A 60,948-nucleotide genomic window follows, 5' to 3' on the forward strand; every position below is an offset into this window, starting at 1 on the left:
TATCATTTGTATATTTTATGCCTAGTTAATCTTTAAATATTAGATCACTGAAATCCTTAGAATTTTGTATTTGTGAGAGTCTCTCTGTTGATGAGTTAATTAAAACTATTTGTTTAATCTTGTCATTGTGCTCATGAAAAAAAAATCAGGAGCAAATTTTTATTCATTTCCTTTCCATACTTGTCTGCTTAGGTAAACGGAATAAGTACAGGGAAGTCAATAGTCAGGAAACACAGGAGTGGCAAGGTCAAGGTTTGAAAACTATATGGGAGTTCAGAAATGAGAGACAGACCGTGTATTCCTGATGTGTTCACGCAGTTTCACATAGCATTATAGTGCTCTCATTTTTTTGTGAAGGATTTTAAGTCTACACTGCCTGGTGAAGATCCTGCTGATAGCCTGATGTTGCAGAAATGCTCACAGAGCAAGTCAGAGAGCCCTAAAATGGTCCCCAGCTGCTTTTCAGACTGTAGCTTCAGCACAGAAAAAAAGCAGTGAGGGTTCCTGAATACAAAAGAGGTGATATCTGCTCAGTCATGAAGGCCTGATAAGAATGTGGATATATTCTGTGATTTTTTAACAAAACCATGCAAGGAAAATCATCATTTCCGAGTGAAGCATTAAGTCCAGTGCAAAAGCAAACTACTGGCAGCCTTCACTTGGCACCATGGTGTCCTGCTCCAATAGCCATTCCCTTGCCTCGCAGATAAGTGTTCCCGCAGTTCCTACAGAAGCCCTTGGCTTTGCTAGCCCCTGCCACCTATGACCTGGGGGCATCCCCTCCTTAGTCCCAGCTCTCACCACCCTGCGGCCACAGAACTCCTTGGTTACTCTTCAGCAGCAAACTGAAAGTCATTGCAATGGGGTCACTCTGGAGACTCTGGTTGCTCTGGCTTTTGTCGACAGGTACAGGACACAGATGACATCAGAATGTCTGCAGCTGCATTAGGGAAGGGCAAACTACTCCCTGCAGATGCCTGTCTGTGATGGCAGCAAGGACTGAGACACTTGGCCTTGGATCGTGTCTAGCTTCTAGATGTGGGCTTTAGAGTCTGTCATTAAACATATCTTTAAATATATTTCAAGTTAATACAGTGAAATCCCATTTCAGAACGTGACTGTAGAACTCTAATACTTGAAGGTCATGAAAAGATTTGGTTATACCAGTTCCAGACTAATGAGATTACAAAATCAGGATTTCAATGAGACTTCTTATTACAAAGTTTTCTGACTTTGTTCAACTTCTGTTGTGTTCACATCACGTGACTTTTTAAAATATGAATTTACTTTGCAGAAACACTTGCTCCCCTTTCTCTCCAACCCTCACCTCTCTTCAGATGCACATTCTTTGGCAATTTTGATTCTCTTCTGTCAGACTCAGCATGTTTGCAAAACACTCAGTGATAACACACACATCTGAAAGTTAATTACTGAAGGAAGATTGAATATAGTTGTGGGTTTTTTTCTTCCTATTCTTGAAAATATGCCCCTATTATACTAGTCACTCAGGCCCTTATCAAACCATTTTTAATGTCACTAGAAAGGCTGATGCTGGCTGCTGGGGCTGCTGGATTAGGCATTACAGTGCAGTATTACTGACACTTACAAGGTTTTCTAAGCCATTCTTACCTTGTCCTGAGATGTGGACCTGTTCACATCCCTGGTTCCTTGTTTAAGAGAGATGAGTCTTGCTAGGGACCCCAGCCCATCCCACCTAGGCCCTGGCACCACACTCATTGCAACCCAGTTTGTTAAGCATGTGTCGCTTCAGACACACAGTGTGCCCTCTGCAGCAGCCATGCTCCTTCCCACAGCCTTTCATCCTGTTATTGATGATATCTGGACTCTCCGGGCAAGGAGTTAGCTCTGCATGCTGAAGGCACTGGCAGAGAGTGGGAGCTGCTGTTGTATTGCATTTCTGCAACAGGGTCTCTATTGGTAACACTGATGAAAATAACTGCCCTGTTCAATACTGTGATGGCAGAACACCGGGCTGGGTACCACATCCAGGATCTCGAGAGGTTTGTGTATCCCAGGAGAGTCAGTCCCAGCTCTAGCACAGTTATTAATGGGCAGAACACCAGGCTGGGGACCACATTTGAGATCCATTATGCTGGATATTAACAGCAAAGGAAGATAGCGCCTTTTACCCTATTTGCCAATCAAACTGGGATTTCTTTGAGCATGCTGTCTTTCTTAGAGTGCATTCATCTTCTTCCCTGGAGATCTTCAAGTGGCATCTGAATGTGGGCCTGAACAACCTGTTCTGAGTGTCCCTGTTCAAGTGGGGATTGGCCCAGATGGACTCAGAGGTCTGTGCAAACCTCAGCCTTTCTGAGATTCATCTTGCCCTCCAAGCAACTTTTGAAATCACTGTCCAAATCCAGTCTGACTGGCAGAAGCATGGAAAATTCAAGGAGACCAAGTTTCTCCATGTTTTGTGAAAACAAGTAGCTTTTTGAAGAAACCAAAATTAACAATCTTTACCCAAGTATGCGCAGGGAGAGTTTAGAACTTCCTCTCTCAGTTTAATCAGTTTAATTACCACTCAACTGGCCACACTGTTTATAATGAAGTTCAGGTTGCTACCAGCATAACTTCTGGTCCAGCTAGCATGACCCGAACTGCTGAGGTGGAGTAGAAGGGAAGCTGAAGCTAGAGTATAACTAGCTTAGATGCCCTGGGAATGACCTTGGGGCCATTTAGGAGCAGTTTGGAAATAGCAGGGAAAAACTGGAAGGGTTTTGGTGCTATCTGCAGGTGTGGGAGAGACCTGGGAGCCCTGCTGTAGAAATTTGTAGGGGACATGGAGTGGGTTTAGAGTCACTACAGTGGGGAATGCAGGAGGCATAAGTTGTGACTCTAGCAGAAATCAGGTCTCACTCTTGGGTCACAATTTATTTTAAGTGAAGATTACTGTTTTTGAAATTGTAATGCAGGACAAGAAGATAGACAGAGCAGCACCATATAAACGGATCCATTTTGTCAGCAATACTCAATCATCAGCATTGTTTTCATTTTGGTAATGGATTTCTAATAGCATGCCTGCTTTGCTGGCTGCTTTCAAAATTAAAGGCAAATGAACATAAGGCAAGACAATGACATTTTGCTTTTTCTTTTGTCCTTCTCCTCTTCTTTTGATCAACTACTTCCATCTCACTCTTGCTGTCAGTGTCAGGGTGGCACTGATTTTGCTGTGTAGATGCCATTTACTGTGTACCCTCAGTATGCTCTCTATGTTTATTGTTGCTAATCCTCCAAAGACTTGAAATCCAATAAAATTTGCCCCTTGGCAATGTGAAAATCTCCCTCATCCAATTCATTTTCCAACACAGAATTTCCAGGAGAGGAATCCAGGGTCATTTTATACTGTTTTTGTTTTTGCATTGCCTAGTTATGAAATGTTCCATGACAACATTTGAAAATGGTGAATAGTTACCAGCCTAATGGAACTTGCTTCTTTTGCCTTTTAGGAATGAATTCTCCTGCCTTTTTCCAGGACAGAAAAAAAAAAGAAAAAAAAAAGAAAAAAAAGTTGTTCAAGAGAAACAACACTGCAAGAAGTTAAGAGAAGTCAAGTACTTGAGCTGCTCCTCCCCTTTATAGCGAACTATAGTTTCAGGGAATCAGTGTTCTTTGGCAAACATTCCAGCTACCTTGAGAAGTAAAATTTCAGATCTGAGTCTGATCAATTCAGCATAGGGTGCATGGGGAGATGCATTATCTCCCATTTTTATGTCCACAGGGAAGAACCTGTGGTACAGGCAGCATATATTTGGGATTAGTAAGGACCTCTGTTCTGTGCACTTGTGCCTTTCCAGAAAACAATTTTTGGCTCAGACACTGTCCAGAGCTGAAGGAAACAGTATTAAGTAGCTAGGTGGTAAAAGTAAAGGTACAAACTTGTATTTTCTTCCTCTGTGTTTGTTCTTCCCTTAAAATTTTATGTTATGCATGCTGTGTCGATCAGATAAAGTGGCCCCTATTTGTGAGTATTATTTAGAATCTCTTTATTACAGCCACCCTAATGTATCACAAAGTAGAAATATTAGTTAAAAATACTTGCTGTCAGATTTACTGTTTCATTTGCCAGCTCTTCCATTGTTCTGTGATTCTAAAATATAAATCAGCTGGTCCTTCAATTCAGGTTAAAATCCTCCAAATATTATTCCATTTCAGATTTGAAAATTTTCATCTCCATATTCTGAACCTAATTAGCTACCTTGTCTTTGTCTTTCTGTTCACTGTCATCTGCTCTTATTGGAAGTAGAGATGAAGGATTTAATTAGTTTTGGGACCACAACAAGGTTATCTTTAATTTGAACACTACTCTGAGTAATAACTACCTTTCTTTCTCTCCTCATTCTTGTCTCACTGTGCTAGCTCACAGCATTTATGTACATGGGTGAATTTCTTTTGCAAAGTTAACCGTGTTTTGGGTCAATCCATTACTCAACCTGTTACTAAACTGCCTATTCCTCACAGATAGAATTGGATTCTAAGCAGCTCAGAGATTTCAGCACTAATAAACTGTCAGACTTCTACTTGAATCCACCTTTCTATAGGAAAACAAAAGTTAAAAAAACAAAAGAAAAAGAAGAAGATGTCGACTTCATAGATACTCCAACTGCTACTGAGTCCAGCATGTGTCATGGAGGCTGCACAGGCCCGGGCTGGTCACCCTGGTCATCTGGTTCACTAAGGCCATGCCCCTTGCCTTACAACGACAGCCTCAAGTTTGCTCCAGTTTGTTTTGTTTTGCTGCATTTGGTTGCTGGGATTTAGCACAGCTGGGTGACTTGCATTATCCCACTCAGAGATAATGTGGGAAAGCAGCCTTTGTCGTCACTCCCTGCGAGGAGACCAGGGACATCTGCTGTGACTGGACAGTGTCAGCAAGGACAGAAAGGTGCTCCATGCAATGAGGCCTGTCACTTGAGGTTCAAATATGATGTAATTTTAGTTCCTAACTAGAACAGATGAGAGCACTAAATGTAGCATGTATTAGGAAAAAATTAAAATAAAAAAGAAGAATGACTGGATCTAATAGAATTTGGCTGTTCCTAGCTTGCTGCCTTTTATTCTTGGGGTATTTCTACATGATTTTGGCAAGCACTTGTTGGCTCTATTTTACTTGAGTGCTACAGCAACCAAATATTGTCTGAGTGTGCTTACCTTCCTAGTTTTCTCTTTGTGTGTGTGTTTGTTATTTTTTTTCCTTGTAAACAATTTTCATGCGGCTTCCAGTCAGTTCAACTGGGGGGCAGAGTGAGTTCGTAACTGTCTGCAAATTCTCTGCACATGTGCCCCTGGAGAAAACCAAAGCCAACAGAAAGCTTGTTGGCTTCTGCAAGCCCGCTTTTATGTTCAGGCTCACATAAACAACCACAAGGTTCAGAGCCCAGCTGGGAGGCCCCACGGGTGGTCACGGCCATTGCTGCGTGCCCACCTCCCCTGGCAGAGTCAGACATGGCTGCAGGGTATGAGAGCAAGCCTGCACCTACATTTATTGGAATCATCACAGACCATCCTGTGTCGGAAGGGACCCAGAAGGATCATTGAGTCCAACTCCCAGCTCCTCACAGGCCCACCCCAAATCCAAACCCAGTGTCTGAGCGCTGCCCAAACGCTCCCTGAACTCCGCCATGGGGCCGTGCCCACTGTCCTCCACTGCCCCGTGCAGCCCGTTCCGTGCCCGCCGCCCTCCGCTGCAGCCCCTGTCCCTGACCGCCACCCGCCCCTCCCCTGACGCAGCTCCATGCCGTTCCCTCGGGCCCTGTCGCTGTCACACGGAGCGGAGCTCAGCGCTGCCCCTCCGCTCCCTGTGAGGAGCTGCAGCCGCCATCGGGCCTCCCCTCAGCTCCTCTGCTCCGGGCTGCGCAAACACAGCGGCCTCAGCGCTCCTCGTACAATGCACAAGCAGTGTGGGCATGCACCACAGGTATTGGACCAACCGATGTCCTCATGTCTTACAGCAAGAGAAGGGAGGCAAGCACGTGCATGGGAAGTGCTGGTGCTGAGACCTGCAGAGGTAGCCAGGAGTGTTGGTGAAGGTAAAAATGAGGATTATCCAAGGGATGCAGTTGGTCAGTGCTGCTGGATCTGCTTTGGCAGAGGTGACGCTGAAGTAGCAGGCATCTTCCACATTCCAGAATGATACCCGTTCTGTCTCCTTCAACTGTCTTGAGGACATTTATCACAAATTTATCACCACTTACCATGTGGGTATCAAATGGAGAAAGGGGAAGAGTGTGTACTATCAAGGAAAAGGCAAAGACAACTCATGCAAGCCAGAAAACTGATGCCAAAAATGCTTTCATTACTATCTCTTTGCAGTGACAGACAATAGGAAACCTTTCTCCATTATCTGTGGAGGACAAAGTTACTGAAGAGGCTGCCAGAAAAGCTGTGTAACAACAGTGCATGAAGGAGCAGAGTGTTCCCCTTCCTGAGAGTGAAACCCCAGGGATTCTGTCCTCATTTTTTCAATATGCTTGAAGATCTACCTGCCCACTATTAAGAAGTCAAGGGCATGACAAAGCCTGGCCAATTAGAAAACACCTTTCCAGAAGCAAGGAGCCTGGACCAGCTTCCAGAGGAGGCACTGAGCAATCTGGATGGGATGGATGCAGAGATGTCCTGGTCAAGACTGGCAGGGAAACCAAGTAGAGGCAACTGTTCCCTACATCCATATTTGATCCAGATGAGATTTTCACTCATGTCCGGATAACGCTGCTTCCTTGAGATCCCTCTATTTTCTCTGTTTTTACATTTATCGTGGCCCTGTTATCTGATGGGTGCCTAACACAAAAAGAACAACTAGCGTGTGTAGTGCTGGAAGACCCACCAAAGCTGGGCTCTTCCCAGGTTTGGCATGCAGGGATGCTCAGACAGGCAACAACTGAGCTCCTGGGGTTGATCTGCAAAGATACTATCATCCTGTACAAGAGAAAACAGGTTTCCCCACTGCTCATCTGCCTCTAAAATCCTCAGGGCAATGGGATGTGTTGTGACAGGGTACTGGTGTCTTCAGAAGGGTTAAGGTGACACCAGAATTCCTGAATGTGGGCACTGAGATGCTATATCAAAAGTGCTCTGAAATTAATCTTAAGAATCAGGCCATTTATATGTTGGTAAATTTAGCAAGGTTGTATAGTAGTGTTTCCATGCAAAGGTGCAGGTTGGTGGTTAGTTATGACAATTAAATACCAGCAACTACTTAGTAAGTTATACAGCAGTGGATGGCAGTGGATCAAGGATAGGGGGAAGAAAAAGTGGAGGAAAATGAGGGAGTGGAAGTACTGGCAAAGAAAAATAAGAAAAAATAAAAAACATACAACATTTGCCAACTGAGACAAATGTTGCGAAGATTTTATTTAAAGCTGGAAATGTTCCTTTTCAATATAGGTGGGACAAAAAATACAGATGACTGAATTCCTGTTACAGATTTCTGTTATTTTCTCCCTGCTGAAGAAAGATTTATTTGGGAGCAAAAGGATATTTCTACCCTGTATCTTTGTTTTTCTGCACTCACTATCGCTGTGTGCACCGTTGATTTCCACAAGGCTGTCAGGCAGTTGGGCTCTCCTCCAGCAAATACTTAAGCACACGTGTAACGCTACAGTCGGCCTAAGGTTATCCATGTGCTTAGATGACTTTGGGTCAGGATCTTAATGTCTCTGCTGCTCAGATGTCACTTCCACACAGCAAGGAAGAGACACTGAAGGGCTAGACAATCAGCAAATATTGTTGAGAGACTGCAAAGGTCCTGGCAAGAGGGCTCAGGGATAACTCACTACATGAAATATTACTTTCAGCTGTAGGGAAAGAATTAAAAAATAAAAAAAAATAATAAAAAAAAAGCATATCAGTTATTCTCCGTTTGAGAATATGGGGCATTTGAACCAATCAGCAAATTGAGATGAAGTGAGCCTGGTATAGTTAAATGGGAGATGGGTGAGCTGTGTCGGGCCTGAGAGCAGAGGGAGCATGCTTCTCAGGAGCTCACACTGTCTGCATTGCGTGCAATGATGGCCTCCCCTGCCCACACAACCCTTTGCTGAATCCCACTTCAGATGAAGACCTTTGTCTCTAAATAACCTTGCTCAAAGTGCTTTATTTGATCCAAAGTGATTTTCCCCCCACGTGTTGCCAAGTAATCCACTCTTCTCTTATCCAAATGGCTTTTCCCTGCTTTCTGTCAGTGTGGCCCTCACACAAGAAAGAAAACAAGTGCACACGACTGAAACACATCAGTTAATGGAAAGCATTCTTGTTCAGCAGCAGTCAGCCTTCTGGATGGCCCCTTAGAAGGTGCTGATTGCAATTACTGGTTGATAGGCTTTTTTTTTTTTTCAGTAATAAGTATTTATTTCACTTTTCATCTGCTCTCATGTGTTTGAACTTGCCTCCTGGTGCTTCAGTGCCCATGAGCTGGAATCCCTGTGTGGATGCTTCTCATCCAGCACACTTGCTACTATTATTCATGGTGCAAGAGCCTTCCATGTGCAGCACACACCCAAGGTGTTTGCAGAGGGAGGAATGATTGCTGCCCATCCGTACACCTCCAGATCTGCTCCAGGTTGTTGCACGGGAACCCAAAATTATTGTTCCTGGATGAGAAACTGCTTACAGTCTCTGGGAGCAGGAATTAATGCAAATAAGAGTCCTGGTACATATATGGAGAGCATAGGATTTTCTTACAGTGCTGCATTCCTGGGAAACCATCTTCCACCTGATTTGACTCGAACAATAATTCTTTCACTGGGCCACCTTCAATGAATGGGGTGGGCTGAGCCACTTGTGCTGACTGCTTTTCTTTCAAACCCCCCTTTGCCTGCAATGCCATGTCAGCTGTATGAAAACTAAAATGTCTTTTCCTGTGGGTTTTTTTTTTTCCCACCCCATTTTTCTGCAAGAGCAAAAGTCAATATGACAACATTTTGCTGTCTCTTTTTTATCTGTTCTTCTGATGCCAATGGAAACATTACCCCCTTTCAAGCAGCAAGCTGCAGTCACCAGCAAAATACAGAGGTTTTTTTAAAGTAGTATATTAAAATCATGTCTGCTCACTGGGTTGGGGTATTTTTTGTTTGTTTGTTTGTTTTTGTTTTGTTTTTTAATTTTCTTTTTAAAAGCATTAGAAGTCATGGATATTTGAGGGAAGACTCCAAGATAAAGCACTTTTCCAAGTATTGTTATTGTAAGAGAAACATCAAGTGAATTCCCAGCTGCTGAAACGATGGGGCTCCCTTCTGAGAGCAAGGCTGCCTCACTGGCTGACACCGGGGAAGATCTTCTGTGGGTTCAAAGACCACGTCAGATAGTATTTCTGCTCTCTGTGTGTCTTCTGGTTTATGGGCAAACAAATGTTATCTATTGTTAGCTCTGCAAATCCAAAACAAGAGTGGGAGGAAAAGCAGGATCTGGTCTCACTTAGCAATACTGTGACTGTGTGTAAGCTATGTCATATATCCAGATGTCCATCTGTTAGGGTGCTCCCACTAGTTATAGGTGGCTATGTACATTTTCAGGAGTTACAGACAGCTATGTGTATGTTGTGAGACACAGCACATAATGCAGAGAAGCTCCAGCAGCCCATCTATTGTGTGAAAGTCCATTTCCTGCAGCAAGAGAGGAACGTGGTCCCACGTGGACAAAGCACATTTGTTTCTCAGCAGTCTTCAGTCCCTGAATATCTTTTTTATGCATTTTTCCAGCCAGTGCCCATATCTCATCACTTTCTGCTCACTTGGCTGATTGACACCTCCAAAGAGACAGATCTGGCATTGGGGGTTTAGTGTGGAAAAATGAAGCTAAGTCAGCAAATATCCACTTTTCTGCCACTTTCAGCTGGATTTTTGGGCCTGTGAGGAATGAGTGCTGTTGCTTTCATCTTGGTATGTCCAAGTGGCATCCCTGCCAAGCTTCCCCTAGCATGAGTAAAACACCATTGAAATGTTTTATGCTGTTAAAATGCACGTGTTATATCATCTAGCTTTGTGAAATAGAGTTTAAGAGCCAAAATGTTTAAATTCTCCCCCACGTGCACACATTTTTGACAGAATTGCAGTTAGGTCGCAATGCACTACATAACATTGTGGATTCACAATCCCTGGGAACATTCGAGGCAAGGATGGATTGGGGCCCTGGGAAGCTCTGCCTGGTGGGTGGCGCGTGGCAGGGAAGTTGGAGCTCAATGGTCTTTCAGGTCCCTTCCAACCTAAATCATTTTATGATGCTATGATTCTGATAGAGACTAGGCGATCTCTTTTTAACCTAAGATCCCAAACTTTCTGTTGTGTTGTACAAACATCATTGTCAAATGTGTGCAAGTGTTGTACAAGAGCTGCATTAAGTGAAGAAAGTGTATTACGGTACAGCTTAACTTGTGTGAGCTGACATGCCTTCCATGTCGGCTTAATTATTATATGTGATACATGTAGTATATGCTGGGATTTAAAAAGTTCATTGTATTATTCTTGTTCTTCTAGACTGCCAGTGGTATTCCAATTAATGTAGCATATTTTCTTTTTAAGGCACATATTTTAGACAGTTGGCTCCGCCTTTCTCTGTTGCAATAACTCCATGAGCCCTTATCACTGCTTTTCTCTATGGTATGACAGAAAGATGAACACCACATTTCCCTCTGTCTGTGCATCCTTCTGTCTACTCCAATTTTCCAAAAGTATTTCATGGTGGTTTGGGGCAAGCTAAAAGCTAGGAGCTGGGCTGGGGGTGGGCAGAGGTGGGCTGTGCTTCATCCCCATTCCAGGACATCCCAATGGCCGCATAAACAGAGGTGCCCCGTGTGGGGATTCCAGCCTGTACGCCCCTTTGCTTGAACAGAAAAGGGCTTATTCTGCTGCATGTGGGGATGTGGGAGGAAGAGGAAGAGATGTGCTTTCTCGAGGGTGAGCCCCACTTGGACTGGGGGTCGTTGGGCTGCCGGGGCGCCCACGATGCTTCAGACGTGCCCCCCGTGTGACAGATGACCTATTGAAATAATTTCAGAGCAGTGCTACGGTTGCCACGACAACCAGTGCTCTCTTGGCTTTCATCTGGCCATGTGACAGCGCTTTGACGTCAGCTGGAGGCAGAGCCTGTGGTTTCAGCCGCGCAGCCAAAGCTGTGTGAGAACCCAGTGGATGCTGGATTTATCCCCGCCGCCGCCACTGCCGCTGCTGCTGTTTCTCAGGGGCTGCCAGAGCATGGACTATTAAAAACTTGCATTTCTGCAGTGTGAGGTAACTGTTTGCTTTATATTCTTGTCAGGTATTTTTAAGCAAAAAAGTAAAAGAAAAAAAAAAAAAAGATGCAAAGCAGCTTATTGTGAGGGTGTTTTTTCACTTGTTTGTTTTGGCTGAAGTTTGTGGTGATGAACGAGCCCGGTGCTATCAGATAGATGCAAAGCAGCTTCTAGTCACTAATTCTGCGTGCAGACTGCTAAGCAGAGTTAGATTTAGATTAACGATCCGTGAAAGCGGAATAAAACGATATTGTTCTCATTTGACACTTTCAGAATATAAATAAATGTGAGTGATTCTAGGTGAATCCGTTTGGGAGTTAAAAGAAATCACGCTTAGCTATGTCGTTGATCTGGGCATCACAGCTTTACACTTCTGTTAGAACTTGTGCATTTGTTAACACTGACCGTCCAGCGGTTTGGTCCCCAGCTTGCAGGGAGTGGGAGGCCAGCAGTGGATGCATGGGGAGCAGCTCGCTGCCGGGTCCCTGAGCTGGAGCTGTGAGCTGGCTCTGTCCACAAGGCTCTGGACACTGCTCCTGGTCCCTGTCCTTGGCTCAATGATGTTTACAGAGGGAAGGACCGATAGCTTCCTGAGAGTGTGTCTGAAAAATGTGCCAAGAAAGCAACGTGTTTGTAACACAGGCTTTTTGTCACATGCAAGGATTTTTATTTTTATTTTTATAATTATTCCGTGGTGGGTTACGGGTAGTTGGGACAGCTATAAAAAGAATAGCGGCTTGAACAGCACCGTGGTAATAGGAAAATAAATGCTATTTGGGCGTTTTTTAAAAAGAAGAGATCTTGCTGTGTGTCCGTGTTACGCTGCTGGCTTGGAGGAGGCTGTTTGCAGAAGGAGATTCCAGGGCTGCTGAAGTTTGGTGCCACGGCCGGAGTTTGTGTGCAAGCACACATATTCGCCTTGAGGACAGATCACAGCTGAAACATCGTGTGCGTTATTTCCTGGAAAAGTATGTTAGACCGCTCTTATCTTCCCTAATTAAATACTCCAGCTCCCTTCCTCCCAAAGTTCAAAGAGTTTATTGATAATGGTAATGATTTGCTAAAGCGGCTGCCGCTCTGAAATGACCACAGAACTGCACAAATATTTAAAGCACGGCACAATAAAAGATAAGAAAAAACGGCTTAAAAAATACCCTAATATTACTAACTGCAGCAGAAGTAATTGTCTCAGAAAGGGAGCCAAGGCAGAGATTAACACTGAAAGCTCCTCTGTAAGGAAAGTTGTGGCTTAGTGCTCTGGATCTCACTGCATTTGGCACGCTTAATGGACCAACAGGGATAATTGCAGCTGAAGCCTCTAAGCCATTTTGCTTGGCACTATTTGTTCCTTACAAGATAGCTCATGTGTCCGAATTATCAATGTTTTGGCGACTGAAATATTTTAAATTGTGTTTAATAAATTTTTCTCATGCATCAGTGCATGCAAAGTCCCCCCTCCTTCCTCGCAGTGGGTTTAACAAGGAGTGACAACAGCCGCACAGCTCCACCACAATGGGACAGCCCCTGCCCTCCGGGCTGCCCTGGGTCACCACAGGGATGCTCCATGCCCCCACCTGCTTGCAGACACTTCAAAAATGTCTGCAAAAAAATGAAAAATAATGGAGGCAGCATTCACTCAAGTGATATTCATTAGAAATATTTTAAAAATTTGTTCATCATCTCCAGCTTAACAGGCATATCTTTCTTTAGTTTCCCCAAGGATGATGAACTACCGCCCATGTCACCAGAGGGATGCATCCTGCCTGGCAGAGTAAGCAGCTCTGTTCCCTCTCATTGGGTCCTGTGGGCTCTGGACATCCTGCCACTCTCTTTGAGCCTCAGGGCAGGCATGGCAGGGACAGCAAGGAGAAAGCTTGTGGCATGGGATCCTGCAGTGCATGCAGAGGGCATGGATCTCTGCTCAGAGGAGGGGAAGGGATCTGTGTGAGAGCGCTCCCTGGTCCATGTATTTCTTCCTGATAACTTTGTGCTCTTGTTTTGTTGGTCACCTCTGTACAAACCCTTTCATCAAAGGCTTGGGTTTTATCTCAGAAGGGTATGAAATTCCCAGCAAGCAGAACACTGAGCATCCCTTCAGCCCTTCACCCACTGTGAGAAAAGACCAAGCAGCCTTTGGGTCCCTGCCTCCTTCCCATGACTGAGGAGCAAGAAGGGGGCTGCAGCCCACCCCTATTCTTCTGCCAAGTGCCATGGCTCTAGGATCACCAGCTTCCTTGGGCTTGAAATCCTCTAACACAAATAAAAAATAAATGGCATGTGCATGGGATTGGTGGCATCTCACCTGTTTCTGAGGACACCCAGTAGACTCCATAGCTCCTGTCAGCCTTGGCTCTTGCAGGTGTCACTCCCTTGCAAGTAGAGGTGGAGGACAGCGTCTCCTCCACAGTCCCTTCAGCCACAAGAAGGGGTGAGCAGCCCACTAATTAGTCAGGAGCTGGAGCCTTCACCTAGGTGAGACTGGCTGAAAGCAAGGCTAAGCTCTCCCTGAGTCACTTCTCTCGCAACTGAATGCAGTCAGGGGAATTAAAAACACACTCAAGCTGTTGATGCCTCCAGCCTAGTAATAATAATGCACTCGAGCCTTTAGTGTGCTCTACCTTGATCTGGTTGAGCTGATGGTCAATGACAATCTAAATTTAGGCTAGAAGCATAAGAAAACCTACAAAAAATAATCCCTGCAGTGCAGAGCACTGACTCCTTCCTCTGTTTCTCATACAGAAGGTGATTTCTGCTGTCACCTTAAAGGTCCCAGCTGCTACTCAAGGCAGCATTTCCTTGGGGAATTGAATTCCCCCTATGGGGGAACTGTCAAACAGTGGGAACTGCCGCAGCTGTATTGGGTTTCAGACTCTTAAGTTACATCTTGCAGAAGCTGGTTTCCACGCTGCTAAAAATCATCACGTTCTGCTAATTTAATGTCCCGCATCAACTTTAACAACAACTGGTTTAAATGATAACTGAGCAGCAGTAGGGAGTTGACATTTTAATCAACAGTTGCTTTTCCAATTAAAGCCAGATGCCATGCGTGTGGTACTCCGAATGCAAAATAAAAGTTGACCTCATTGTTGGTTCCAAGCACAGAAATCCTCACTCCGGAATGTTGTTGGTAGCCATATTTTAGAAGCAATCTTCCATGGTGAGCCAAAGTCTACGCAGACAGTTAGAGTCAGATAACAGTTTGAAAAATTTAATATGTTTTGGCTGTACTTTTGCTGCTGTTAAATTTATCTTCTTAAACGGCAGGGAGTATAAGTTGAGGTTTGAGAAACAGTAATTTTGTAATTATTTTACATGGATCGAATTATTCTGTCATCAGATTTGCATTTCAGACAGCATTACAGTATGAAAATATAATTAGAAACTGTAATTCAGGAATTGCTGAATGCGATATTTCCCAGAGGGAGCACTGTGAAGGAGCACTGCCCTTTTTACAGCTTCACCAAACACTGGAATCCCAGAGGTGGGCTCCAAGTTCTAAAGTCCTGCATTCTGCGGTCCCAACGCACTGCTGACTTTCTTCCGATCTTTGGGATTTTTTTCGTGTGTGAGATTCATTTCCACAGAAACATTCAATCACGGAGAGCTGAAGTGCTCAGAGCCTGTTAACTGAATTTCAGTCTGGCTGTGCTGGGAGCTGATGAATTGCCTGCAGCCACAGAATGACACTGAGATAACGTAAGGATTTGATTTACACCCAGAAAAGCCAAGAAGCTTGTAGTTTGGGCTGAATGCTGTTTTGAATTTGTCCAAAGCCTGAAATTCTTAGCTGTACCTCCTCTCACTGGAAGGAGCAGAGGACAAGGCTTGGCTTAATCCTGCTTCTCTTCTTTTCAACATTTGGGACGTTTTGCTTAATTGTTCACAATGTTTTAGCTGCATTGGCAATTCTTAAGGGTTCATTGATTATGCTTATTATAATACTTGGTTTATAAGTAACTTGGCTAGAAACAAGCACAACCTCTCTTTTTAGTTGGGCTTATGTTGAGCAATCCCCTCCTATTCTTCAGGAAACAAACACTCTTAGGGAGAAAATTAACCATGGCAAGTTCTTCCCACCACCTTGCCAGTACATGGGATGCCAGTGTGTGGAGCAGAGCTCACGATGCTCAGAGCAAAGCCAGTAGAAGGCAGTTTCTGAGTGTGAGATGTGTTTAGTGCTTCCTTCTCCTCATACATCCCTTGGGGTTTTGCTAAGACAGTCCCTGCGTTCCCTTCTGCCATGCTAAGGGCCACACAATGCTGGTACAAAGGAGGATACCTGCCTCATCACTTGAATTTGGGTGATGCACATCCTGTCACCTGCACCTGGTATGTGAGTGGAGGACAGGAGCTGCATGGCATCATCACAAAGTTGGAAAGTATTTTTGTTAGAGAGGATGTAATTAGGCCAATTTGATCCTTGCGGACAATGTGGCCTTGCCTGGGGACACCAGGAGGAAGGTGCACACTGGGGCTGCAAGGCTTGGAGCAGGAGGGACAGGGAGCATTCTGCCCAGCTTTTCTCCTTGCTGGTGTTGCCACAACAGATCCAGCTCATCCTAAACATGAGCTTCAGTCAGGCACCTCTTGGAGAGGCTGAAGCAATTCAGCCCTGCGCCCTCCAGGCAGAGTGCTCTGCTCTGCTGTGCGACTGCTCCTTGCGGCAGCCTGAGATGCTGGGGGCAATGAGCACAAAGCTGCTGATTATTTCCCCAACTGCTGTGTGGTTTCTATCACAACACTATTCTTTTGTGCAGAATGGCAGCTTGATTGCAGAGTCCTCTTTAACTTCACAATTTTAGCAAGCCCAAGCCCAATTAGAGCAATTATATCTCAGCAGAAACACGGTCTGTTGTCCGCTGGACCCGTCTGTCAAGTGTCCTATTCATAGCTGTTTTTCTTGCATGGGGGTTTTCATATGGAGTCACTTTGACCCTTCTAAAACAGCCTCATCTGAAGGACATTTCTGCATTCCTGTAGACTTTTTTTATGGGTTGATACGAACAAGAAGAGTGCAGGATTTTGGCTGGGCAAGGATGCATCATTCAGCTTAACCACAGTCTTCTCTTGCTTGAACACCTCTGACAGAGCAAGCAGGATCCCTCACTTTTAATTATTTTACTTCCAAAGATTGAGAATGTGATCAGAATTGCTGTTCTCCCTTGCTGTGTTGAAAGATTTCCCTAATCAGAATCCTCAACCTGAGCTGTAAGATGTGTTTGAGGGCTGGTGCTGGAAGATTCAGTCCCTTATGGCACCATTTGGCCATTGAGTGGTTCAGGAGCATGGGGCAGTGGGCACTGCTGCAGGAGGGCCATCTGCTGTCTATGTTACCTATGAAGCAAGAGATGAGAAGCGGAGCTATATAAAAGTAGAAGCGATGTACTCGGGAGGGTACCAGCCTCCTGCACAAAGCAAAGGCTTTCTGTATCTCATACCTCTTCCTGAAGGGTGAATCTGAGGAATAGATTTTGTACATGCCTGAAATTGTCTTCCAGTTGTACTTGAGGACAGTCTTCAGGCGAGAAAGGAGTTAAAGCAAGTCACTGTTACACTTAGGGGCCTTGTCTAAAATAGCTACTTTTGTTTTGTTTGCTGAATTCCCCGTGCTTTTCCATGGCTGTTCCCATTATTCACTTCTTTCCCAAAATAACATTTTTAACCAGAGGAGCAGCCGGGACCGGGAGCAGAGGGGATCTGTAGCCAGAGCTGGACGGCTGCATGCCCACATGTGTCTGCATTGAGCCTGTGCTGACCTGTCACAGGAAGCTGAGGGCAGACCACAGGGCAGGTGGCAACTCCCCACAACTGGGGCAATTTTGTCTCATACCCCAATGAGCTGGGATGCAGCCCCAGGGTGGCTTTGGGTTCCCATGCTTGAAAAATGACCCAGAGGAGCAGCTGCTCTGAGGTTTCCAGCCAGGCTGCTTGCGGGCATCTCCTTCTTGTCACCATGTCCTTCATGCTCAGGCACCAGAAATGGGTGCTGGCAGTGGGGACTTGGAGAGGAAACATGGGAATCTAAAAAGAACCTAAAAATCAGATGTTCGTGGTGGTGGCTTGCTGTGCTATATCTGAGCAGTTTGCCTTCACCGTGACCGTCCAAGCATGCAAATACTGCGTGGGGAGAGGGGAGCTTCCCATTCTTGCTGTCCCTGCACAAACCGGAGCGGGGGGAGTGCGGGGTGGAGAGCAGATTCCTTGCTGGGAGCTTTGGCATGCAGGACCCTGGCTCAGCCCCACTTGAAGCAGCCTCTATGGAAAGCCCCAGAGTCGCTGTAAATGTAGCAGACAAAGAGTGTCCAGATGAGTCACTGCGGCTCAGACAGGTGCTGCTGCTAAATCCAGGGTGCGGTGGGACTGGAGCAGCAGTGCCTCAAGCCATCTAGGTCACAATTCCTTTCCAACACCCCTTTACCAAGAGGTAACAGCTTGCTTCCCCAGATGTTAGCTTTTTTTGTGTGTGCGTGTGTGTGTGTCTCTGCATTAATATTCAAGTACATGACAAGTTATCAGGTGTCCTGCAATAACAGCCATGCAGTGGCTGCTGTCCTACCAAACTCAATAGGGAACATCCCCAGCACTGGAGCTCAGGGACTGAAACTGCTCCCTATCCCTGGCACAGCTCTGCTCTTGGCCAAATCCCATCCTCCCGTGTAGGAGGGTTTAGTACCCTGTCTGAGCATCTGGGCCTGTCCTGCGTGCAGATGGCACAAGGTCTCTCCTAGGAAGGGTGAGGATATTCAGCAGATGGAAGAGGGAATTTCCCTGCCTGTTGGCTTTTCAGTGCTAGGAATGCACTCAGAGGCATTTGCTTGTATTTATTTTAAATATATGAAAATTGCAGATTTGGGTACCCTGTGCTACACTCCCCTCCAGTTTCTCCAGAATGAGTAAATTGCCATCGTCTGTATTAAACCTATTAAACGCTCTTCCCCTCTTCAGTCAGACATCAGCACTACCCACTTCTGCAATGCTAGTAATGTGCCTAATACCTGGTATGGGGACCCTGCAAGAGGGAAGTGATGTCTCTGTGCTCTCACTATAGCACCTGAGTGTCAGGAGAGACAAAAAAGCAAAGGACATGTCACAGTGCAGTTTTCCCCCAGTATGTTATTTGTGTTGTATTCAACAGCCACATTTTTGTCCCTGAAGAATTGTGTCTGTGGGACTTTGAGAAAGTCAGGGGACCATTGACCTGTATCCTTCTCCACAGCTTTCCAAACACAGCCAGTTGGATTTTTACTTCCCCTGCTAGACCCCAAACATGTGCATGCAACAGCAAAGTTCTCCTCTTTTGTTTGCAAGCAGAAATCGCTGTGCTCATATTGCCCAGAATAACAGAAGGATTTAGGAAGGCGAGCATTAAGGCATTTTTCAGAGTTGTTGAGTATGTTTTAATCCTTATTAGCCCTGAGCAATTGTCTCCCAGGGAAGGAGAGGTGTAATTAAAAATGTGCCCTGCGCATCCTGCCCTGCATGCTCACAGCTGCTCCTCCAGTGAAACCAAAATGGCACTCTGAAAGACAATGGAAATATTTCTTTCACAAAACCACAACCAAGCTTTTCTTCATCAGGGGGAAAAAAAGCTGAACCTTTCTTAAATTTCCAGTTCCACTGAGCATCTGGCTCTAATGTACAGTTCCTCAACTTTGCTGGGTTTTTAACCAAAATGTGCTCCTGTTTAAAAGCATAGGCTGTTTAAAAACACATCTTCCAACAAATGCCCATTCAACTGTCTGTGTGCCACAGCATCATTTGCATTCCTTGTTCTGTGCCATCATTTGCTTCAGTGTCTCCCCTGAAGATCACCACTCATATTCCTTACCAACCAAATTCAGCCATCTGATTTTGCTGATGGGTAATTTTGACCAAGGTTTCACAACATGCTAACTCTATCCATGCAGACAAGGTGTTTTTCACTTGGCCAGCCTTATGGCTGCTAGCCTCCAGCCACCCAGCACAACAGGATCGGCACTGCTTGTGGACGTGCTCATTGATGCAGGCACTTGCCTGGAGGAGTGTGGGCTGCTCAGGTGCTTTTTAAAGCACATTACTTCCAAAACTGCGCCTCCTCCAATCAATAAGGTATGTTTAAACATATTGGGAAAAATGCTATTTACTCTAGGAATCTCTATTGCATTTCATTATGAGATGCTGAATCTAATATAGAGCAAAGATCACTTTAATTTTAAGTGGGCAAAAGGAAGATCTACGGCACGCTCCCACTGCGCAGCTATCAGCAACATGCACCTTCTCCATCTAATGCAGTTACATAAACTAATTAGGTTTGGGGCATCTAATGGGAACAGTGCTTAACTACATTACATGTCCCCTGAGAGAAATCAGCGTCAGATGAATTTGTGAGGCACTGTGGTATCTGTTCTCAGCTATTTTTTCCTGCCCTGAGGATACTGGTGTGATACGAAATTGTGGGCAGAGCTCTGGCTGCTGATCTTCTCTCTGACTGGTTCCATTCCACTCGTGCTGCCCTCGGTGAGCTCAGAAGGTAGCATGGGACAGCAGTGCCCCTCTCCTTCTGCAGCCCTATGAGCAGGGCCAGGTTCCATTTCACAAAGTGAAGTGCTTTGTTGCCATTCACCACTGTTTGTGCTTTATTGCTGTTTCACATCTGGAGCAGCAATTCCAGGGGAGGAAAAGAAAAACTCAACCCAAACTTGTGCCCTTTAGCAACAGCTCCCCTCCAACTCTGTGCTGCCCTGTTAGGCAGGTAGCTGACAGCTTTCGTACAGGCTAGCTTCCTGGCTCTATGCACAGAAACACCTGATAGCTAAAAGCAGAATAAACCATCTCCCATACCCTGCACAGCATCCCAAAGACTGGTATTGCTCACTGTAGGGGCAGCGCTCCTTAAAGCACTCATTTATAATATTTAAGACATTCAGAGAAGTCACATGAAAGCATCACTGTTACGTCATTCTGCTGACATACCTGTCATGCTGCAGTGCCTAGAAAGTAGCTTCCAGCCATGTCCCTCCTGTGTCCCGTCCCTTTGTGAGTCTCTCCAGATCCAGCCCCAGCAGCTGGTTAGCTCCTTGGGATCTCCAAAAACAGATCTCACTGAGTTCGGGAACACAGCATCAGCTGATGCAAAAAGTCTCAGGTGCTGTAGAAAATCCTTTCCTAACTCTTCTTCACTTCAGCCAACACTGCAATGCAGATGTGGCCCTGCAGCCTTTGTAGAGTGATCAGAGATGTTCAGATGAGAAAGCTGTGTGATATTAAAGTGCTTCTGTGTTGTCTGTAGGAGAGGAAGGGATCACATTAAGGAAAAAAAAGTTTTGTAGAAAGCCTGTTTTGACTTTAAAAATAAAATGGTTACCATCTGCCTTATCAATACTGAACCAAAACTGAGCAACTTGTTCCCTTTCTACAGAACACAAAAGCTTATTTCTCAAACTGGGATAACATATTATGTAAAGTCTCTTGACTCCAGTGTTAAGCCCAACTAGCTATGAGTTTTATTGGATTACTTCTAGAACTTAATTTCAAATAATCTCTCACAATAACTGCTTTACTACTTTTTATGTTCCTTAATGCCTGAACCAGCACAGCTCACTGCTCTCCTTGGGCTATCAGCTGTGCCCTGGCTGTCGCCCACCTGCTCACAGCCCTCTCCTCATATTCCTTCTGCGCCGTGTTCGTGAGAATGCACACTACAGGAGCAGGCAGAGGTATCACCAAGATCTTAAAATCATGGGATCATAGAATCATTAAGGTTGAAAAGACTAATAAGATCATCAAGTTCAACCATCAGCCCATGCCTGTGAGTGCTCTAGTGCCATATCTACGTATTTCCTGAACGCCTCCAAGGACAGTGACTGCACCACCTCCCTGAGCAGCCCGTGCCAGTGCCTCGCACACTTTCTGAGAAGAAATTTCTCCTAATACCCAGTCTTTGGCTCTGCTCTTGGCCACCTGCTGTGCTGCCTGCAATGAAAAGCACGTTTGGTTTTTAAGATATCCTTTCTCTTCCATAGGAGAATATGGCAGAAACAGTTCTCCTGAGGCATCCAGCCTGGTGCAGCGAACACCGTCCTGAAAGCTCAGGTTGTGGATTTCTCAAACTTCTTTTTCACATGAGCTAGGCCTTCTGTCTTGTGATCTGAGGAGAAGGATGTTCCACAGACTTCTCTGTTCCAGTGGTTAGAGATTTGCTTCTCATTCTCAGCCAAACTTTATTCATGGCTAGTTTATACCCATTTGTTCTTGTGCCAGCATTGTCCCTCAGTTTAAATAGCTTTTCTCCTTCCTTAGTGTTTACCCCCTCAGATGTATTTATAGACTACAAACATATCCCCTCCTGGACTTTCTTTAGCTAGGCTAAACAGCCGAGTGCTCCTGGTCTCTTCTGCTTGCTCAGGCTTTCCTTTCCCTTATTTGGCCTAGCTGCCCTTCACTGCAACCCCAGTGATTTCAGATCCCTTTCCAAGACATGATTGTCATTCTGTTCTTCTTGTGTGATCGCCTGGCTCTCCAGCTGATGGTGTTTCCCACCTTGGTGCCATCAGCAAAGGCACTGCTCTGAGATTATGCGTTATGGTGATTAATGAAAATGTTAAATAAGATCTGTCCTGAGACTCCTCCTTGAAGAACTCTATTGTAAAACCATCTTCCATCTGAGAACTCCCCTTTCACTTCAGAACATTACCCTTAAAGGGGAAACATCTGTCTGGTTCTGTGCAGCACTTCTCCAGAAGGAATTATTTACTGTGATTTCACCCAAATGGTTTTGTATCAACCTTTATGTATACACATATATATCCATTAGAAACACAACCTTATGTGCTGGTTTGAAAGCCAGTGCAGCCTAGCTTTCTGTGAGGCTTCCATATAAGGTCAGTTCTGCCAAGAAACTTCAGTTCTAACCCCTAACATTTCTACAACTTCAGTCTGAGATCTCTCTTCAGCAGGACTTGCCAATTGTGGTGCTCCAGTCAGGGTGTTAGCAGACGTGTTTTGCTCTGCTTCAGTCTCCCAGCGTCTTATAAAGCCAAATTCATGATTCAAATGACTAAACTCATTATTCAGGCTTAGTATGTGGGTTTTTTTTTTTTTTTTATGGGAAATTGGAATGGGGTGAAAATTCTTTTGTGCTCTGGCCTGTGTTGCCTAGATATTGGCCTTTAGAGGAATAGCAAAAATGATGTTTGTACCCTTTATATTCAAAATGGGTGAGACTATAAATATCCTGTAGTCCTAAAACAACATTCCTGATAGTAAGACTGCAAGATTCTCCCCCAGCATCTCCCTGCATTTCCCCACAAAGATCTGACTGTCTTCTTTTCTTCTCTGTGCCAAAGGCTTTAGAGGCTTTTGGAGGACTTGGTGACATCCCACAAACCGAAGAACAGAGCTCCATTTCTTTTAGGATCAAATAAGAGAGGGAAGACTACTGAATCTTTGGCTGCCCTTTTGATGGCAGCAAAAGAAATTCTTGCCCTCCTTCCTTCGAAAAACTCAGGTTTGGGGTTTCTCTCTGCGCTATTAGCAAAGTCTTCTGAATGCGTTGTACAAATAAGGAGTATATGATTCTTCTTTTAAAAAAATAAGGAAACACCTTTAGAAAAATCAAATCCATCTTTATTTAAGGCTGTTCCCTGAGTGATAATTTTGCTTTTTTTATTAACATCAGAGTATTCTTGGATCTGAAGAACAGGCTTTCACCATTGCATGTGGAGGGCTGGCTCACAATCCTTCCCCTTGGGCCCCTACATCTAACCTAATCTAAAACTAAGGGCAGGAGCTCCCCTGGCACTCCGGGCTCCATTTAACTCTATTGGTGGGCAGTTGTCCTAGCACAGCCCGAGGAACAATTTATTTAAGGATTTGCCTCCTTGAACAGAGCAATCAGGCAGAAAAGGCTTTAATTTGGCGTGAGGCTGCATTTTCCAGCTCTTTCTGATAAATTTAAGGAACTCCAAGACAACAAATGGTATAATTTCATTTGACACTGGGTGTAGAACAAACTGAGTCTGTATTGTACCCAAGCCGTTTTGTGAAACTATCCTCCAATATTTCTGTTTTTGCCTATAATCAGACAATGAATTTGGGGTTTGCTCAATCAATCCCCAAACTCCAGCGATGGTCTTCCACAGCTTGTATGGAGACAGCTAAACTCAGGTTCCTGTAGCTGGAGTTGGATCCCTGCTGCTTTGTGTAGAAAAGTAATGTGGAGGACGTGATGCTAAAGTGGTCACCTCCTGAACTCCTGTCATGAGATCTAACTTGTTACAGTTGTTTCTAGGTTTGGAGCATTCGGTGTGTTTCTGTGCACGTGCTCTGATCCAGCCTAGTCTCACTGCTCTGTTCAAGCAACACCAGAGGCTCTGAGTGTCAGTGTCCAGAGGAAGACTCCTTAAAGGAAGTTCCATGCTGAGTTCATCCCTGAGTTCAGCTGAGATGGGATACAGATAGACCCATTGCAGGGCTTTGGACATATTTGTGGTAAAGGGATGGCTGAATCTAACCTCCTCTCCTCTCCTCTCCTCTCCTCTCCTCTCCTCTCCTCTCCTCTCCTCTCCTCTCCTCTCCTCTCCTCTCCTCTCCTCTCCTCTCCTCTCCTCTCCTCTCCTCTCCTCTCCTCTCCTCTCCTCTCCTCTCCTCTCCTCTCCTCTCCTCTCCTCTCCTCTCCTCTCCTCTCCTCTCCTCTCCTCTCCTCTCCTCTCCTCTCCTCTCCTCTCCTCTCCTCCTTAGCATCTCAAAGAAAGGGCTGAAATCCTTGTACCTGGCAATAAGATTCAGGCAGTCATTATATTGACAGAATTAGTTCATATTCCAGTCCATCATGTCCACAGATGATGTTCCCTGAGATTCAGCCACTGTAGAAACAAATCTGCTAACCTAATTTTGAAAGATAAAAGCTCCAGTGAAGTGAAGCCTTGAGGTGCACTCCATTCGATTTCCAGTGCTTTGGAGGAACAGAAAAGAAAGCCCTCCCACAGGTGATCACTCGTTCTCTGAATGTGAATCTTACAGGGAAGGAAATAGAGCAGCACAAAAACTCTCCTCCCTGTGGGTATGAGCATCTGCTGCCACTCTTAGCAGCTCATGTGAAAGGCCATGTGGAGTAGAGCTTGGAGAAGGGCTTTGAACAGAGTAACAAGAAACATCTCCCTCTCCCTCTGCTCTGGGGAGACCTATTCCTGGTCTAGGAAATGAGTACTGATGGCACAGGAGGTGCTCAATCCTGTGGGCTGAAGGTTGAAGAGCAAGCCAGAACCTGGCACAGGCTGTCCAGAGAAGCTGTGGATATGCCATCCCTGGAGGCATTCAAGGCCAGGTTGGATGGGCCCTGGGCAGCCTGCTCTGGTGGGTGGCAGCTCTGCCCAGGGTAGAGGGGGTTGGAACTGGGTAGGCTTCCAACCTAAACCATTCTATAATTCTATGATAGGAAGCAGAAGGAAGAGAGCAGCCCATGGCATGGTTGTAGCAGGCAGAGAGTTCACTGGGCTTGCAGAAGGTAAAGGGATGTGTGAAAACACAGCATGGCATGAGGTTGGATGGAAACCGGGCGTTGCTCAGTACCCATGGGTCTGCTGTGGGAGCAATTTAGGGAGAGATTTTGCAGCTGACAATGAAAAACCTTAAGGGCTGATCATTTCAAGTTGGATGACAGCTTGGATCTCAGGGAAGAAGCCTTTGACCTTGTCCATCTCTGCAGCCTCAGACGGTGATGGCTGCACTGTGGTGTGGCTGGGACTTGGGGAAAGCAGTGGCTGTGTGTGCACGGGGCAGGTGTGCAAAGAGGCAGCCAGGTGTCCCCCCGCAAAACACCACAGGTCTTAACGCGCCACTGATTTTCACTCAAGATGAAGCTGCCCTGTGTTGCTAGCGGGACGGAGTCTCTCATGCAGCTTAACTAACTGAATTAAGTTGTTCATCTGGCCATGCTACAGGGATGGCGTTGTTAAAAACCACAGGCATGAACTCCATGTACAGTTGGTAGCAGTAGATTTATTTCTTGGTCATGCTAGGGAAGTTTGCAGGCTGCTCCAGACTTTGCTTTTAGTTGTCTTCATATTTTAAAAAATAACATTTACATTCCAGGCTCTAACGTGTGTTCTGTGTGTGCTATTTTAACATCATTTGGGGGCTGTAATTGATCAGGTCAAAATAAATTATTGTGTTGATTAGGTTGTCTTCTTTTATGAAGATCTAAATGCGTGATACTCCAAATAGTTTGCTAAAAGCATCCATAGTTAACTGATGGTAGAACCCTGTTATCATGAAAACCCCTAGAAGCAAACCCACATTTCTTCTATATGACTTAAATCCAAATAAATTAGTTCTGTTTGTGCCTTCTGAGTGCTTACAGTGTACTGTAAAGGGAATCACACAAAAATGTAACATTTTCAGGCCCTCCCGTCCTGTCCCTGGTTATTTCTTGTACAGAAAGCAGCTACTACCTGTGCACAGCAGCTGGGGTTCACCTAGATGTAAGTGTAGCCCCAGATCAGGTTTTCAGGAAGCCTCCTGTTGGTGGTTTTAGCTGAGTTCACCATGACCAGCTCCCCAAGGTTTTGTCTATTTTCAGGCATTTCTTATGTACATTTCATCACGAGTGCATTTCAAAGAGGAGTGTCCCCGGTTTCCTTATGAACTGTGGCTGATACCAGACAGTTGCATCTTGCCTGGACTCTTTGGTCAACACAAATGTTTTTTACAATTCCTCTTTGAAACAGCTGACCCACAACTGCATAAAACTTGCACATAACCTCTGCATTCAGAAAACCCTTTCCTTCACTGCTGGCTCTTTGTGAAAACAGTTTCAAACCCTTTAGTTAGCTCCTGAGGAAGAAGAGAGGAGTAAGCAACAATCTGGTTAACAACTCTGGGTGCAGAACATTTGTGTCATCCTTTGCCACATCTGCCTCAGCTCATCCTGAGCTGTGGTTTTTATTTTGGGTTCAACTGGATGAGAGACCATTTTCCCCTCCATCTGTGTATGCCCAATGAGCTCCCCAGCCCCAGGCAGGAGAGTGAAAAGGAGGTATTTGGGCACAGGAAGTATTCAGACAGTGAGCAGGTTTGGTTAAGGCAGGACTAGGATTATTTGGACTCTCATCAGTATCCATCAGTTCTTTCCTGGTTGAACCAAGATCTCCAGGCTTCTTTGGGATCTTTCTTCTTTGGGATCCTGCAGAAAATCTGCTTCCAGCTGCTGGGATTCGCTCTGGTGTAAGCAGCTGTGACTGTTGACCTAAGGGAGGCAGTCAGCTCCACGATAGGGAAGACCTGGTCCACTTCCACCACAGCACTCTGTCATTGTCTACAAAAACATTTACCAGCAAATCCTCCAGTCCATTGCTAAAAAGCAGTAGTTTTTCCTCCTTCAAGTAAGACTGAATTTGGTACCTGAGCCACTTTATGCTCTTACAAATGATAGTGTCCCTCAATAAACATAAATATGAAGAAATTATAGCCATAGCACCCACTGAGGTTCCAATTGCAAACTTCCAACTCTTGGAAGGAAATGAGCAACCTTCATGTTGAATTATAGCTGCAGATATTTCCTTTTCCTAAACTACTGTCTGTTGCCATGGCCACAACCTTCAGAATATTCTGGCTATTTAACAGTCACTAATGGGAGTGAAAGAGCAGATGTTTAATTATTTTTTTCTTATTCCATTCACTGAAGTACAGCTGAGTCAAAGTCTTCAGTAGAAAATCCATTTTTTATTGTTTATAGTTTTCCTAGAGAAAAATAACAAAGGCAATTAATAGGTGCAGCATGCATGCCATACATCTACAACTTGTAAGTAGGGGTGAGGAAACCTGTTTCTTTACATCCTGAAGACTGATATCAGCAGTAGGGGCAGGAGAAAATCATGCTCTAGGAATACTCATCCTGGCCATTCATAGAGTCATAGAATCACCAAAGTTAGAAAAGACCTACAAGATCATCTAGTCCAACCATCCATCTATCACCAATAGTCACTAGAGCATGCCCTTCAACACAACATCCAAACGTTCCTTGAACATCTCTGGGGTCGGTGACTCCACCCCCTCCCTGGGCAGCCCATTCCAGTGCCTGACCACTCTTTCAGAGAAGTAGTCCGATGGGAATTGTCATCTCCAAGGATGGAGCAAGTCCTTCAGACTCTCCTGGTAAGCTTCCTGATGCTGTGGGTGTAGGAGTACTTTGTGTGGATAAACCTTGACAATTTATCAAAATACGAGACCTCACAAGAAGCTTCTTCACCACCACATGACAGCACTTCTGGTTTGTGAAGAAAAAAAGTGCCCAGGAGGCTGTTCAGGCAATGGGACTGCAGGGCATGTGGTCTGCTCAGTTGTTCTTGGGCTGTTTGATAAAGTTACCGTGGCCTTTGGAGCACCCAAATCTTTCCTCAAAACCTTCCTTGCCATTGATATTGCTCTTTGCCCAGGAGCACACAGTTCTGGGAAGTCCAAGGAAAAGTCTGTTGTTTGGATTTACCAAAACAGGAAATTTTACCATTTTAAGAGAAGAAATCTCTTTCCTCAAGCTTCACTGGAGACACAGTGATGACTGTGACTGCCTTGTGCGCAAGCACAAAAATTGCCTAAAAGGTTTGGCACAAGGCATCAAACCCCTATTTCAGATATAATGTACAGAATGACTGGGCAAATAGTGCTAGGCCATAAGGAGCCCAAATTCCTGGTCTCTGCTTTCTGCAAGGTTCATTTTATGAAATCAGAATTTCTTGTCCCACTGGATCATTCTGCCCTCAGGGCAAATTAATGATTTATGCTTCTTTTGTCCTGCTAAATACTTCTAAAAGCCAAAGCTAATGAGAAGGGAAATGTGAATGTGGAAAGTACCATGAGGTCTATGTATAACGCTCACTCTCTAAGTGATGGTGACTGCAGCATTTTGTGGGAAGCTTGTATTCTCCTTGTTCACACCTCCACATTAGAGTCTCAAGCCAAAGGAACAACTTGTTCCCTCATCACCAGAGTGGTCGTGTATGAGGTAGGTGATGAGCCCTATTGACACTGCTGTACAACTTGAATTCTACTGAAAAAAATGTGTTAAGAAGACAGCCTCTGATGTCTGTGCACTTCCAAGGTCAAACAGTACTGGAGCAGGGACTTACAGCTGTTTGACTTGAGCAGGTTTCAGTGGAGAGACCTTACTTTTACTTTTTATCTTGCTTTTATTTTCAGTGCCAAAATGAATAGGGCCTGTCTCCTACTGACCTGTACCTGAGCTCTCTATCAAAAACTTCTTTGATGGACTGAAGATTTGGAAAGATGAATGCCTTAAAAGAGTGATTCCCTGTGTATTCAGGCTCTCTGTTGCCTTTTGAAGACAGTTGCTCCACTCAGAAGGCCCTCTTGTTGCCTTCTGAAGATGGCTGCTCTAGTTCAAAGCCACTTGCCTCCACCCTTTAGTACATATATTCTTGACTTGAAGCTGCCAGGTATCACTTTTTTGACAAGTGATGAGTTTTTGTTGTCTTGTTGTTGTAGCCTGACTCCTCTTAATGTTGGGATTTGCTCTAGCCAGTGCTGATGCTAATTTAAATTAAACCCTCAATAATCTCTGCAGTGAGCATCTTTTGATGAATACTGATGTAAAGCTTATGTAGAACAGGGCAACAGACAACATTTCTTTTTCCACAAAAGCAGAATGCAGCCTACAGTGGGAAATCCAGGATGGGATTCTCACCAAAACTCCACATGGAAGTGGAGATGCTGACATAGGGTGTTTTGATCAGGATCAGTGTCTGCAGAGAGCCACACAGTGAGAAGTGCACTCTTTGTAGAGCCACTCCTCGCAGTCTCTATGCAACAGAGACTTGTAGCATCCCCAGGCCTCTCTGCCCCAGGCAGCAGGGAGCAGCTGAGGAGGACCCAGGGAATGGGCTGCCTGTCCAGTGGGCTCTGCTACTTTCAGCAGGCACAGAATGAATGTCAGGTCTTTCTTTTTATTTTTGACTGCACAATTGTTTAGCTAAGTTGCAATCCATTGTATTCCTGTAAAAGTTGCTTTGGTCCATACAGTCTATATAATTAAATGTGTCCCTTCCCACTATTTCATGCCTATAGCACACTACCCAAAATTCTATTTTCCTTATGCTTTCCCATTCACCTGTTTCTCAGAGGAAGTGTTGTTTCCCTGGTTCCTTAAATACAGAGAGAGCTTTTATTTACAAATCTATCGAACTTCCCCGTATCTCACCATGGCTCTCCTCCCTAAACAGTTTGAGAATGTGTATGTGTGAGTGTACAAAAAGACTTACACATATTAGTGTTCTGTAAGTTCATATTTACCTATTTACTCAACTATGGGTCTGTGAACATCTCAGGAAATATCTGGAAAACTTCCTATTTTGGGTAATTCCACCTGTGTATGATTCCTGGAAATGATAAGTTACATCCAAGCATTCTTGTTCTGTGGTGATTACCATGCACTTTAGGTAGGATCTCTGTGTGTTTCTGAGGAGTCTTATTTTCTGCTATGAATATGATGATCTAGGTATTTTTCTATCTAACTTTAGTTAATTTCACTTTTGTTATCAGCCAGCTTTGGAAATGAATGGTTTTAGAAAATATAAGAGATGCAGAATGCCTAGACAAAAAATGAGATTTCTCAGGTGGCCGTAGAATGTAGAATACAATGGTCAGTATACCACTGAGATAGGCTTCTGCAGGAGAAAAGTCAACAGAACTATACTTTTTGGAGTAGACTACTTTCGAAGCTAATATGTTGCTTTGTTTTAGGAAACAACCTACTGCTGAGTTTGGTGCTGATATTTTTGTCCCTCTTTGCATCAGTTATTTGCTTGCTTAAGTTTGAATATGAAGTCTGGAGACAATACTGGAAAAAACAGCCTGTACCTGGTGTGTAACATGTACATCTGTTATAGAGTAAGGTTATACAAATTTAAACACACTATTCTTTCATCACAATGACCATTAGTATGTTGGTAATTCAGAATATTACATATAGGATGTCTCAGAAATAAGAGACAGAATCATTCTATTAAGACATCATATCAAGATGTAGATACTTTGTTTCCCTAGTCCATCTACTGCATACGAAGGCTGCCTTCTTTGAGCATCATTCTTATTCTGAAGAACGAATAATGCAATCTTTATCCTGAGCTGCCTCATCTTTTCTGAATCTCTTTGTTTACGTTGAACCCACTTTAAACCTGTGTCTAAAAGTGCTGATGTTTATTTAACAAATAATAAAACTGGTTTCTAGGTGGAACGTGCAAAATACCAGCTGTCTGTGCTAGTGACTCCATGAGGAGCTGGACAGCCCATGCCGTGCTCAGAGTAAGGCCACATGTGTTGCCTGGTGCAGAGAGCATTTAGGGTTCGTCCCCGAGTCACGGTCAAGTGCTTGGCCTGGGCAGCCCAGCTCTGCCAACCTTCTGCTTTGGGGTAAAAGGAAAACAATGCCCTGGATGTGTGCATAGGGGAATAACTTGAGCCTCTTAACTGATAGTGCTTTGGAGAACTGGGGCTGGTCAGCCTGGAGAAGAGAAGGCCCTGAGAAACCCTGAGAGCAGCCTTTCAGTATCTAAAGCAGGGCTATAAGAAGGAAGGGGACAGACTCTTATCAGGATAGGTGTTCCTGTTCGTTGCAGGGGAGTTGGGCTAGATTGTCACCAGTCAAGAAACAGACAACAAAGACAGGAGCGCACAGATATCTCTGCCCTAAGAGATTTGTAAGGTAGATAAAGGTTTTTCTAGATTAATTTATACCCTGGGAAAAAATCGAGTGCATCTTTCATGTTATACTGATGAGGTTACATGTTGAAATCTAGATGGAGAAAACATAACATTTCACTTGGGGCTCACTGCTTTTGTATGAATCTTTGAGATATCTGTGAAAGCCCATTCGCTTTCACCTTACTAGGTATAGTCAAAAGACCTGGGAAAACCTCTTTCACAAATTTGGCTTGTTAGCAGTGTTTTAATGGCTTTTTATGCAGTGCTGCAGTATTGATCCCTTTCTATCCATTTAATTTGCAAAGGAAGGTGAAGACCCATACCTTTGTGCCGTTGAGAATTACCCAACGGCACTCTACTAAGGAGTAGCATAAGGATCCTTTCAGAAGTGCAAAAATAGACTTCCAGTCCAAAATTGAACCATGATTTCCAAATGCATATCTCAGCAATGGGTGTAGAAGTGCACACAGATCTTATTTGGAAAGACATTTATTTCCTTGCATGATCAATAGGGAAAAAGTGGGGAGACTTGCATCGTTTCCTGGCAGCTCCACAGCTTCCAGCTCCGTGCTTGGGGTGACTACTGCTGCTGTGCCAGTACACCAGCAGAGCATGCCATTGCCAGCATGGATACTCACATCTTGGCTAATACAGGCTTTTTTTTACCACTCAGCAGCCATGTTCAGAACTTCATTATGGCTGAGCCAGCACCTGGGAACACAGGTCCTCTTGCACACACTCGTATTTCTTGCACCTGGTAATCCCCATTAGAGGTCCTAACATGCACATATTCCATGTTCACTTGAAAGAAAATACAGATACAAGTCCGAGACTGCTTCCAGGCCACTCTGAGTTATGTCAGAATATATTCAGGGGCTGGGAACTGAGGGCTCACCACAGAATTTCCCCACCCACATAGCACTGATGCACATGTTTCTGCACACATATAAATCTCAGAATAGAGAGATCCCATCGTTTAAGCGGAGTACATGCAGTTGAACTTTGGCCTCTATTGCTTTGACTACAGCAGAAAACAAGGGTTTAAAAATAAGGAAATGTTTGTCTCTTGGAAATTTTCTGAGCAATTAATCTAAGAATTATTGATGTTTCTAATTTTGTTAGCAGAGGGAGGATCATCAGTCACACTCAGAAATGCCAGCTCTGTGCTGATAAATCATAAAGTGGGAATGACTGTTTAATGAAGTTGCCAGAAGAAAGATTTGCTAAGATTTGCTGCCAAAATCAAAGATATTGCTCTATCTCACTCCTACTCCTTCATCAAGGAAATCTCCAAGAAAATTCTGGCACTTCTCCAAGGTTGTCGTGTGTGGGTTTTTTTTTTTTTCCTTTCCTTTTTCTTTTTTTTCTTTCCTTTTTTTTTTTTTTTTTTTTTTTTTTTGAATGCTTGGAGACCAACTGCACAGCCAACCTTCAAAAAATCAGTGGAATGACAAGCTCTGGTGATAAAAGGTTTCACAAAGCGTTATGAGATCACTGCAACCAGTTCCCATCTGATCACAAATGAATGAACGATGTGTGGGCTTGAATTGTGCTCCTGATATGATGATAGTTACATCTTTCATTTAGATTGAGATCAAATGAACCTAATGAAGTGCTGGGTGGTAAACTAGTGATAAGTGACTGTTTTATCATTCTGTGGAGACTAATGTGAAAACATCCCTATTTGAATTTAACAAAGTGACAGATTGTAGAGCACCTTGCACGACATGACATATATTACTGTTTCTTCATGAATGTCTCATTTTCCCAGAGTGGTCATGAAAAAGCAGTAAGTCTCATGGGGAGCACCCTTCATTTAATACAGAAAAAGCAAGTCAAAAATCTGAAGTTCTATATACGCTTTCATAGTTAACAAATTTCTTAATCTTTTTTGGAGGATTCTTTTGGCAATTCACAGGAGGATCACTGCCTTGCTCGCTGATTTAAGTGACTTTCCAGTGAAGTCATTAGAACATTAAGATATGAGACATGTTTGGTGGAACAGGATGTGCTGTTATTGAATAAGTAATTTGTATGGTGATTTTATATGGCACTTTGCAAACAGTGGGCTGATTCTTCAGCATTTATGCTGTTCCTGAGCAGTGGATCTTCACTGATTTTCATAACATTGGTACTAGAGAAGAGAATTAGGAAATATTCTCTGCCTGAAACAAGTGGAAGTGGGGAGTGTTTGGGGTGAGGGTTGGTGAAGAGAGAATTGTCAACTAAAGATGCTTTCGGGACATCTTGAAAGCTATGTGTAGCACACAGCAAGAGGCAGACATTTCAAGTATGAGGCCTCTTATTTTTCCTAAGGCACGATACCAAGAATGCAAGAACTGAAGGTAACTGTAGAAAGAAGATTGTTTGGGGTGCACCACAAGAAAAGAAATTTAGAACCAATAAGGTCAGAGACTGAGATCTCTATTTTTGAGATTATGATTGTGTAAATGCACAGACCGCATGAATGCATCTGTATTGTTGACCATCATGTAACAGATGAAATTTCCATTAGCTACAGGCTAATGGAATCTAATCAGAATCAGAATCTCTCCCACTCACATGTGCTTCCACTTCTTTCCATGTCTGAGAAGTCTTGTTTCCCAAGAAAACAAATCAGATCACCAATATGTCAATCAATGCTGGTGGTGGTGCTGTAAGGAGTTTGGAAACGGCTCCTAGTGGTGGCATTACTGATAGTGCACCATTAAGACAAAAAGAGCAAGATGAAATTATGGTAGATGAAGTGGTAATAGTTTGCTGGGAATCAGATGCTTGTTTCCTTTGGGTTGTTTCAGTAGAGAGAGATGCAGAATTTGTGCTATAAATGTCCTCCTTCCAAGGTTTCCAAATCCTATTGCTTTGGTCGTGACATGCTTCATTTTTAGTATACTGTTTCTGCACACTACATGATGGGGGAAACATCAATGCCAAGAAACATTAGTAGCAGAAAGAGAATAGAGAAAAAGTAAAAAGAAATGATATGGCATGGATGTTTTCAAAGATAATAGAAAATGTAAGAATGATGTGGGTTTTTTTTCTGAGGAGCCAAGAAATAGCAGAGTAAAGTAAGAAATAAGAGAAAAAAGAAAATGTCAAACAGAGCTCTATACAGTAACACAGTAAACTGAATTCTTGAGAGAAGAAAAATGGGTAGAGGTGCTGAAAGTCAAGTACAAGAAAAGAGAAGTGCAAAATGAAATCTCAGAGAACTGAACAAAGATGTAGTAGGAACCGGATTTTTGTTTATTTGCAGTCGCTAGGAAGTGACAGTTTTTTTCATGTTGTGTAAAATCTGTTTTCCTGAGGTTAAACTTTAGAAAGAAGCTGTCTCATTTTTACTTTGGCTATTCAAAAGTAATACAAATTGTTTGTTGTTCACGTGATGAAGCAAAAATTCATTTGTCCAAACCCAGTTATCTGATATCTGTTTATGTCCTCAGAGCATGTAAACAATGAAGGCAGAAATGCTGTTTACCCATTCATTTTTGGAGGAGTTCATCTCGGTTTTATGGAAAAGGATTTTCAGTGGTAGCACAAAGACATTCAAACAGATAATTCAGATTTTTCAGTCTAGTTTCAGTTCTAGCTTTTATACAGTGTTCCCCACTGTGCCTTATGTAAGGATATGGACGTCTTCATTTTTTACATACACAATTATTTTTATTTTACTGCAGGAAAATTAAATCGTCTATATTGTGACTGCATGACAGAAATCACTACAAGGCTTCCTTCCCAAAACGGTACTGTTTATATGAGCAGCCACTGCTTATACTTAATATGAAGAACTGCTAGTGTTTTGCCTGCTGATAAAAGCGAATAGTAAGAAGATACAGATTATACAACATGTCCATACGTGTGTGAGAGAGATGGACACAGAACACAGGAAATTATTTTTGCACTTAATTTGTAAGATGTTTTTCTATGCCTCTTAAGGCAGTTTGCTTACCGACCTTTACCATGTTGTTCAAGCTTCAAATTCATTCCTGTTGAGTAATTTCTAAAATCGGGCAACACACTACGTTTTACAAGAAACAGCAGTCGGGTATGACATGGGCCTGTTTTTCACAGCGTGCTGTCAGGACTGGACATCATTCTTACTTACAAAATGAGCACAAATCTTCTAGCAGCCGTTATATCGTACCCAAACTAAGCATTCCAAAGAGATAGTACACAAATTGTGCTTGTAGCTGCCAGAGAAAGCAGTGTGTCCACATGAAATGCTAGTTGTTTGTCCCAGAACCTTGGGGTGTCCATCCAGGCCGCTTGCCTTATAGAGTGAAGAGAAGCTGGTACTCCAAGGACATGTCATGAGGATCCCAGCTCTGCTCAGTTTTACCTCTTCCCTCTTTCCATTGCTTGTGTGAGAAATGAGGTGCTTGGAGAGTTCAAATGAGCACAGCTAAGTGAAAAGTTCCCCTCTCCCATGGAGAGCACTGGGAATGTTGGCTATCTTCTAAAAATGGGCATAGAGCTTCTCTAGAACTTGTCAGCAACAGCAGTGCAGGCCTCATATATACGACAGTTTTCTTTATGCTGAAATGGCTGTGAGGGATAAACCTTATGCTTACAGGTTCAAAGAAACAGAATAGTTTGAGTAGGAAGAGACCTTTACAGATTATCTGGTCCAACTCCCCTGCAATATGCAGGGACACCTACAGCCAGATCAGAATGCTCACAGCCCCTCCAGCCTGACCTTGAAAGTCTCCAGATATGGGCATCTGCCTCCTCTCTGGGCAACTTGTTCCAGTTCCTCACTGCCCTGATGGTAAAAAAACTTTTTAATTATATCCATTTTAAATCTCCCCTCTTTTAGTGGAAAACATTTCTTCCAGGAATGATATTTTAATTCTGGGTGGGTTGAGTAGAGTCACATCCACCATCTGCCTGGTGAGTGGCATGAGTGTCATCAAGAATAAGAGAGGATATCATCATCGCTAAAGCTAATTGCATTCCTGTTGACAAGAAACTTTTCAGGTGAGGCAGCAAATTTTATGAGTTAGGGTTATGGCTGAGCAAGTAGTCTGGATTTTTGGACCACTTTAGGGGCAACTGTTTTTTCCATACCTTGCCTGCAGCATGAAGAATTTAGTTGGGAATATAGGGAAGAGTTTTTAGGAAAAAATAGCATAGATGTTGCCTTAAACTAGAATCAAAAGGTTATTTTATTTTGCTAGTACTGAAGTTCATCATGTCAATGTAACTTCTCAAATAGAAATCAAGCTATGACTCATCTGAATGAAGCTGTGAGACACAAAGATTTGTCTTCCTACTAATTTTCAAAAAATAAGAAATTATTATGAAACGTTTTATTTAAATCATCTGTTTAAAATCTTTGCAAAATAAAAGTAACTTTCTGTACTGTGGTTTGGAAAGGATCTAGCTGCTTAATCAAGATCCCTTCAGATGTAGGGCTGTAGGTTGTGCCATATGTCACTGGGAGGATATTTTTTCATACATTCACAGGAAAATCTTGGGTTTCAATGACAAATTCCTTTAATGTAGCAATATAGAATGAAGAATAGAAGTGGCCTCAAACTTCCCTAAGCAACAGGGAGCTAAAACCATGCCATATGTCATTGACTTCCACAAGCGATGCTGAGCAACAGAAAATCACCCTGTTCTGCAGTATTACATGCTGCCCCAAGTCATTAACACGAAGCAGATGGCTTTGTTGTTGATTAGAGCTGGTTAGAATTTGAAATTCCCGATCCACATGAAATTTTGACATTTACATTTATTTTCACTACAAATTGGAACAAAACATCAAAATTTCCCAGTGAGATGGAATTTAAAAATTATTTGGAAGCACCGAGTTATTTCATTGCACTGGTAATAAATTGTGTTATCAGTAATGTCGAAACTATGGTAGTACAAAATTTAACATCTAATATAAAAGTCAAAACAAAATTAATAATAATGGCACCCTGAGACTTTTAGCTTTGTTAAAATGAAATGATAAAGTTACAATGATTAATTCTGACATTTTTCTAGAATTTTTTTCAGAATGCAACACATTTCCACAAAGCATTTTGACATCAACTCAGCTGCACTGTTGGATGGAAATGAAAAAAAATGTTCACCCAGTGCTGCTCACGCTCATCTTGCAGATACAAGGATGTAAGAATTCTTGGAAACAATGTGCACAGTGAAAAAATCAGTGCTTCCTCTGCAGTTAAAAAAGTTCTCTGAAAGCCGTTCTCAGAAATCCTTATAATCTCTACGAAATTACTTCAGTGTTGACTGTCGTCTCTTCCTTAGGTCCCTCATGTTCAGACACACTGACAGTGCTCGGTGCTGTCATGGCCATTCGTATTCATGAAGTGGGAAACTCCAGCATTAACTCTGTGCATCATGTTTCCACCTCCTTAACAAGGTTCTGGTCCTGGCTGCCAAGACCTCCCACTCCCATTCTCCTGTTGCTTACTTTCCCTGAGAAAGCTCCATGAAATTTCTTCAGTATGGAACAAAAGCCCTCAGTTGCTTTCCAGGTAGAACATCATTCCTTTTTCCATCTTTAAACACATCGCATTTGGCAGTTAATGGCTCAGGATTTTTCAGTATCATGCTTTCATTTTATCTGTCAACACCGAGTCTCTGCTGTGGGATAGGAGACCATCTGTTAGCAATTTTTTTAGGGTAGAGTAAGCACAAATGTCACTCTTTGGGAGTCACATGCTATTTATTTACCAAGATAAAAAAATCAAGATCATGAATTCACATCAGCTTCTCCCATTACTTTGTGCAACAGTAGCTTTCTGCTTCAGTTTCCACTCCCTCCCACCAAGGTACTGCATATATAGTTACATAAAGGGACTGCGTGAGATGTAGGACAGATTAGAAACCCGATAAAGTTGCTGCTAGGTGAATTTGATGATGGTTCTGCTTGGGTGCACTGGGGAGGGTTATGTTACTGCTGGTGAGTGCCTTACACAAAGGGAAGGAGCACTTCAGAAGAGAGAAGAAACCGCGTTCGATGTAGCTGAGATGTGAGAATCAGGATAAAGGCAAATTGCAGCGAGGCAGGCGAGGAGGAAAGCTCTTCTAAAGTGCCCAGGCTCTTGTTAGGCTTCAAAATAGATGGTGTTATTTTCTGAGAGATCTCAGCTTGCTGATTACAGACGCTTTTTGAGAAGCTGCCTATTACACAGGTGTCCAAATAGAAGACGAGCTTCTGCTGCGAAGGCTGAGGTAAACTGTGGTTGAAAAATGTGACCTCGAGCATTTCAGAAAACATGGTCCTGAACAGAGTTGTTAAACAAAGAAACTTCAGGCTCTAAGTTGGTCTCGTAAAAGAAGACAAAATCGCTGTACAAAATGTGTGTCATTCAAATCTTGATATATGGTCTCCTTTGGAAGGAACACCCTGAGATAAAGCCACTCCAGCTGGAACAGACTGAGACATTCTGCCAGCTCCCTTGCAGAGAGCTCAGCACCGGTGTTTGTAAATGCTGCAAGTGTTCTGTGTTTACTGAAACTGCTGAATGCAGCAAAGTCTGGAAAAACATCCTCCTAAGGATGGTCATCCTAGTGTACTGTGTTTGCAAGGTCTCTGTAGTCCTTGGTCTTGAAATACTGGGCAAAGGCAAGCACACTTCTGCAACAATACTCCTCGAGTTTGAAGAAATCAAATCTATATAAATATATATCTAATGCACAAAAGGGTCGTCTCAAATCTCAAAGGCAAAGAGTTAGTCATGTTAAAGACCTGAGGTGGCTCTACCCAGTATTAATGAAAAAAATCAGTATTTTATTTCTTACAAAGCCTATGGTGAACTGCCATTCCTCAGTTCTACATAAAGGAATAATTATGAACCAAAAAGTACATGCATGTCATCATGATTTTTATTGCAGTGCGTCCTTAAACAATGACGGAAAGAATGAAATGAAATAGGGAGACTCTTTGGGAGCCTTTGCTGGGCAGCCCTGTAGGATGACTAATCAGCACATACTGCATTATTTTTCACACAGCTCATAGGGTGATGGGTTTCTTCTCACTTACCAAAGTACTTTGGATAAGTCCCAGGCACACAGCCGTGGTCCCCTCACATGCATGGGGAAGCATAGGGTTCAGGCTCGCCATGTACCCCTTGGAAGGTCATTGTAGCACTTGGGAAGGTGGACTTATTTATGCGCAGTTCCAGTAGTCACTTCTCTGGAAGTCTTCACTACTTGTCTAGGCCTATATGAAAACAGAGGTTATACCTAACTGAGTAGAAAACCTTCCTAAAGAGCTCTTGTTGAACTGCTCTTTGAAGTGGTAGAGATTGAAAGGTTTGGAGCACAAGTCTTATGAGGAATGGCTGAGGCAACTGGAATTGTTCAGTCCGGACAAGAGGTGGCTCACGGAGACCTTATTGCTCTCTACAGCTGCCCAAAAAGCAAGGTGGCAAGGTGGGGGTCAGCCTCTTCTCCCAGGTAGCAGTGATAGGACGAGAGGTGATGGCCTCAAGTTGTGCCAGGGGAGATTCAGGTTGGGTATTAGGAGACAGTTCTTCTCAGAGTGAGGTAGTGCATTGGAAAAGGCTGCCCAGGTAGGATGTAGAGTCACCGTGCCTGGAGATTTTAAATAGAAGCGTGGATGTGGCACTGAGAAACATAGTCAGTGGGTTGGTAGTTGGACTGGATGGCCTTAGAGATCTTTTCCAGCCTTAATGATTCTGTGACCTCACCATCTGTGTGGATTGACTGCTCCCCAGGCAGCAGCAAGCAGCTGACTGCCAGCAGCTGGAGAGCAAATCTGGTTGATGCCCCTGTGCAACCCAAACCTGATGGGTTGAGATGGTGAGACAAAGCCCGTTATATGAGCAAGAGCAGGAATAGTTCTCTTCAGCAGATAAGTTTATATGAGCAGGGCTTTAAAATGGAAAGTGTTACCGACCATGAACACGAGTGCAGTTACTGCACAACGCTTTGCATATCTGCATAATGCGATCTTTCCCCTCAGCTCCTAATAGCAGAAATACACCTAGTCATATCTTCCTGTACCACACGCTCAGCCTTGCAGGAAGCAGTTTGCACTCAGACATCTGCTCTGTGCAAGGGGGCACAAGGGCATTAACCCTCTGAGCGCTTGTGTCTACAGCACTGCATGGCTGAGAGTAACATGATGAGCTCTTATCTAGCATCTGCCACTGATTCTGAAGATCCTGACGGTAGTGCATTAGCATTTATAGACAGGGGCAGTGCCTTTCTGCTCCTTGTCCTTTCCCACTCCCCTCTCCAGCTCTCATTGCTAAAATGCATGAAGGAATTATGATAAAAAGAAACAGGAGATGATGTGGAGCAGCTGTAACATTTCTCTGCAAGGGTAAATCTGCAGGGATAAAAGCCTGGGCTTTTGATGTTCAATATCCATAAGCGTCTCCAAGTTTGCATCTCATGAACACTGTGCAGCTGCTCCTCCTTGGGCTGCCCACCCCGCTTCAAGAAGAGCCGCAAAGGTTTTGCTGTCACTTCTTGTCCTTGGTTTCTCTTGGGGGCTGTAGCAGGAAATCCAGAAGTGAGTGCTGTTCAAAGGGCACTTTCTGCAGGGGAAGGTGCCCTTGAGGGGGCTGGAGGACAATAAAGTTCTACTCTGTGCTGGCTGTTTTAGGCATGGTGTTCTTGTTATGCCACACTGCAAATCTGTTTACTGCTCTTCCTTGTGAATATTCATAACAGAATGTCAGATTTTTTTTATGAATCTTGCTTGTGAATTTTATCCATTTTCTTGCTATTTGCCAATATCATCAGATAAACTGAGAGCGGCAAGGCTGAGAATTTTAATCTGCATGAATATTTTTTGAGGTCCCTGTGTGATTTGTAGTAAGTTGTATTTTCTTTCAAAAATATGTTCTGAGATACTGCTCTAAAAGAAAATAAAATGGAATAAAAGCAGCAGAAGGGTTTGTTGCCCAGTCAGGGCTGTGCTTGGGAAGGCTGGATCAGCGCCGATGTCCATCTGTGCAGTGTGCTGCGCTGCACAGAAAGGTCCTGGAGAAACCCATCACTACTTCTGTTTGTTCTCTTGGAATTGCCATAGCATTGTGATGGTTGAAAAGCTCTGTCTTCGGTCTCGTGAAAAATTTCACAGCCAGGCCTGATTAGACCTAGCTCTAAATACTTGATGTATGGAGCATTCTCTATGCGTTTCCTACAGTAACCAGCAAACAGATTCTTCTCATAGCAGTCACCCAGCAGTGGCATTTTCCTTTCTGATCTTCTGTGGGCTGGAATGAAATTGACCTTTCCAGCCATAAATGCATCACCAATACCAAATAATTTGCCAAATAAAATTGTGATGCCTCAGAAATAAGGCATCACAATATTATTGTGTCGTGTTGTCCCACACAGCAGTCATTCACATCCATTAAATCCAGCATTGTTGTATCAGAGGGAGAAACTGCAAGTAAACATCATCATTAAAAAACAAATCTCTTTGTTTTGTATACCTCCAGTATTTATTTTTCAGGATTGTCGGTGCTTTACTTTGCCACTGATTGCTATTCACTACTTCCTTGCTTTAATTATTTGCACCTCACAATTTATTAGAACTTTGAGAGATCTTCAAGAGGTGGTAAAATATGGGGAAAATGCCTGAGCAGATTCAGATTTATTTCATTCCTTGCATTTATTGCTGCCATTGCTGACTGGAAGTCTCTTAGCTCACTGTGCTGTGCCCATAATGCAATCTATCCTGAAGAGGCAGGCAGCAGTTTACAAAGTGATTATGAGGATCTTTGAGTGTCTTCAAGGATTTTCTGTACTTGGTTGCAAAGGCATTTTGATCTGCTGTTGATGGAATGGGCACAATAAATCCCATATTTGTGGTTCCTAGAACAGGACCTATTAATAACAAACAAATTGGAGGGCAAGGACCATGAAACAAATTGATTGCAAGTGGGCTCAAGAATAATTCTATGGCTTTTGACTGTGTTGCCTGGTATCACAGTGGCTATGAGTTTCTGCCCCTTGCTGAACTACATACTATTTGTTCTCCCTTCATGATTGGAGAACAGATTTCTTTCTGATGGCGATGTTTTGCAGCTACCAATAAAATGCAGTGCATTCTGTTATCCTATTTTTTTCAGTTCCTTGATAAAAATGCATTATCAGCTATAAATGCATTGTTTTGTGGTCTGAAACTCAGTGTTGGGTATCTCATGAAGGCCAGAGACTGGATACTATATTCATAAGACTCCAGACTGGAAGTGTGCAGGCTGAGTTCTGCATTCTCAAATGTTTGAGGTATTAAAAAGCAGCAAGGGATTATGCTGCTAATGCCAGCTCACTCCCACTACAGCTGGCTTGTGCATGGTTCAGAGATCTTCCCTCCCTCCTCCAACGTCTGCAGAGCATGCAGCCCTGGGGCTGTGGGGCGGCTGCAGGCACGGGTAGATGCTAACTGCTGTGGGATTTTGCTGGATTGCTTTTGCTAAACTGATGCTGCTTTAAACTAAGACTTGCCGTTTCACTTGCCCAGGTGCTTTTCTATCCATACAGAAGATCCTGCTCCTGTCATTTTGCTTAGCACAAGTGTGTCTAATGTGATCTGTATACTCTACTTGCTCCATGCTGTTTAGTGGGGATCCCAACCAATGCCCACTGAAGGCAACACAACACTCAGCTATTGTACTGGGTCTACAGAACAGGGACATTTCTGACATTTTCAGGGTATTAAGATCTTAGATGACTGAAGGACTATATGGTAGGTTTCCATCAGGAGGAAAAGTAATAGGAAAAAATTATCTTTGAGGTAGCATCTTCCACTTTCGAAGTGTTTTGGAGATCCTTTGAGAAGAAAAGACATCATTCGGATTGAGCTAGTTGTGCAGACCCTGGAGGTGGGCGGAAGATGGAGGAGCTCCCAGCGGGCAGGACTCCTCAGTGTGTCAGCCTCCTGTCCATGAGCAGGGAGCATCCTCTCCATCAGCTCTAGGAGCTCAGACATGCAGCTGGTGGAGCCTGTGGAGGCATGGACAGATCTAAGATGGATTCCGCCATCTCATCTCTGAGAAATAAAGCTTTGAGGTTGCTGTGGTTCAAGAACATAGGAGACAAAGGAGACAGTCCTCCAGCTGCCTTGAGGAATTCAAATTCAACTTCTTTCCACAGGAAGTAATAAACATCAGTTAGGGGGAGCCCCTATTTCTCTTTCCTAGTGTCACATAGGAGAGGCAGGAGCTGAGCTTCAAATAATAGTACCTTTCTCACTAGCTGCTGCTGTCACTTAATGATTCTGTTTTATTCTATGTTTTTTAAAAGTATTATCTTGATCTAGAAAGGACATTTTACTGAACATTCATTTGCCACTCCAGGCATCGTTCGTAAATCCATCTCAGCAGCTCAGAGATTCTGTTCTGACAACAGCGTGGGAGTCTTGTATAAATTATTTTGCAATTCTACTTAACTTGTCCACACATCAGATTTTAGTTGTGACTGTCATTCCCCTGATAAATTCTCAGGCAGATTTCTGTAGACAAAGCGTATCTTCCCACAGTTCAGGTATAATGCTAACCTTCCAGGAAAAATGATGGTGCTGTCCTTTGGAGCCAACACACTCAGACTCTGAGACTTAAAATCCAAACACCTCCAATCATTAGTAAATCTCCTGCACAGTGCGATATGTAGCAACTTGCCTTAAATAAGATATAATTAAAGTGATTTAACTGAAAGGTGGAGATAAAAGATTTTTTCTTAATGGTTAATTTCAGTAAAATGAATTTCCAATTTCGTTGTCTGGATGCTTCATTTTTTTCCTCTCCCTTTTTTAAAAAAGGTTCATTTTCAAAGAGTCATGACCACCCAGGCTACTATTACTCAGTAATAACTCCATTTTCTGGCTACAAGGAGAATTTTATACAAGCAAACCAAAAAAAAAAAAAAACAAATACAAAACCCCTCATCGTTTGGGGCATGGGAATCCACAACTCACAAAATCTTCCCAGATTTTATCTGCATTTGAAATCAAATGGGAATTGGTCCATGCCAAACTAGAGAGGCAAAGTATGGGTGGTGCTGACTGACTCATGAAGATGTGTTGAGAAGTTCTTTGGAGCTCCTGGTTTCTGTGCCCCTGGTAGGTGCACTCTGATCCCATTTTGGAGCAAGTAAAAACAATTATTTGCAGCAGCCTGCAAATAAACAACAAAAATAAATAAATAAAATAGAAAGCAGCTTTTTGGGGTAAGGTCCGTGAGCCGTTTGGGTTGGCTGGAGGATGTGCTGCAGCACACAGCTATCAGTCAGCATGCGACTCACATCATCCATTGCTTACATGGTGATTTAAAAGGGAAAGTAGGATGGCAATAAATTCAGTGCAACAACAGCTCTCCATGCTGTGAAAGTGCAAAATAAATAACATGTAGGAGAGGCCTGTTAGTTTTTTCAGAGAGTACTTGTAGTAGGAGACGCTGTAAAAATTTTCAGTTGATTCCCAAGTGCAAACCATCGTCAGAAAACTCCAACACACTGCTCTTTTGCAGCCTTCAAACTAATTGTTATTAATAATGTCAAATGTTAATAACTATTATAACTAAAATGAAGGGTTTTTTTCCTCTGTAGGTAATACTTGGACACCAACATGGGAAAGCAAAACAGCAAGCTACGCCCTGAAGTCATGCAAGATTTGCTAGAAAGTACAGACTTTACAGAACACGAGATCCAGGAGTGGTACAAGGGCTTCTTGAGAGACTGCCCGAGTGGACACTTATCCATGGAGGAGTTTAAAAAAATCTATGGGAACTTTTTCCCTTATGGGGACGCTTCTAAGTTTGCGGAACACGTATTCCGCACTTTCGATGCCAATGGAGATGGGACAATAGATTTCAGAGAATTCATCATAGCCTTGAGCGTAACATCAAGAGGTAAACTGGAGCAGAAGCTGAAGTGGGCATTCAGCATGTATGATCTCGATGGGAACGGCTACATCAGTAAGTCAGAGATGCTGGAAATCGTACAGGTACGTGCTGCTCAACGGCACCCCTTCACCTCCCTCATTCCAAAGAAACTATGGAGTGATGCCAGCATGAGAGCTGGGTGAAAAACTGTGGCAGCACTGGGGGGTTGATGTTCTGGGTTCTCTGTGTAACACTTGAATGTAAAATGCTATTTCTTTTGGCAAAGGTTTGTCGCAATTCATCCTACCATCTACCATCCATTAGATATCCAAGCTAAGTTTTTCTGAGTGATACACTGCATGGGAAGCTCTCCTCCAGGAGCTGTGTTGAGCCAGAGCAGAGCAGTTAGCCTGCTGATCAGTGTGCTTCTGCCCTCTGGGAAATCACTGCCAACTAATTACAGTTAATTACAGTTGGACCAAGTAGGTATCTTAGATTAACCAGATAGCCTACTTTTAAGAAAGGCAGGCTCCCTCAATAAGAAATCTGCTTTGAAATCATGTTGTTAGGAAAAAACAGCCCATGTATTTTAAAACACATCTAACTGTCTAATTCCAGCATGGTCTGCATACTTAATGCAGTACCAGCTATCTTCATATTAACTTGCCAGTACAGATAAACCTTTGGATAGATGAAGTTTCCATACACTACTTCTTTGGATGCATTTTTTTGTGCTGTTAATAGGAGTCCCACCTCATTCTGTCTTCCTCTAACATGTTTTTGCCCCTGAGGGACATCACTCCATCACACTACTCAATGCTTTAAAACATTTTTGGTACAGTAGTGCATTTACACAGCTTGAGTCTGTGTAATACAGCATTGCTCAAAAAAAAAAAAATCATGTTATCAGATCCTTCATTTCATTGGGAATTTTGCACTGCTCGCTATGTACTGTATTATTCAGATTTGTATTTGTACTAGAAGTGAAGGGAAAAGAATACACACAAATTACAGCCTGTGATAGCAAGCTGTGTGTATGGAATCAGTGTAATGTGTGATGCCCTTGTCTTTCTGTCAGGATTTTCAGTGTCCTCCAAACTGTAAAAACACACTTCTTCAGTAATAACAGATATGTGGCTCCGTTGCAAATGTAGAGTTGTTGTGTTGTATTCCACCAATTTTATTTTGTGTTCCAATTCCTGGGGTAAGAAGCAGGGCTGCCCCAAGTGAGCAGACACCACCCAGTCTTGGTGCAGTGGAATATTTGCGTTAGAAGAAACTCTATTCCTTCAAATCTTCCACCCCCACGGGCAGGGTAACAGGCTGCCAAATACATTTTTTCTAGCTATACTTCTCATATATGAAAAATAATCCCCAAAGAACTAAGAAAACACAAAGCAAAGACCAAGGGATCCCAGCCCTAGCCAGTGCCTTCTGCTTGGGAGGAGACAAACTAAAGGCTGCCAACAAGTGTTTACAGGAGGCCTAAGTGCCCAGTAGCAACATACATTGCCAAATAAGAAGGTTTACAGATACAGAGAACAAGGATACAAGTGTGTTCATGTCAAATTTGAAGTATGGATGGCTGGAATCTCTGTGGTGATCCAAGCAGGGACCAGCTTTTCCCAGTGACCACAAACCTACTCACCAGCGTGCTTTGAGGCTGAAATGCTTAGCCTTCTTTGTCATCATCTTGGTATCAAATTATAGTACTATCTTTTACAACCATGCTGCATGCATCTCAAAGTGAACCTGCAGTGTAGGAGGCAGTGGGAGCCCCTAGCTCCTCCCTGTTGGGTAGGATTGGCAAGAGAGTGGTAAGGTGCTGGAACAGGCTGCCCAGGGAGGTTGTGGATGCCCCATCCATCCTTGGAGGTGTTCAAGGCCAGGTTGGATGGGGCCCTGTGCAGCCTGGTCTAGTGTTAAATGGGGAGGCTGGCAGCCCTGCCTGTGGCAGGGGGGTTGGAGATTCATGATCCTTGAGGTCCCTTCCAACTCAAGCCATTCTATGATTCTATGATTTGTTGCATGGTTTCTGAAAGTACATTCAGCTGAGATCTGAAATCAGGCAGGAAGTGCCATTTCTTGCTTTATCAAGAGGCTCCGTTGATGTACACTGATCAGCTTTATAAAAAAGCAGCTAGTAACTATCACTTTCATTTATGAAAGATGATCATTTTTTTAATATGGAAAGACAGGATTCTGTATTGAATGTCTTTGTGGATGCCCTCAGCTGCTGGCTGTGAAAAACACAACTCTGTAATATCTCTGCTGTATGTCTCAGAGGAACCTATTACAAGTCCCTTATCTAGCATACATTTGCATATTGATATAGCAGAGTTTACTATGTTTTCATCTAGATTCTTGTTTGAGACAATATATCAAAATGAATGGAAAAAAAGTGCAACCAATTTAAATAGTAGTTTCCCTGAAAAAATGCTGCCCCTACTTACAGCTCCAGGGTGCCCTGGGATTACTGCATTTGAAATAATGTGGAAAAGAAGCATGGAAAGCTTCTCATCTTTTTCAGTCTGTTTTCTTTGTGCTTGGAAAGCTATTTCTCCACAGCCATTTTCTCTGTAATGCCGATGGTTACATACATTTTCCTTAGTACCACTAACAGCACTATGAGCAGTTCAGAACCTTTTGAAGCCTCTCTAATACTACTGCCAGTCACAGCACATCTGCAATGCACTGCAGGAAGAGGCTTCATAGCCTGCCCTCCTGATTGACCTTGCTACAGGTCCTACTGCTCTAGAAATGCTTTTCACATCTCTCATGTGTTTACCCATAATTCTAAATCTCAGAGCATTCCAAAATAACAGCAATCCAGATAGAAGCTTTGTTTTTATTCCCCTGGCTGAAACTGGATGTATTTGGCAAGAATCTCTTGCAAATAAAATTGAAATAAAATATGGAAGCCCTGCATTGGGGGTGCATTTTATTCACAGTGGAATCATGGGATTCACATTAAGAGTCCTAAGACAAGAGGCAAGAATAACACTTTCAGCTTAATACAAAATGAAGTACACCCATTTCACCTGCTGGGCCAGGAGGAAACAAAAGCTGATATGGGAAGAAGTAGAAGCTGATACAGCTTTCAGTAAACACAGTATCAAAAATCATAGAATCATAGAATGGCCTGGGTTGAAAAGGACCATAATGATTATCTAGTTTCAACATTCCTGCTACGTGCAGGGCTGCCAATCCCAGTAGGATTAATAGGAAAGCAATTTTTTCAGGTTCTTTATTCACTTTGTGAGATTTCTAGCTGTCAAATTAATTTTGATTGAGGAAAAAGGATTGCCTCAACATTTGTGCTGTCATCATGCCATCACTGTAAAGAGAACTTCAACACTTTGCCAGCTCCAGCAAGAAATCATAGACCTCACAGATTTCTGGACAGTGTTTAGCACTGCCACTGGCTCTACACCGAGCAGCAGCTGGGAGCAACGTGTAGTGAAGAGGTGAGACTTGCTCTAAAGCACCCACTGCAGATGATATAAATGCAGGTGGAACATGACAGGGAAGAGCTCAGGGAAGAACCAGACAGAGTGGATGAAAGTGGAGCCTGTGATTAGTGGCATCCAGGGGTGCATGGGAGCTGAAGAGGGCTTCCTGGCAGAAGTCCACCTGGGAACTGATAAATGACCAGCTCCAAACCTTGCACGGTGTACCAGGTACCGGTGGCTTTCTACTCCTGTGCCGTGAGGCTGAGCAATTGTTCTCCATGTGGATTGGAGCTCCCACAGCCTTTCAGTGCCAGATTATGCAGCCCAGGGTTGGCACAGCCAAGTTCCACAGGGTTATTGCATGAAACCCGCTTCCTTCAAGACTCGCCTTTCAGATCAGTAATAAAAAGCTCTTTGTAGCTGCAATGAATTAATCTGGGGCAAATCTCTAGATTCTGAATCAGTTTTAGCTGGCTTTTACTTTGGGAAAACTTCCCACTGAACTTCTGAGTAAGGACAGAAGAATTTGTCCAGAGGAACCATTTTCAGCATGAAAGGAATGCTTACTATGTTATTCCCATCTGGCTTTCCTAGAATATCTCATCTGTTATTCCCTTCACACGCCTCTGTGAAAAGGACCCTGTGGGATGAAGTCATCTTGAAGAGGTTTTTTTTTGTCCTAAAAATCTGCAAATTCTTACTATGGTTACTTTGACCAAAGTAAACACGCCTGCACTGCTGCTCCAGGGCATTCCTCCCACACTTTCAATACAGACTCTTTGCTTTGCTGTCCTCTCACCCTGAGCAATGGAATGACCTCTCCACCTCTTCCTCCCTCAGACAAAAGCTAGACAGCCTAAGATGCTTACACATGGCAGCTTTATGAACCTCATCTCTGCTCTAACCCCTGAGAGGCTCACATGCTGATTGGGATGAAGCAAGTGCAGATTCTTACTGACCGCCTTCTCCTTTTTTTTTCTTTTCCTCTATTCCCTCCTTCCTGCATCTCCTTCATCCTGATGTCCACTTCCTCTCATGTTCATCCCTTCTACTATTCTCTTGGTCATCTGATAGTCAAGGCTGAGTGGAGAGCATCCCTGTCTGTTCTGCAGCTCATACTACTGCACCCTGAATTCCTTGGGATCCTTTGGGCATTCCCGCAGCCTAATTTATGATGATTAAAAGAGTGTTCACCACCTTCCTATTCAGCCAGCAACTGACCATGCTGAATTGTTATTCTACCATGATCTGTAAGCAGCATTACAGTCTCAGGAGATGGCAGATGAGGAAATCTGCAGCCTCGGTTTTGGTGGCATAACTGAAAGAGCAGATGTTTGACTGCACTGAGCATAAGTGATGAATATTTAATTAAACAGATAAATGCCTTTCTTGGGGTGTTTATGCTTCAAGTTATTTAAAGGCTAGGCAATTTGAAAGGTGAGCTGGCTCTGCCTCCGAGAAGAAGCCAGTGAGATGGCTGAGGCAATGGGTGCTCGTTGGTCTGCATGTAGAACGTGCTGCTCAGCAGTGTCCTCCAGCTGGTGAACCGCTCTTGGGGCTGTTCCCTAGGGATCCTCGGCCAGAAGTTTGGAGTGTGGCAGGCAGAGTGCTTTCATGGATAGAAAGTGAAGCAGAGGAGCTTCAGTGAGCCTTCTGGGTCCTGCAACAATGATTCAGCCTGCAGGGCAAGAGGATGAGGTGAAGAGACCATCACTGCTTCTTGTTTTAAAATTAACATCTCTTCTAGGGGCAGCTAGGATCACATGTGACAGTCCATGCAAAGAACCACAGTGGGTGGGACCAAGACATCTGTTCTGTGTGGAAGAAATTATGAATGGTGTTTTTCTAGCTCTGTAGGCACACAAGAAGGCCATCTCATTGCTGGCCAAGCCTTCCTTAATTTCAGAAAAGGTGGGGATGAGTCATTGCCCTCCCACAGGCAGGATGCTGACTGAGGGTGGGGAAGGCAGATGGGTACACAAAGTGGGGTGAGGGATAGGAGAGGTGAAGATGGAGCCAGAGTGGCTGAAGTGCTGAGAAAGGCCACAGCACTGAGATAGGCTGCAGGACTGAAATGGGCTGTAGCACTGGGCAGCCCACAGCATGAAGGTGGTCTGGAGCACGGGACAGACCCTGGTGGTCTTTCTGCTCCCCAGGTCCCAGGAGCTGCTACTGCCTAAGTGCTCTCCAAGTGATAAATTCATCCAAAGGCTGTTCTCATAAGGCAAAATGTAATCTTGGTCCAAACTGAGATTGTGTTTAACTGTGACTAGTAAGGAACACTTTAATTCCTAAATGAGTATCCCACTGAAGAGGGCAGCTGCCTGTACTTGTGTCTCCATTCAGCATCCACAGAATATGTCTCAGCTAATGTTTCCAGGGTATTTTCTGCCTGTTTCGGTCACCAGGTGGTAACCATACCGCTACACTGACCTAATGTGCTTTTTACCAGCTCTTTGCTCGTGTCATATCACACAGGCAATCTATAAGATGGTTTCTTCTGTAATGAAGATGCCAGAAGATGAGTCAACACCAGAGAAAAGGACAGAGAAGATCTTCCGCCAGATGGACACCAACCGTGATGGTAAGCTCCCTGCAAGATGCCATCAGACCCCTCAACCTCACTGCTCCTGCTCTAGCCTTATGGGCAAAGCCATGGTGCCTAAGGATCTCTCCTCACCCCTTTGTAGGCAGGCTGCCCTACTGTCTCTGGGACTTAGAGGTGTGTGATGCTCAGAAACACTGCTCAGAAACCCACATCCAGGTCTTTAATGTTTCACACGATTTTTTTTTTCTTGTCAGTTCATTGATTTCACACTAGGGGATGACAGTCTCAGAATAAACACCTAAGTTTTTCCACTGAGGAGTTGAGCATTGATTTGCCTGTATTTCAGGTTTTTAAAAGCCTTTGCCCTTGTTGTCTGCTCTCACCTGGTAGAGTGGTTGTTGAATCCAAAACAATTGAAACTTCCCTACATTTCTGACATGCAACTCATCTTCTCACTACTTTGTATGAAAGTAAGTTGTTTTTCCTAAAAAAAAAAAGAAAAGAAAAAAAAAAAAGAAATTACTGAACTATGGGAAAAATCAGTGTGGCTGTGGCCTCTTTTCAAAAGGAGAGGTCTCTCCATGGTCTGTGGAAGGAAACACAAGCCTTGTGTGAGATTCTCAGGTGACTCAGTCTCACCTCTATCATAACCAGGCCTTGAATGTTTGGCCTTAGCCCAACCCTACCTCAGAGTAGGAGGATTTGGGCACACTCCTGCCTTTCTCTAAGGCATCAGGAACAAGATGTTGCTGGGGGAGATGTGACCCCATGTCTTCTCACCTGATCAGTGCTTCTGACTGCTCAGCACAGGCGCCCACAGAAAGTGCTCCTCTGTGGGTGCAGCCACCATCCTCTCTCCGTCCTTCCTCCAAACCAGCATTCTGAGAAAGCACCCACCTGCCATGCACCCCCAGGGGTTTCCCTTGCTCCCTGCCACTTTCCTTCCACCACTCTTCTCTGCAGGCTTGGCAGGTGTGCGGTGGCCGTCCATGGATGCTAAGTCAACGTGTCTCTTTTCTAGGAAAACTCTCCCTAGAAGAGTTCATCCGAGGCGCCAAGAGTGACCCATCAATAGTGAGACTCCTGCAGTGTGATCCCAGCAGCGCCGGGCAATTCTGAACCCAGTCTTTGGAAGAATTATGTATCCGCTTTTTTTTTTCCTTGCCAAACAACATTCATGGTAGTGTTGCCTCTGTATGGCCAATTATGCCTTCTTTTGTGGCATCTTATAGCTTCTTTTGTTGTGGATTAATTATAAGAATGCTGAATTGCTCTTTACAATTTGTCCAGAGCACGAGCAGTACTGTTTTAAACAGATATTGTGGTGTTATCATTGTTTTAAAGATTTTTTTTTTTTAACGTGTCTGTTTTGGAAAGTACACTTGAGAAGGACAAAACCAACAACAAACCCTTGGCAACAAGACATAATGACAGGTTTTGGGTTGCTGCTTAGTAGCTGAGTATTCACCCAGAGGACCTGAAAGTGTAGCAGAGATTGAAGCAAGAGGGTTATGATGGGGTAGGACTCTCCTGGGATCGCCTCTCCTGCCCAGGAGGCACCAGTGAAGCTCAAAGACAGGATGATGAATGTGCACGACTGGTGAGGGCTGCACTGTCTGCACCCCTGCACCTACGCTTCATTGTTTCAATGCTGTGAACATTTTCAATGTTGTAAAGGAGAAGGAGGAGAAAAAAAATAATGCAATCAACAGTTTTTACTTGGTTTACAGCGGCTCATTTCACATGGCTTTATCTGAAAATCCAGCAATTTGCAGTCCTGATCCCAAAATCCACAACTGACGATACCTCTTGCCATTTGGGGTCAGCAAAGGCAGACATGGATATTAAAAACTGGGTATTGACAACGAATTTAAGGGAGATACATGTTGAATGTGAAATGTTCAGGTTAGTAATAAAGTAGTTTCTGCTAAGGAGAGCGGGCATTCAGCCAAGGAACTGATGTACACCTGCGAGCGGCTAGAACCGAAGAAAACCAGCTATTTGGAATGTTCTCGTGTAGCACGACATTCTGGGGGTGTTTTTGTCTCTCTCCACATAGCTAATGCAGTTTCCAGGCCTGCTCCTTGGGGAGGGCTGTCATCAAAACTTGTTTTAAGCATAAAATTGTAGCATTTATATTTCCTTCATTTCAGTGAAGTTCAAAAGTCTGTACTAAAACAAGGAAATGGTACGCTTTATGGTATATTTATATATATAAAAATTAAAACAAAACAACAACAAAAAAAGATCAGCTCTGAGAGAAATGTTGAATGTTTATCTTTTCGCCTAGATGCAGGAGTTCTGAAATTTGCTGCTGCAAACCTTTATCCTTCGGTCAGAGTTGCTGCTTTCCAAGCTAGGACGCAGACATGGGATTTCTTGGTAACTGTACAAGTGCTGCTGCAACAGAAAGGCTTTAGTGACTGGAGGCATTATGCTGACTAAATTGGCGTTAATCTGTCATTAGCTGAAGGCTGTTCTGTGATCCTGCTGGCGAGGTGTCCATGTGGGCAACGCGCAGCCATGGGGAGCCGAGAGCTTGGCAGTGTGACCTTTGCCTGACAGGCAAGGTTGGCGTTTTGTCAAGTGACCTTGTAGATGCTAATCCCAGTAGCCTTAATTTAAAATAAACTAAGTAAAATAAGTCTGCTCTGCAGATGATGATTCACTAACTAGAAGTCATGAAAAAGTAGCAGTGTGAATAATTTTTTGTTGAACACTAGGTAGCATATACAACTAAGAGAGAAGAAATTCCGAGGCTTAATTTCTCATGATCATTTCCTTTGCCAGGTTGAATATGCAAAGCATATTACAATAAAATGAAAATAAATTAAAAATGGCATTGCTAATCAGTTGTACCAAAACGATTGTGAGTGGCTAATTACACTCAGTAAATATGTTCAGGCACACACCTTTGTCTCTAAGGACTGCAGAAAGCCAACCGAAAGTTTATTGCCGTGGCACTAATTAAAATCCTGAGCAGAGGGGTGTGGGGAAAAGTGAGAAGGTAGAAGCACACAGGTGCACAGACACGAACAGCTTGCAATACTTAGTGCTTCCAGCTGTTCTGAGCATCACAGGCACATTTTGCACTGATTCTTACAGTTGATGAAAATGTTCCTTAGCTCTTGCTCTCTGACCCTCATCAGATACCCTGTGAACAAATCTCACCCTGCAAAGGAGACCCTGAGCCTCCCTTTCCCTAGGAGAAACCTGTGTCTGTCACCTCCCCACTGCTGCCATGAGCAGAGATTCTACAGAGCACCTCCAGGCTCAGTGCAGGCCTCCAGCTCCCCAGCAGCCCAGGCCCACAGAAGCTGGCATTTGCTGGGGATGAATTTGAAAATGTGACTGTAACTTTTAAAACTTTGCCTCTTATTTAAGTGTCTGCATTCCATCTCTTTTCAGTTTCCTGAGACGTTTCTGGCCCAGAACCTCATCTCAGTTTGGTTTTCTTGGTAGTTTGGAAATTTCACGTGTTGGTGCTGTACAGAGTGTGTGTGAGAGCACAGCCTGCAGTGTGACCGCAGACCAGTGGAGATGTAATGCTTTCCACAGCTCACGAGGTCTGGAAGAGTGAGAGGTAGCTTACAGCTGCAGAGAACTTAGCTGGAGATGAAAGTATTGTATAAACATTTACAGACTGAACTAAAGTTATTCTTTTACCTGACTACTGCTGATGATTGGTACTGTTTTAAACTATTTACTGTCCCTTTCTTTCCCTGCATCTGCGTGTACTTTCAAAGTGAGCAGTAGCTGAACTGGTTATGGGAGCATCTGCAGGCCTCAGAGCAGCAAAACTGCGGTGCTGCACACAGCATTGGGGCTTTCTGCTTTGCTGCCATTAACGTTTGCAGTCATTACTGCTTTTACAACCCTTTTGAAAACAAAATGACACACCCCATATAAGATAACACAGCAAGATAGATGCTTTCAAGAGATAAGTTAAAAATACTTCTGGACAGGAAGGCTAGCAGACTGTATGTGCTATTGCATGTCACCTCTCAGTTTTGTAGACACATTGTCTAATAGTATTTGTGTGTGGAAAAGGTAACCTTCACTCGTGCATCATCCAAATGAGTTAATGAGTACTTTCAGCTTCTAGACTCTATCCACAGAAAACGCCAGTCCCATTTTTTCAGCATTCCCAACTTGCCAAGTTCTGGGCCAGAAGATGCCAAGCAAAGTCCATGGCTTGTGTTACTTGCAGCCCTTGTAAAACCAGCATGTGTGTGTTGTGAGCTTGAGAGGGGCCAAGGAAAGATCTGTTCTGACATTATTTGGAGACCTTTGAGTTCAAAGCAGTGAATGTTTCTGTGCTGTTCTTCTTAGCAGCTTTTAGGATTTTTACGTTATTGCTGAGGCATTATGTCCTGTGTTGGTCTCTGCTAGAAAGCATGACGTCCCCATTTTCAGGATGCTGCAGCTTAAAACACTAAGCCAGAAGTGCATGGCTCCTGTGGCTGGAAGAGGTCTGTGTGCAGAAGCAGTGCCCGGGGGCACACAACGTGCTCACCCATCCCCAGCCCCCATGAGCTGAGCTGTGCCCTTCTTGCTGATGGAAAACGTGTAACGCTGGGGCTTAGCCTGGTTTTCTTGTACAGCAGACTAAGTTAAGTCGTATTACTTTGCATTTGCCATGGGCTGAAAGCACATGGATGGGCAGAAGCCTGGGCTAAGCTGACTCATGGAAACTCAGTGAGCGGTGGTAACCTGATGTAGAGCCCTAATCCACAGACTGAGCTGAGCTGAGCATGTGGCTGCTGGCCACGCACCGCTCAGTACATGTGAGCAGGGCAGCACGGTGACAAGTGGCAGGTTCCCAAGGACACGTGGCTGTGGGAAGGGAACCCCCACATGCAGCAATGTAGCACAGTTGGGATAAAGGGAGCACCCTCCTAAAGTTTCCTTTTGAAGCTTGGTGAAGGGATGTGAAGTAAAATGAGCTGACAGAGGGCTGGGTGAGACCTGTCCCCAGTGCCGCCCTGCCAGCACCTCCTTGTGTTTCTCTCACGGTGCTGCTTAGGTTTCATTCAACCAGGCAGTTTTCAGGCTCAGGAATTTGTTGTCCAGGAACTGGTGCAAGGCCAGTGGAGAAGAACATTCTACCTGCCATTTGCACAACTACTCAGACGTGTGTCATACTGGGTGCGATCTCATGTAGGAGTGTGGAAGTGGAGGAAGGCAGTTTCCTTGGTATCACAGGCAGAACATGCGTTCAGAAACACAGAGAAACTTGGCAAGCTCCATGCAGCTGAGCAGTGCTCCGAGTTTTCCACTGACTGTGCAGCAGGCAGACAGGGTATAGAGCAGCGGCACGCCAGCCCCACAGCTCTGAGATAGGGCTACCACAGCATCTTCTAACTGAGCAGCTCTGTCGTGTGCATGCAGTCGGAGGTACTAGCAAAATACTCTTTGAGCACCTCTAGCATGAATGTGCAGCTGCAGAAGCAGAGTAGCTCTGCTCTTCCTTGCATGGCAGCAGCCAAGCTGTTCACTGTGCCCCAGTTAGGAAACGCCATATGCTCCTCCTGGGAGCTGTTGGTTCCATTTCTAAGTATAACTGCGGGCAAACTTTCCAGACAGGAGCTTTCCTCTTGGCCGTGGTGGACGAGGGGGAAACTCCATTTAACTCTCAGAGCTGGGGTTACAGTCTGCAGGCAAGTGAAGGTGAGAACAGCTGTTTCAGGTGCGTTGAAGAAAAAAGGGGCTGTAGATTGGTGTGGAAGGCACTGACATTAGGAATCAGGATCATCACTGGAGTGGTTATTAGATCCTTCTTGCATTGAGACCAGAAAAACAAAGTCAGATGTGAAGGGACCTCCTTGTCCTTTGCAGAACTCATCCCTGGTTACACTGGGTGTCTCAGCTGGCAACATCCCTTGCTCCAGCCTCATTCTTGTTGCTGTTGGTTCTAAATTCTTCATACCAAGATAGGTATTGTTTCAGGGATAGGGATTTTCACAGCATGAGAAACGCTTTCCATACCTTAACCAGAACCAGCCAGGCAAGCCAGACGTGAGAGGCTTCTGGGAATACATAGGTCAGATCTCCTCATGGCTCCCACACATTGCTATTTAATGCATAATTGGAATCAAGATATCATCTGTAAAATGTTGGCTAGTGCACAAGAAGCAAGGGAAAAAATACAGAACTTGGATTGTCGTGAGAAATGTGCAAAGACAAGAGCAGTGACAAACAGTGAGTTGCATCACTACCTTTAGACCTGGTCTGAAGCCCAGGGCGGAGCTCCCCCTTAGCTACAGGCAGCACAGAAGAGCTCCTCTGTCCTTTCCAGCCCACAGGACCACCTGGGCCCCAGGTCACCACAAGCTGAGGCTAGAGACTTGCAGTCTAGGCATAAGGATGCCATCTGGTACCCTTCCCGTTGCATTCACTTGCTGCATGGCTCAGACACAGCTGAGGTCCTCCCCTCTTGCCCTGATCTAGTGGCAGAGATGCTCCCACCCTCCTGGGACAGGCACTCAGGCTCTGAGCCTTGCCCCATCTCTCAGCTGCCATTCCCACCCTCTCTCTACAAATGAATAACAAACATGTGCCTATGGCAGCCATAGGAGCCAGGCTTAACTCAGATAGAACGGCTTCTGTTTGTTTCCCAGCCTCTGGCCCTCCTGCATGCACCTTGCCAACTACACTGTTTATTTACTCTTATTAAGTAGTGGTGGTATTAAACATTTCAAGAACACGCCGCACTCTGGAACAATGTGGTTCTCACTACCATTGATGTGTTTGCTGAGGCACTGCAGGCTGAACCTGACCAGCGATTGCCTTCTGCTCACATGGCTTATTCCACAGAGGGCTGATTTCTCCCAACAGGAACAGTGTCTTCCCATGCGTCACCGTGCAGCATGCGGTGCCCTGATGCTGCCTGGAGCATCCAGATGCTGTGGTCCAAGAGATAATTTTGGCAAAATAGAATAAGGTCAGGCAGAAACTCTTCCTGCCGCCTGTCCAAAGCATGTATTGAGGGTGCAACCTCTGCTCCTTTGCTTGCCAGGACTGGGGCTGAGCAGTATTCAGGGCTGGCCTCACATTCCCCCACTGAATGGGATGATGGCGATTCGTAAACCCACCTGAGAAAATCCTCTTAAATTCTTATCTTCGATGGTGTTGTTAATTGGCGGCACTTAGAGGGAAGATTAATGGATCCCACACTGCTGCCTGGGGAAGAACTCGGAGTTCCTTGCCACCAGCACCACCTTTTCATTCCCTACCATGAACTCCTTCCTGTTTCCAGGACAACCAAGCAGTTTTTATTAGGATCTGAAAGAAAAGGCTAACAAACAAATAACCCCCCCGAAACCAAACCCCAGTTTCGATGTGATGAGGGTCTGAGGAAGCTGACTAATGCCATTGCACAGCATGTCAGCCATCAGAGTGCTCTGCAAGATCATGTTTCTGTGGCATTTTCTGGTTGATTTCCTTATTCATCTTTCAGTTGTTTTCTTGCTTTATTATTTATTTTGGAACCTCCTCGATTCAGCCTGCTATCACTCAGCCCCTACACTGGCAGAAATCTTGGTGCCAGAGCATTACGAGCAAGGTGGGCTCGCAGTGCCTACTAAAAATGAAGTGCTTAGTGAAGTTAGGGATTATTTTTGTTGGCACGTTTCCTGCAAGCAGACTGAGTTGCATTTCAATATACTTATTTCTATCACTTGCTCACTCCAATTCCATCCACACACTCTGGTAGTTTCTATTTGTGTATTCAGTGCTATTTTGCACTTGAACCCAAGGTGACTGCTGTGAGTACGTTCTGACAGAAGCACTTGATCTCCTGATTTTTAAATATTGCTCAGTGAATAACAAAATAGATGGAAAACAAAACAGATGTAGATTTGACTGTGTACATTTGGACAAATAAGTCTGATGCTGCAGAGGTTAATGAGTGGCCAATAGCTGAATGAGTCCAAGTGTCCCATTCCCCATTGAGTTCATGGCCATTCCATGGGGAGAGCTCTCTCACCACTGCCCCCAGGCTGCTCCTGCACAGCAGCATAGAGCAGAGGTACCAAACCCAACTTTAAATAAGCTGCCACGGGCAGACTCACTGCAGCAGCACAGAGTTCAGCACGTCCTGTGTCTTGGCAAAATCAAATACCTCTCTAGAATTCTTTGTAAGCAAACCTACATATCCTAAGAAAGACTTTTGCAACTCAGAAAGGAGAGGGACAACTATGAGTGAAATGAATTTGGTTCACATCATTTTCATATGGCTGTCTCAAACGGTTTGTGCCCCACGTGTGGTTGCCTATAGCTATTGTGATGTTCTCACTTCTCTCTCCACTTCTGTCGTGTTTTCCTGCGGTGATGCTCTGAGACTCCAGCCGATGCTCACTGGGCAGCACCGCCGAAGGGACACCTGGCAGTGGTACCTGCAGGAAGGCTGCAGGCAGCACTCGGGGTTTGTCTCTGTGCCGTTGCATGCTGTAGGAAGGTGTACTCGCAGTGACATGTGAACCCCACCCCCACAAGGAGAGCAGATGACCAAGTCATAGGAGGAGACCGTGTGGCAGAAGGCTGTGTCTGTGTTTGTGGCCCAGCACGCACCCCGTCCCCGCTGCTCGCTGCCAGCTAGGACTCGTCTGAATTTTCAGTGTCACAGCAAAGTTTTCTTACGCTGAAACGTATTTGCATCATGCAACTTCCTCAGAAAAATGCCCAAAAGATGATCTCTCTCTGACTGCCCTCTCCTCTCGAGAAGCTCTTCTCGTCTGTACATATGATATGCAGAATGTATGGAAGTCTTTCCAGCGTTGGTTTGCATTTTTAAGACTGTACTAATTAATGTGTGATATTATTGTGTTTTTGTAGTGGCATCTTTGATGTAAGATGTAAAAAGTATTGAAAATGATTTTTTCTGTTCTTGTTTGGCTTTTAGAGCTAGCACCAAGGACTGCATGCTCACTAGGAACAGCCTTTCCAAGGGCTGTAACTGCACACAGCGCCGTTGTTTGACGTGTAGTACCACGTTCCCATTTTCACAGGGGTCAGTTCTGAGTGGAAACTTCCCGAAAAGTCTGAGCTTCTGGCTTTCTCTCTCTCTCAGACTCGAGCTTTTGATTCACAGGCAGATGTGAGACCCACACGGCGGTCCCCAGCCCTTGTCCCTCCCAGCAGCACCCAGCCCCGCTGCCGTCACCTCCAGTTGGGTTGACACAGTTGGCTGCATCGGGACAACAGTTGGGACTAAAATTGCAATGTAGTTACATGTTAGCCTGAGCCGCAAGTGTGAGGTCAGAATCCCATTGGGGTGCTTACCATAGAGTTTGGGGTCGGTTCCTGTGGGATAGGGCCATCTGAGGGCTCTGATCCACATTTCTAGGCAGGCTCAGAGGGCCTTGTGCCCATCCTGCAGGTAGGGCTGGCTCTGAGAGAGATGCTTCTCCCAATTGTGTCCTGGGCCAAAAGGCAAGACATGCTGCAGCTTACTGATCCCTTTTCCTTTCTTTTTTAACTTTATGAAGGAGAAAGCAGCTCAGACTGCACCTGACAAAGTGACTGACTTCAAAGCATGTTTTTCTTCATTATATAGACACTCACAAAACAGCATTGTGTGGTTAAAAGGCGCGTTTGTGATAGTTTCTTTTCCAGTGCCAAAATATATAAGCAGTATTGTTTGAAGGGAAATAATAAGAATTTTTTTACTGTATTGTTATTACTGTTGAACAAATATTGTTTTTAAATGTTAGATTTTGAAGAATTTTGTATTGTAAACTGTTCTGTGACATGGTGCTTTTTCATACTGGAACTATTGATTGCACCTAAATATGAATTATTTTGTTTTCTTATATAAATATGTTACCTTGAACAATCTCAATGACAACCAACGTACGGTGGATACTGAAGGTTCACGCAAGTTCTCCTACTGAAATCCCCTAAGTGTTCTTTCCTACTAATAAATATTCTGCTGCAGCCAGCTACGTGGATGTGCTGTTCTTCTCCAGCCTGGAGCTCCACGGCCCCCTCCTGCCCACGGCTGGGCTGTGTCCAGCTAAGTCAATTTCCAGAGCTTAGTGAGGGCTTAAGCCATGCATGGGCACAGGCAGCACGTGGCAGTGGGAGGGCTGCTGGCTCCAAGGGCGGCTGTTTCCTCCTGCAGCCGCAGGCATTTGCTTTAAGCTCCTCACATTTTTACCTGGGTTAAATTTGGAGCTGGGATTAGCA

General features: G+C 44.1%; 1 protein-coding gene across 1 annotated transcript; it reads left to right on the forward strand.

The window, feature by feature from the left end:
* Positions 1-11,077: 11,077 nt before the first annotated feature.
* NCALD (neurocalcin delta) lies at positions 11,078-60,700 on the forward strand. Its single transcript, XM_048940090.1, has 4 exons — positions 11,078-11,246; positions 44,486-44,882; positions 50,691-50,796; positions 51,782-60,700. Exons 2-4 carry the CDS (start codon positions 44,505-44,507, stop codon positions 51,877-51,879), a joined length of 582 nt encoding a protein of 193 aa, XP_048796047.1. The 5' UTR covers positions 11,078-11,246; positions 44,486-44,504; the 3' UTR covers positions 51,880-60,700.
* The last annotated feature ends 248 nt before the right edge of the window (positions 60,701-60,948 follow it).

Source organism: Lagopus muta, chromosome 3 (genome assembly GCF_023343835.1).
Source record: "Lagopus muta isolate bLagMut1 chromosome 3, bLagMut1 primary, whole genome shotgun sequence".
Taxonomy (NCBI): domain Eukaryota; kingdom Metazoa; phylum Chordata; class Aves; order Galliformes; family Phasianidae; genus Lagopus; species Lagopus muta.

What these genes read in the sequence shown, in the direction of transcription:
- NCALD (XM_048940090.1), top strand. Translation starts at nt 44,505, where the DNA reads ATGGGAAAGCAAAACAGCAAGCTACGCCCTGAAGTCATGCAAGATTTG. An exon ending in AGATGCTGGAAATCGTACAG is followed by an intron (nt 44,883 to 50,690) that starts GTACGTGCTGCT and finishes CATATCACACAG; the next exon opens with GCAATCTATAAGATGGTTTC. An exon ending in GATGGACACCAACCGTGATG is followed by an intron (nt 50,797 to 51,781) that starts GTAAGCTCCCTG and finishes TCTCTTTTCTAG; the next exon opens with GAAAACTCTCCCTAGAAGAG.